Source organism: Euleptes europaea, chromosome 17, assembly GCF_029931775.1.
Source record: "Euleptes europaea isolate rEulEur1 chromosome 17, rEulEur1.hap1, whole genome shotgun sequence".
In the NCBI taxonomy this organism is placed as follows: domain Eukaryota; kingdom Metazoa; phylum Chordata; class Lepidosauria; order Squamata; family Sphaerodactylidae; genus Euleptes; species Euleptes europaea.
This window is the reverse complement of record NC_079328.1, coordinates 51,048,734-51,117,714: the sequence shown is the minus strand read 5'-3', so window position 1 is coordinate 51,117,714 and position 68,981 is coordinate 51,048,734. Positions and strand designations below refer to the sequence as shown.

At 51.5% G+C, this 68,981-nt stretch overlaps 4 protein-coding genes across 5 annotated transcripts in view; 2 read left to right on the top strand and 2 right to left on the bottom strand.

Moving 5' to 3' along the window:
- WWP2 (WW domain containing E3 ubiquitin protein ligase 2) overlaps positions 1–5,490 on the bottom strand; it is a 24,858-nt gene extending 19,368 nt beyond the window's left edge. Inside the window, exons 1-3 of the mRNA XM_056862418.1 lie at positions 5,442–5,490; positions 3,891–4,038; positions 3,042–3,163 (exon numbers count right to left, since the gene is read on the bottom strand). Coding sequence (XP_056718396.1) covers positions 3,042–3,163; positions 3,891–4,038; positions 5,442–5,490 — 319 coding nt within the window. The remainder of the gene's footprint in view (positions 1–3,041; positions 3,164–3,890; positions 4,039–5,441) is intronic.
- Positions 5,491–7,240: 1,750 nt separating this feature from the next.
- On the top strand, positions 7,241–11,136 carry NOB1 (NIN1 (RPN12) binding protein 1 homolog). The gene is made up of 9 exons (XM_056862772.1): positions 7,241–7,303; positions 7,416–7,548; positions 7,919–8,052; positions 8,685–8,756; positions 9,157–9,306; positions 9,415–9,612; positions 10,158–10,255; positions 10,361–10,505; positions 10,851–11,136. The coding sequence occupies exons 1-9, from the start codon at positions 7,241–7,243 to the stop codon at positions 11,118–11,120; spliced, it is 1,263 nt and encodes a 420-aa protein (XP_056718750.1). The 3' UTR covers positions 11,121–11,136.
- Positions 11,137–17,793: 6,657 nt separating this feature from the next.
- Positions 17,794–19,524, top strand: NQO1 (NAD(P)H quinone dehydrogenase 1). Of its 2 annotated transcripts, XM_056862774.1 has the most exons (5): positions 17,794–17,962; positions 18,064–18,194; positions 18,407–18,520; positions 18,722–18,823; positions 19,206–19,524. In XM_056862774.1, exons 1-5 carry the CDS (start codon positions 17,854–17,856, stop codon positions 19,512–19,514), a joined length of 765 nt encoding a protein of 254 aa, XP_056718752.1. In that variant the 5' UTR covers positions 17,794–17,853; the 3' UTR covers positions 19,515–19,524. The 2 variants fall into 2 exon arrangements, with proteins under 2 accessions (XP_056718752.1, XP_056718753.1); XM_056862775.1 differs by lacking the exon at positions 18,722–18,823.
- A 7,510-nt stretch (positions 19,525–27,034) lies between these two features.
- NFAT5 (nuclear factor of activated T cells 5) lies at positions 27,035–67,595 on the bottom strand. Its single transcript, XM_056862417.1, has 13 exons — positions 67,496–67,595; positions 55,519–55,644; positions 45,159–45,720; positions 40,899–41,091; positions 39,540–39,730; positions 37,420–37,592; positions 35,309–35,443; positions 35,116–35,168; positions 34,145–34,277; positions 33,221–33,301; positions 31,698–31,843; positions 28,219–30,595; positions 27,035–27,264 (listed from the first exon to the last, which is right to left on the bottom strand). Exons 1-13 carry the CDS (start codon positions 67,566–67,568, stop codon positions 27,038–27,040), a joined length of 4,470 nt encoding a protein of 1,489 aa, XP_056718395.1. The 5' UTR covers positions 67,569–67,595; the 3' UTR covers positions 27,035–27,037.
- Between the last annotated feature and the right edge of the window lie 1,386 nt (positions 67,596–68,981).

The window sequence follows — 68,981 nt, the reverse complement described above, 5'->3', positions numbered from 1 at the left end:
GCCCTTCTGATTCCCTGAGTCACAGCCCCCTTGGTGGGCACGACACCCTGGGCCTGCCCTCCTGCCTGCAGGGAGAATCCGGCTGGCCTCCATGCGAAACAGATGCACCCTGCAGGGGGGCAGGGCTGGCAGGGAGCTGAGGGCCAGCGGAGACCAAGGAAGCAAGAGAGGACCAGGCAGGTCGACGGAGAAGGGGTCTCCCCCAAAATAGCCAGACAGGACTTCCATGTACAGAGGCAGAAGGCCATGGGGCAGGGCGCAGAAGGGCACCTCCTGGCCTCACCTGCAGGCTTCCCAGAAGCCAGTGGTCAGAAAGGGGGCCGAGGGAGCCCAGCGGGGATCTTCAGCCCCTGGCATCTCCCCTCCCCACCTTAACATCCCTTTGAAACAAGGAGATCTGGGTCCTAAAGGGCTGCAGCCCCACAGCGCTTGCAGGCTCCCTGCTTCAGTTGTTGACAGCAATGGTCTGTGAGGACACAGCAGCCATGAGGCCTGGGGGGTAAAGGTGGCCTTTGGGGCTGCTCTCCCATGGGGAAACAGGGCTGAAGTCAGGAGGAAAGGGTGAGTTCTCCGAGTTGGTTGCTTTCCCAGAAGGAGCGGAGCCAGAGCAGAGAGCCTCTCACCTGCCTGTTCTCCCAGGGCTGGGAGCAGCCCCTGAATCCCCACACCCCCAGCAAGGCTCCTGAAGGGGGGTAGCGAGTGAGAGCCTGGGAGGGGTGGGGGTCGCCCAGAACGGTCAGGAGAGACTCACAGGACAGGACAGGGCAGGGAAGAGTCCGGCCTGGAGAGAGAAGCTGCTGGGCCAGTCAGGCCCAACGGCCCCTTTGTGCAGAGCCCAGCAGCCCAAGCGGGACCAGGGCACAGGCCCCTTCCAAGGGGCATCTGGCCGAGGCGGGCAGGGCGGTGGCTCTGGTGCAGCCGCCCAGCCGCTTGCTCTCTGTGGTCCCCCATCTGCCCACACAGGACGGGGGTGGGCTGCCGCCCAGAAGACGGCTTTGTGGCTGCAGTTCCAGCAAGTCTGTGGGGGGGGGGGGCACAGCAAAACAGGGGGAAGAGTCATCGGCTCTGGTGGGAGCTGGGGAAAGGGGTGGCTGCCTAAACAAGAGCCCCTTGCAACCTGAGAAGGGGGGTTGGGACGTAGCCACCAGCGGGGCCCCGCACCTCAACAGCCAAACAGAGCAGGCAAGCTGCCTTTCACTCACATACACCCTGTCCTGGGCATGGTCACGCTTTGGGTTTTGGCCACCACCACCCCAATCTCCCCAGCAGCCTCCTTTGCCTCTTTCCCGCCAGCAGGGACAGGAAGAGGGCCGTGCTCCTCTGGTGGGGCTGGGAGGCAGCATGCCCCCACCCCCCGCGCAAGACCTGCACTCCACTCCAGGCAGGCCCAGGAACAAAGGGCCCCTTTCTCAGGTGGGGGAGGGACGGCTGGAGCTGCAAATGAGGTGTCTGACAGGGGCGCCTGCTCCAGACATGGCGGCCGCTCACTGCCTACCATTCCCCCCACCCCACCCCCCAAGCCTCTAGCCCAGGGGCTCTGCGGGGCAGTCTTGGCAAAGCCAGGGCTCTGGCGAGGATGGCCTGGGGGAGGAGGGTCCCGGGCTGGAATCCGCCGCCCTCCCCCGCGATGGGGGCTGCTCGTCCCAAACGGAGGCAGAGCCCAGCCAAGGGCAGGAGCGCCCTGCACAGAGACCTGCCAGGAGGGGCATCTCGGGCCAAAGCGGTCTAGAAGCCCTTGGTGGGCCGGCCCCTCCCAGAGCTCTGCCTCGGCTGGCAGAGAGCCGGGCAGAGGCCAGGCGAGACAGCGGGCCGGACTGGGAGAGAAGGGGAGCCGGGTGCCGCTCCCTGCTCAGCCACGAAGGCCGCTGGGGGCAAAGGCCGAGTCTGCTTGCCTCTCAAAGTTGCTACGAGGCTCGTCTCCCTCCCGAGACACTGGGCTGGAAGCTTCACCCCTCTGGCCTCCCAGACAAGCCAGGAAGGTGTGCGGCAGCCTCAGGAGGCTCTTAGAGCCATTAGTATGAGGGATCCGACAGCCGGGGCATTCCCACTAGCCTGGACTCCCCAGGCGGAGGCAGGATGCAAGAAGAATCCCCAGCCGCCCTCTGCAAGGCTCCCATGTGGAGAGAACCGGGCGACCCTTAGCACAAGCAAGGAATGCCCAGGGGGACGGTGGCCTTCCCTCGCACCCCCTAGCCAGCCACGGCCTGGAACTGGCTCCTCGGGGCGCATCTCCCGGCCAGGAGCCCCAAAGGGAAGTCCTTGCAGAGCAGGAGCATTGCCTCCCACCAGCCCTGAAGAGGCTACGCTCTCCTTGTAAGGAGCCTCTGTCCCGGCAGCCAGCATGAGGAGGGAGAATTCCACCCTCCAGGGCCCCCCGCCCACACACAGCACAGCAGCTCCCACCAGCTCCCTCCACTGCTCCCCGCCTCATAAAAGGCTCCTTGTGTCCACACAAGCAGCAGAGCTCAGGTGGGGAAGCCAGGGGTCCGAGCAGAGTCTTTGGCCTCCAAAGGCAGGCTCTGCGGCACTCCCCCCCCCCCCCCGCCAGCACAGGCTGCCTCCTGCTCCCGGGACTGCAGCTCTCCAGCAAAGAAAGAACATGCACGGGGGGGGGGCACATCTCCTTCCCCCCCTTTGGGGCAGGGTGCTTCCTCCCCCCAGTTGGTACACTCGGGTCCAGGGTTACGAGCTCCAGCGGGCAGAGAGCTCGATGCCAGCGGACCTCAGTAAGCAGTGGGACCGAACCTTGAAAAGGGAAAGGAGCTTGCTGTGAGACCCCTGCCCCTCCACACGAGACCTGAGACCACCCCCCAGCCCACATGCTTCGCGGGGCCAGGCAGGCCGCTCTCCCTCCACAGCACACCGGCAGCCCTGAGCGCCCGACAGGCCGCCCAGCCCTGGACAATGAGGCCTTGTTCCTGCCGAAGCCAGGGACCACTCTCTCTGGGCCAGCGGCCTGCCAGGCGGAGGGGCGGAGCGGCCCCAGGCAGAGCAGCGGAGGCCGGGCCCGCAGGGAGCCCAGGCCAGCGGCGAGGGTGTACCTTTCCCCCTGCTCTGTTGCAGCAGGCTGGCGAGGCTGGCGGAGGCGGTGCCCAGCAGCTCGTTCCGGAGGGTGTGGCAGCTCCACAGCTTCACCTCGAGGAGGCTCTGGGCCGTGACGTTCCTGGGGGCAGAGAGGGGCTCAGAAGAGGCCCGGCAGGGGACAACGATGCCCAGCAAAGGCGGGAGCAGCTGCCTGCTCAAAGCGCTCCCCTGGCTGGAGAACTCCCCTCTGCCAGCAGGCCCCCGGGCAGACACAGCTACTCTGAAGGGAGCCTCCTTGGGCTGGCCTTTGGGGCAAAGCAAAAGCCCTGAAAGCCCCACCTGGCTGCCTTCCCAGGCTGCCATGGACACCTCCCCCCCACCTACCGCTGGGGCCTTGCGCCCCACCTATGACCTTTCCACTCTCAGCCCCCCCACCAGTGACCTTTGCCCCTTGAGCTCCGCTGCCACGCTTAGCCACCCAACCATACCCTGCTCCCCCCCCCCCAAGTCCTTGTGCCTGGACTGCCTCCTGGAACCCCAGCCTCACACCCCCTCGCCTCCCTGCTCCTGCATGACGCCAAAGCACGTGCCACTGCCCATGTCGCCCCCCCTCCCATGGCTCTGGGTTTAGAGAATTTGGAGAGCCCCTGGGGCAGAGGGACCGGCCCTTCCGCAGCGTGCAGAGAGCCATGACAACAGAGGGCACCAACAACATTGTATGCGTCCTCGTCAGGACTGGAGTAGACGCCCAGACGCTAGTCTGCCCCCAGAGCAGGCCTTTCTCCACCGCTACACCCACTTTGGCCAGGCTAAGCAGACCCCCTTGCTCAAACCCAGAGCACCCTGCCCCGCACACACATTCTTACAGTATGAGGCTTTCGTTCCAGAGGACCTCCGAGCTCCCGATCCGTTTCCCCGTTTTCTTGGTCTCGCTGCTGAGCCCGTCTGCTGCCACCTCCACAAAGGAGCTGATCCGAGACTGGCGGCTGTGCACCTTGGGCTTTGCCGACACCACTGGAGGAAGGAAGCACGCAACTCAGCGGCCATGCCCGTCCCGCTGGCACCCTGCGGCGCTTGGGAGATGGCAGGGTCTCCCCACGGGCCAGAACCGATGCCATTTCCATGCCAAGCCCCTTGCCCCCCGTGGAAGCTCCAGGGCTGTGTCTCCCTGCCCGGATCACTGCCTGCCTTATGTACTGGCCCAAGACTCCACGGGCCCAGGGCACTTCAGCTGGCTCGCACAAGGCGGGACTGTCCCAGCTGGGGAGCGGAGTTTTGCTGCAGGGGCTGTAGCCTAGACACAGGCCGAGCCCCACATCTCAGGCCCTCTGCGCCAAGACAGGGCCGCGCGGGGGCTTCTGGACAGTCTCCCCCCCCCCCCCGCAAGCCCAAGTGGTTGGAGCCCCCTGGTGGTGGCCAGTTGCAACAGCAGGCAACTCCAGCAAAAAACCCACCCCCAACCATAGAAATGCCACCTACGGCGGCCAGTGCTCAAGGTGCAGGCGGGTGGCTGAGGAGCCCAGTGGGGTGGCCACCTGCAGAGCTGCCCTCGCCACAGAAAACCAAGCCTTGCCAGCAACTGAATTGTCTCTTGCCAGTTCACAGTCAGCCACAAGGCAAAACCAACATTCACCTGCTACACGGAGGGAGCAGGAGAAGCAGGCCGGCTTCCACTTCCATCACGGGCTCCAAAATTATCCCCACTCGGTCAGGGACAGAGCGCCGGGAACCTGTGCCTCAACCTCCCCGACAAAGTGGCAACTGTAAAAAGGGCCGCCTGTGGGGTAGTGGTTAGGAGTGGTGGAGTCTGATCTGGAGAACCGTGTTTGATTCCCCACTCCTCCACATGAGCAGCGGAGGCTAATCTGGTGAGCTGGATTTGTTTCCCCACTCCTACACATGAAGCCAGCTGGGTGAGACCTTGGGCTAGTCACTCTCTCTCAGCCCCACCTGCCTCACAGGGTGTCTGTTGTGGAGAGGGGAAGGTGATTGTAAGTTGCTTTGAGTCTCCCTTAAGTTGTAGAGAAAGCCAGCATATAAAAACCAACCCTTCTTCTTCTTCTTCTCCTTCCATAGAATGCCCCTCCAAACTGCCAGCTTACTGCACTTTGCAAGCCGCACCCCACCCCTCAACACGAAGGCCTACCTTCCTACCATCAGGATACTCTAACTAGCCAGAAAAAAACTAGTTCCTGCAGGCCAGAAAACAAACCCTTCTTCCCCCTTCCTCTGGCACAGCAGGGGGGGAAACCTTGGACAGCAACCCAGAACCCAGGCTGCTCTTGGGAGAAACCAAAGTGCACAGGTGTTGCAAATACTGAACTTGTAGCAAAGTATATCAATGGCTGGGGGGATGGGTGCACACTACAGAGGCAACCCCCTGCCCAAGACCAGAGGACTGCCCACTGAGGGCTCACCTTTCACAGTTAGCGGAGACTTCTCTCCAAGTGCGCCTGCAGAGGCCATTTCATCATTGGGAACCTAAAAGACACAGATTTGCTGCCTTAAGTGGTAGCAAAGGAGACCTCAACCACGCCTGGAGCTGGCAGCACCAGGAAAGGCCGCGGAAGATGACCCCTGCACCACAGCCACAGTTTTGCGCCCATCTTGCCAGACCCGGGACACGTGTGAACCCGCATGAAGCTGCTTTATACTGCACCAGACTACCGGGCGATCAAGGTCAGAACTGTCTGCTCAGACTGGCAGCGGCTCTCCAGGGTCTCAGGTAGAAAACACCCTGTCACCACATCCACTACCTAATCCTCTTAACTGGAGATGCTGGGGATTGAACTTGACACCTCCTGCGTACCAAGCAGCTGCTTTACTACTGAGCCATACCCTCTCCTCAAACACCACCCAAAGCATCCCCACCCAGCCCAAAGATCCTGATTTAAAGCTTTATCCAGAAGTTAGGGTTTTAAAACCTGAAAACAATGCTCAGAACCCCAGGCGGGGCCACAGATCCGTGGAAAGGCAAGACTTCCTGCAGTCACCAGGCAGAGAAGTCTCCCCTTCGCTGTGTAAGATGACACACAGAAGGTGGGACGCACCAGGCCCAGGCGCCGAGGAACTGGCTGCCCCAGCAGGTCAGCAAACATTAACTAAACAAGGAAACTTTGCACTCGGCTGGATGCAGGAACACCAGGAAAAGTGGAAGACCCAGCAGGAGATGGATGGGCTGCATAAAGGAAGCCGCGGCCCTCCGTTTGCAAGACTCGAGCAAGGCTGTTGAGGGCAGGACGTGTTGGAGGAGGACACCGGGGACCCAGAGGGGCGCCACGCCACGAGTCGGGGAAGCGACTTGAGGGCCCCGAACCCAGAGAACACCCAGGCGCAGGAAGAGGCTTCAGATGAGAGAGAGAAACTCTCCCCGGGGAGCAAAGCTCCAAAAGGCCAACGACCCCCCCCTTCCACTTCTGCCCCGTGGAGTCAGGCCAGAGCTCGGCCAGCTGGACCTCCTGGGCAGCAGCGCTCTCCCGTGGCCCGGGTGCCCCAAAGGAGAGGGGCGCAAGCAGGGCGCAGCCCCGGCAGGGCCTGGGGGGCGGGGGGGGCACGCCCGACCCCCGAGACGGGGGAGGGGGAGGAGGGGGAGGGGGCTCTCCCAAGGCCGCGCCCCAGGGCCTCCCGCCGGCCAGGATCCGGGGCAGCCGGAACCGCACCGGGGGACCCCGGCAGGCAGGCAGGCAGGCAGCCCCGGCATCGGCCCGCCGCCTTCGCTGGAGGGAGGGCCGCACGCAGACGCCCCCGCCGGCCCCGAGGGGCAGCCGGCGCGGAGGCCCCGGAGGCGAGCGGAGCTCCCCCGACAGGGAGGGAGGGAGGGAGGAAGAGGGGCCTCCGGAGCTGCTCCGCCCCGAGCCCACCGGCGCCCTGCGGGGGAGGGGAGAGGGGAGGGCCGCCGGCCGTCCGCCCCTCCCTGGGCTCCCGCGACTTACCGGCGACGCCGCCACTTCCGCCTCCTGCAGTCCCCGGTCATGTGGGCCCCGACGGGTCACGTGGCTTCGGCGGCGGCCTCCAGGGGCGGGCGGGACTACAACTCCCAGCGCGCCTGGCGGGCGAAGCCCCGCGTTGGCCGGGACCAGGCGGCCCGCTCCGGACCCTTCCCGGCATGCCTCGCTGCTCGGACTACAGCTCCCGGCGTGCTCCGCGGGCGGGCGAGAGGGCCGCCGGGATCGGCTGCGCAGAGCGAGAGGCGGCGGCCCAGGCGGCCCAGGCGAGGATGGCGCCCGTGGAGCACGTCGTGGCCGACGCCGGCGCGTTCCTGCGCGGAGCCCCGCTGCAGGTAAGAGGCCGGCCGGGGTAGGCTGCGCCCGGCGGAGGAGGCTCGCCGAGGGCGGCGCGGGCCCGGGCAAGGCCGCTCCGCACCGACCCTCCTCCGCCTCTCCCCGCCGCAGGAGATCGGCAGGCAGATCTACACGACCCGCCAGGTGGTGGCCGAGATCCGCGACAAGGAGACGCGCCGGCGGCTGGCCGTGCTGCCCTACACGCTCCACTTCCGGCAGCCCGGCCCGGAATACGTCCGGCTCGGTGAGCCCCTCTGCGCCGGTGGGGCGAGGCGGGGAGGAGGGCCTGGCTTCCCTGCACGTCTGAATCCCCCTCCTCCTCCTCCTCTCCTGGGAGGGAGGGAGGGAGGGAGGGGCCGTGGCTCAGCGGCGGAGCATCTGCCCGACACGCAGGAGGCCCCAGGTTCGGTCCCCAGGGGCCTCTCCGGTTAAAGGGACCAGGCGAAATAGGGGATGGGGAAGACCCGCAGGGCCGCTGCCCGCCTGAGTAGACAAGGCTGACTTCGAGGGGCCGAGGGGGGGGGGCGTCTGGTTCCGGTACGGGCAGCTTCACGTGTCCACGTGGGTGCCGGCCGGGGTCCTCCCCCCTCCCAACCAGCGCTCCTCTCGCCTAGTGACGGAGTTCTCCAAGCAGACGGGCGACTACCCCAGCCTGTCGGCCACCGACCTCCAAGTGCTGGCCCTGACCTACCAGCTGGAAGCTGAGCACGTCGGGGTGGCTCACCTGAAGAAGGAGCCGGCGCAGCAGGTGGGCCTGCGTGTGGGGTGCTCTGCGGTGGGCAGGGCGTTCTCTCGCGTGGGGCTGCGGCACCCCACTCCCACCCTAAAGCGGCAGGCTTGCGGTCACAGGTTGATGGTCAAACCCACGAGCGGGAGGCTTGTGGGAAGAGCGGCGCATGGGGGGCCAGGGTCAGGGTTCCCCTGCATTTACCTGTGAGCTGACTGCTCCAGCTTCTGAGCTGTGCAGGACCTTGTCTATGGGACTGGGGGGTGGACACTGATCCTACCACCCAGATCCACGGGAGGCTCCCAACAGCTCAAGCCTTGTAGAGGCTCAGAGGCAAGTGGAATCAGAGACTCTGGGCCCCTGTTCAGGGGCTTCGGGGCCTTTAGCCGTTTGCTACAAGTTCATCATGTTAACACGCTTTGGTTCCAGATTTGTACAATCCACCCCCTTTTGCATTGTTCACTGGATGTCGCATCCCGTTGATAATTCACAGATCCCACTGTGAATTACCCGTTGATAGTGTTGACTTTGATTCTCAGCAGCAAAGGCAGGCTGTAAATAGCATAAGTGAAACTAAAACCTCTTCTGCATCTTTCTAAAGAGGTGTTTCTGATGCTCACACTGTTCTTCTCTTGTCCCCTGGATCCACACAGGTCACGCTCAGCACAACGAACCAGCACCCTGAGGCACCTGTTCACCTGCCTGGTTTCCATCTCCCTTCTAAGGTAGCTGCTTGCCTTGCCAGCTGCAAACTCCGTCCCGCTGGGCATGCCAGACAGAGCTTTGTCAACCGTCTGGAGAGGGGGGTTCCTCCAGCCGCCTTCTGTGGTTTGGGTTGGAGGTTTCTCCTAGGCTGCACTAGCAGCAGCAGCAGCGCTTGGGAAATTGGCCTGGCTCCCCGGAGTCTCAGCTGTGCCCGTGCTTGGTGTCTCCTGCATCCCTCGGCATGAGCCCTGTCTTCCTTGGGGGAAGGGCCAACCTGGCTCCTGGGTGGTCTTTGACATCACGTCCAGCTTTCTAACTGGAGACAGCAAGGCTTGAACTCGGGGCCTTCCACTTGCCGAGCAGGTGGTGTCTTGCTTAGCCTAATATCTGGCATTTGATCCCTGTTCCCTTGGAACCTAGACCAAGCTGCCAGAGGGGGAAGAGAGCCTTTCAGCTGTAGCAGGCCAAGAACGTCCCGGCTCAGCTGGGGCTGAAGATGCTGCATTTGGCTCCTTCATGTTTTGGAGGCCTCCTTTGCCAAGCATTGAGGAAGATCTGCGGGAATTGCTGGTGAGTGGTCCCGGGGGCTTCCCTGACCCTGAGGGGCTGCTGCGGAGGCACCGGCTGGCCAGAAGCTCTGAACTCTTGGGCCTGTCTCCATTCGTCTGTCTTCCACAGAAAGCAGCTGGCAGCTCCTTGGAGCCAGGGGAGCCCAAAGGCCAGGAGAGCACCGAGGAGGGCGGGAGCGAGGAGGAAGAGGACGAGGAGGGCTGGATCACGCCCAGCAACATCCGGCAGATCCAGGAGAACACAGGGCCAGGGGCTGAGCCTGCCGACGTGCAGGTTGGCTGCCTGACCACGGACTTCGCCATGCAGGCAAGTGGGGGTGGAGCCAGGCCAGCTGGGGAGGGGCTGTGAGGTCAGGCTGGCCTGTTGTTGCCGTTTCCCCCCAGATCATTACTGGAGCTACCAGGGAGGCTTTTCACAGCTTATGCTGTACAAACAAAGAAGATGTAGGGAAGGAAGCTCCTGGGGCAAGATGAGCCAGAGGGAGTAAAGGAGGGTGTTTTTGTGTGGGGAGGGCATTCAAGGGGGCAAGGAATATGGCTGACTTTGGAGAAGGATGGGAGAGCCCTTCAGATTTCGGGAGGGTAAGGCGGAAAAAAGTGGGGCAGGAAAGCTTTGTGCAAAATCTGGAAGGTTCAAAGTAGAGCCAGGGCAGCGTTCTCAAGCCGTGGTGGACAAGCGTTGGGCCCTCTGTGGAGGAGGAGCAGCCTTTGTTTGGAACCCAGAGCCTTGCTTGATGAGAGAAGAGGCCTTGTGGTTTGGGAGCTGGGCCTTTGCAGAGCCCTTTGGCACCAGTCTTCGCTGGGAGAGGTACTCTGATCCACCTTCGACTGGGTCCTGCTTCTCTCTGGCAGAATGTCCTGCTGCAGATGGGTTTGCACGTTCTGGCAGTGAACGGCCTGCTGATCCGCCACGCCCGGAGCCACGTCCTGCGCTGCCACGGCTGCTTCAGGTATGGGTTCAGCTGTGCTCGGGACTGAGCACCTGGATTCAGGCAGCTTTCAGAAGCTGCCAGCTGCTCCATGCTGTCGGGGCTCTCACCACAGCTCTTTTCCAGGACGACATCTGAAATGACCCGGGTCTTCTGCCCCCACTGTGGGAACAAAACCTTGAAGAAGGTGGCTGTGACCGCAGACAGTGGGGGCAACCTCCACATGCACTTCTCTCGCAACCCAAAGGTGCTGAACCCTCGCGGACTCCGGGTGAGTAGTGGGGGCTCCACGGGGGTACTGAAGCAAAAGCCTCTTCCCTCACCAAGGGCCTAACCTCATCTGTTCTTGCTTGGGGGGGGGGAGGGGGAGTTCTCTTACCAAGCTTCCTTACGGCAGCCAGGGTAGCAGCACCAGCAAGCCCCTGCCCCAGTGGCACATGCCAGCTGTTGGAATGTGGGAGCAGCCAATCACAGTGGATGGGCCAACCTCTCCACCACCTGCACAGAAGAGGAAGGGGTTGGAGTGCAGCTTCCTGATGTGTGTTGGGGGGGTGCGTAGATTTTTGGACAGTGGGGGTCACTTGTAAACTGTGTGTTTCCCGACCCCTCCCCCCAGTACTCGCTCCCTGCTCCCCAGGGAGGCAAGCACGCCAACAACCCCCACCTGGTAGACGACCAGCACTTCCCCCAGCAGCGGCTCTCCCGCAAGGCCAAGCAGAAGACAAATGTTTTTGACCCGGATTACCTGGCCGGCATGTCTCCGTTTGCAGAGAATGACATCTACAGCCGGGCAGCCAATCTGCAGATTCGGGATGGGGCGCTGGGGGCAGGCAGGAGGCGAATGAATCCCAACACCTCCACAAAAAAGTTTGTGAAAAAGAGATGAAGGGGGACAGCCTGGCCCCCACAGTGGGCACCTCTTCAGCTGGACTGGGGCCCCTAGTGCTGCAGGAAGGGGAGATTTGAAGCCCTGGCTCCCCTGGGACGACGGACCGGCCTTGTTTCCTGAACCCCTGCAGGCCAGCAGAAGCAGGGGTGAGAGCCACATCTCTGGAGGAGACATGGGGGAGGGGGTGCTGGGCAATAGGTCTGGAAAGCCCTGCTTTGGGCTCAGCAACCTCCATTGTGTCCAAGTCTGAGCCGCATAGGCCTCGTGAATAAAGCCGTGAGAGCCGCACTGTTTATTTATTTTTATTATTCAGATTTAGTACCCTCCTCTCCCCGACCAAAACCAGACTCAGAGAGGCTTACAATAAAATAGTATCCTATTTAGTCGATAAAAACCATTAAAACATTTAAAATAGTCCTATAAAATTATATAAACCAGATATCCTAAATTTACTTAAGGTGCCCCAACGTATTTTGTGTTTCAGAATAGGACAAGACAGTTTGGTTGCTTTCTGGCAAACAGAGCAGCCAGCAGCTGAGCCGCGGGGCCAGTGGGCTTTCAAGAGCCCACCTGCCTCATCTGTTGGTGCCTCCTTCCCTGGGCCATAGCTTGGCCAACTCCCCTTGCTAGCGTGGTGTAGTAGTTAAGAGTGGTGGTTTGGAGTGGTGGACTCTAATCTGGAGAACCAGGTTTTATTCCCCACTCCTCCACATGAGTGGCAGAGGCGAATCTACTGTGAAACTAATGAAGCTTACGCTTCAGGGGCCCCAATCCTGGAGGGGCCTCCAAAGCAACTTTTTTTAATGAGTGAATTTCTCTACAAAATCGATGGAGTTTTTTAGTGATTGAATCATAAGCCAATGGGTTGAAGTACTTAATATTGACTTTAGAATATGCTCTAATACCCATTTCACATGGCCTCAAAATGTCCCTGTAATTGGTCAAATTTCAAAATTTTCTTGGGGCTTGCAGTGCTCGAGCCCCCAGATGTAAGGACTCACTGAGCTCACCGGAATCTATTCATAGCCTTCATTTTGGCAGCTGGATCCTCAAATCTTTCGTTGCTGCACGGCTTAACAGTTCTGTAGCTCAGCCCTTAGACTAGAGCCAATCGGAACCATAAAAAGTCATCTGAGTTCTCCATTCAGGCTGCATTCGTCTCGCTTGTGCATTTTAACATCAAAAGATCAGATTTTCACCTCTTTATTCCTCTGATGACCCCTCCCTGTTATTATTATTTATTAGTTAAATTTGTAGCCCACCCTCATTCCCGGTCAAAGCCGGGCTCAGGGCGGGTGGCATGATCCTAGACCTCAAGTGCAGCCTACAGGCCCTAGGGAGGCCTATATTAAAGTAGTTACCAGGCCTACACTTCCCAGGTACCCTCTGGGCCTTGTGACTGGTGGAAGAGGATTTGGAGAGAAGGCTAGGGCTTATCAGGGGTAAGGGAGTGGTGCCTGGGGAGAAGGAATAAAAGGCCTTGCCTGAAAAGGGAGGGGGGTCACTCCTGGGAAGCAGGGCTGGGGAGGGGCTGCTGCAGACAGAGGGATCCCTCCTCCAGGAGGGGGTGAGTTAGCCTGAGGCCCTAGGGACAGTAAAGATAGATGTGTTAGGGTTTTTATTTGTTTGATTGCCTGCCTTTACTGGTTTTGTCGTCCTGTTGTGGCTTGAGTTATCATTATTATTCGACCTTTTTAATAAACTGTTTGTTACTCTGCCCTGGGTCCTCATGCCTCATTTGGTCACCTAGAAAGTACACCCTGTTGGGAGAAGAAGCAGCCAGGGGCAGGGAGGGTGCTCTGGGCCCTTCTGAGTTAGGCTCACACCAGAGTGGTGGCAGCCATTCCTCTCTCTTACCTGACAGCAGGTAACAACAACCATAATAAAATCATATATATCTAAAATTCATAAATAATCAATAAAATTCATAAAACCATTCAATACAGTTAACAAGATGGTACTCATATAATTACAGGGCCACTGGAGGCCCAGCCAAGCAGCCAAATCCTCATATCAGGAGCCCCGAGGGAGAGGAGAGGGAGGCAATCACAATGACAACCTGTGGTTGCCCTCAATTGCAGGCCTGATGGAAAAGCTCTGTTTTACAGGCCCTGCAGAACTTCTGAAGGTCCCCCATAGGGCCCGGATGTTACTCGGAAGAACAGTCCACCAGGCTGGGGCCCTTTGGGCCTTGTTGGATGTTGCCCTATTGTGGCTGGTTGCGAAGGGGCCCCCATAACAGTTCAAGCTTCAGGGCCCCAAAAGTGTAGGTCCGCCACTGTAATCTGGTGAACCAGGTTGTGTTCCCCACTTCTACACATGAAGCCAGCTGAGTGACCGTGAGCCATTCTTAGAGCTCTCTCAGCCCCACCTCCCTCACAGGGTGTCTGTTGTGGGGAGGGGAAGGTGATTGTAAGCTGGTTTGATTCTTCCTTAAGTGATAAAGTCGGCATATAAAAACCAACTGTTCTTGTTCGTCTCTTGGTCTTCTGCTTGCTCCGCCTGGAACGGCTAGAGACGGGGAGGGCCACCCTGCTGCAGCTCTCTTGGGGCTGGGGCAAGCCCTTGAGGGGCATGGCATTCTCGAGCTGCTGACTTGTGTTTCAACTCCACTTTTCACAGGGAGAGTCTCTGACAGTGGCTCATAGTAATGTCACGTGTATCTAAAAGTGAAGTCAAAGGAAGCGGTTCTTGGTAAGGGTGGGGGGAGTTCTCCCTCTCAGCTTCTTGGTTCTTAAGAGGTAAAAAAAATACGTTTGTGGCCGTATTCATGATTGTGCTCCTAAGGCTGATGTTTTTTAAACAAACTTCTGTGCAACTCGGAAGCTCTTTGCTCGTGTTGGGAAGAGGACCGGGGCTGTGCGGCACCTGGCCCCGATCAAGTGCTGGAGGGCAGCTGGGTGCAGCTCTCCCTTGCCTTGTGTGGCTTCTCCACTTAACTGCTCTCACTCAGCTTGTAAGCTAAAGGGCTTTGGGAGGAGCCGCCATACCGCTGCATGCCTTCTGCCTCCATTCCGACCTGCACCAACAAGGGTGCTGTAGCCCGAAGCAGGCTGGGCTTCAGAGGGGGAGAGATTAGCTGTCCAAACAATGTGCCCTTCCCCTTTCTTTTCACCTGTCACCTACCCTGCCTTCTAATCTTATTTGGCTTGCTAGCAGAACGCCCCACCCTGGAGCCAGGCCCACGTGCCGCTACTCTCACGTGCAGCTGCCTCCGCCAGCCTGAGAGCCACTGTTTTCAGACACGCTCAGCAGGGGCAGCGGTGGGCCCGGCCTCCCCTCCCTCCTGCCGTAGTGAAGGTGGGGGCCAATGAAGGAAGTCTTTGAGCCCAAAGCCTCCCATGGCTGATGCAGCCAGCACTTCCCTGCTGTTGTGTGAACTCCTGGTGGGGGAGTGGAGGCTGGAGCCAGGACAGGTCTTGCAGGCCCAGGGTGGCCAAGCCGCTTGCTGCTTGAGAGGGCCCTGGGCCCAATAAACAGAGTCACATTTTGGTCCCAGAAGGAGGGAAGCTCATAAAGACAAGCTGTGAAACCTTCTTCATCGCCAAACGATTGCACCCCTGTCCTGCTTGGCCCTTACCCCTGGGGTCTCTGCTTCAGCTGGCCAGCCTCGGAGCTACCCCAGCACAGCTCCACCCACAAAGCTGTTGGAGAGCAGCTCTGAGCTGTTGGCTGAATGAGGGGAGCCCTGGCACAGTCCCATAGGCAGTCTGTGGTTTTTTTTGGGGGGGGCAGCTCTCCCTCCGAGCCCCTTGTGCAGTCAGCCTGCTGGAAACACGGGAGTCCCACGAAGCAGCAAGCACGCTCCATGCCGAGAGCCTCGCTTGGAGGTTAATTAGAGTGTTTGTTCTTGTTTATTTCTGGTCTATGGACTGCAGCAGCCCTGGGGACCCCCCCCCACAACCCCCCATTGTTTGTTTCTCTGCAACGGTGGCAGGTATCCAAAGCAAACGGTGCTTCCCAAAAGCCCAGCTGTCCCTGGGTAGGAGCCTGAGCAGAAAGCCGCCTGCTCACGGGTCTCGCCTGAGATGTGACTGGGGAGGGGCTCTCGGTCTGCTCCCATCTCTGTGACAAACTTCCCCCAAGGAGCCAAACATGTTTTTTCCCCAGGTTCTTCCTATCCCCTGCATTGGTCGTTCTTCCGGCAAGGTTGTTGGGAAGGGTCCTCCATGGAGTGATGAATGTAAGAACATAAAAAAGGCCGTGTTAGATCAGGTCCAGCAGTCTGTTCCCACAGTGGCCAACCAGGTGCTTCTAGGAAGTCCACAAACAAGACGACTGCAGCAACAGCAGCCTGCCTGTGTTCCACAGCACCTAATATAATAGGCCTGCTCCTCTGATCCTGGAGAGAATAGGTGTGCATCATGACTAGTAGCCATTTTGACTAGCAGCCATGGATACCCCTCTCCTCCGTCCCCTCTTCAAGCCTTCCAAGTTGGCAGCCATCACCACACCCTGGTGGCTGCTCTCCTCTGAACAAGCTGGCGCCTTGCTGACTTGTTTCCAAACAGTGTATGTGTGTGTAAACCAAAGGAAAAGGCTACCTTTAAAAAGGGACCCTTCCGTGAGACAAGGGACATCCCAGCACCAAAGCACGCGTTCAAATAGTGTCATATCTTAATTAGCAGATTCTTCAGGAAGGTTTTTAATGCACTTGGGGGAAAATTCTGATCAATTTTATATCTTAACACATTTGTAAAACTGGTCTCTTAAAAAGAACAAACTTTTTTGTAGGTGGCAACTTTAATCTAACCTTGAATTGGTTCAGAGAGTGGTAGAGGCCTGTGATTTAGGAAGTTCTTCCCATCTGTAGAGTTAATTAGGGAAACCTGTTACTAATAGAGATTTTCTGCTGTCAGGCAGAGACTAGATTGTCTCCTCTAATGTACACAGTTCATATACATGTAAAGGTTATATATTGACTGTAAAAATATGCAGGTAGATTCATCTGTTGGGCTAATCTTTCGGTCTAATTGTGGTTTAATAACGACTTTAGGTACTCCTCAATCAAAAACTAATATTTGGAGGACAAGTTGAATACTGGCTGGATCCAACCTCTAACCCTTTTACGTCTTAGAAGGAGTATCTTCAAGACGATGGTTAGAATAATTTAATCAGCTATTTTGAGGACAGCAGGGGCTGGTTGGGTGCCACCAAATTAAAATGGGGAATGGAAAAAGAGCGCTTATTACCACAGATAAAACTCTAGAAGCAAAATGAGAAGGTAGCGGTCGTGCCCATCTTAAGTGGGAATCAATTCTCTCTCAGTTCGAGGATACACAGACAGCCCCGAAAGACCTCCTGCACCTAACGCACGAGGGAGATGGGGTTGATGAGGTGCCAAGGGCGGGCCCCGGGGCTAGTGCTGCTCCTGGAGGGCAGGGATGTGCGCCCTTGGGGAAGGGCGCCGTTGGGCGTGGGCAGCTGCACAGAGGCCGGCCGGGGAGGAACTGGACAGCCCTTTGGCTGGATGAGGGGCGGCTGGACCCGGCGCAGGGTTAGGGTTAGGGCAGGGGTCTCAAAACTGCGGCTCCAGAGCCGCATGCGGCTCTTTGGCCCGTTGAGTGCGGCTTTCCTGCTCTTGTGCCTGCTCGCGCCTGCAGCCTGAGAGAGAGAGCGGGCACGTCTCTCTCTCCCCCCCCCCCCCGCTGTGGAGAATGGCTGGTCCCCCTTTCCCTTGCCCTCAATGGTTGGGAGGCTAAAGCCTGCCCTCCCCTCTAGCCGTGCGATTGCTGGGCGGGCGGCTCGGCAGTTCCTGGCCCCCCTGCCCGCCTATCAGCTGTTAGGCGTGGCGGGCTTCCTTTGGTAGACCTGGCCTCCGGCTGAGTCCCATTGGGAGGCCATGTCTACCCACTGGCTTTCTTGGCGGTAGACCTGGACTCCGAGGAGGGGAAAAAGTCCCCCTTCAGAGGCCAGGTCTACCAATTGGCTTCTATGGGCCTCCAAAGGCCAGGTCTACTGCCAAGAAAGCCAATGGGTAGACCTGGCCTCCCAATGGGACTCAGCCGGAGGCCAGGTCCACTGATAGGCTTTTATGGCGGTAGACCAGGCCTCCAGACGAGGACTCCGGACGGGGAGGGGGAAATGGCAGGGACTTACAATTTAATTTTTATCAATAAATAAGATCACTATTAAGTATGATATCAAGTTTTATTCAGTGTACCTATAGTTTAATTAAGACTTAAAAGTTTAATTAAAGTTTATTAAGTTAATAAACAGTGTACCTACCTATATAGTTTAAGAAATTTGGCTCTCAAAAGAAATCTCCATCGTTGTACTGTTGATATTTGGCTCTTTTGACTAATGAGTTTGGCGACCTCTGGGTTAGGGCAGCGCCCGCCGGCACCCCCTGGCGGAGGGGTGCCGGGCGGCGCCGGGCGAGGCTGCTGCTGCTGCTGCCGGGGCGCGTCCGTGTGCCGCGCCCCGCCCCGTATAAAAGGCCGGTCCCGCCCGCCCGCCCGCACCGCTGCTGCCCCGTGTGCTGCTGCTTCTGCTGCTGCGCCATGGCCGGTGAGCGCCCGAGCGCCCGAGCGAGCGAGCGAGCGAGCGGGCGGGCGGGCGGGCCGGGGGGGGGGCTCCTATGGGCCGGGGGAGGGCTGCGCCGCGTCCCCGCCCGCGGCTGACCCCCGCCCGCCTCCCCTCCCCTCCCGTCCCGTCCCGTTGTGTGCGCGCAGGGCGCGGGGCGCTGGTGGTGCTGGCCCACCCGGAGCGGACCTCCTTCAACCACGCCATGAAGGAGGCGGCGGTGGAGGCGCTGCAGCAGCGCGGCTGGACCGTCGCCGTCTCCGACCTGTACGCCATGCGCTTCAACCCGGTGCTCTCCAGGGACGACGTCACCGGTAAGCAGCCCCCGCCCCGCCCCGCGCCCCCCCCCAGCTCGCGGGACTTTGCCCCCCGCTCCCCGCTCACGGCCCTCCGCTTGCCCCCCCCCCACCCCCAGGCCGCCCCAAGGACGCGCAGCACTTCAGCTACCCGGCCGAGACGGGGCTGGCCTGGCAGGAGGGGCGCCTGAGCCGCGACATCGTGGCCGAGCAGAAGAAGCTGGAGGCGGCCGAGCTGGTCATCTTCCAGGTGGGCCCGGGGCGGCGGGGAGGGGAGGGGAGGGGCGCGCCGCCACCCCCAGCCCGCCCTGCGCCGGCCAGGCCCCCCCCCGAGGCGGCTGCGACTCGGCGGCCCTCGGGGCGCACGCAGGGCGGGCCTGGGTCCCGGGGGGGAGGGGAGGGGGGCGCCTGAAGACCAACCCCCCTCCTCCCCCCCCTCCCGCGGTTCTGCTTCCCTTCCAGTTCCCCTTGCAGTGGTTCGGCGTGCCAGCCATCCTGAAAGGGTGGTTCGACCGGGTCCTCACCTCCGGGTTTGCCTACTCCTACTCAGGCATGTATGAACAGGGGCCCTTCCAGGTAGGTATGACGAAGACCCGCTTTCTCGCCCACCCGCGGGAGGAGCCTGCTCAACCCCTGGCGCCGGGGAGGGGGCCGCTGAGCCAGACGGAGGAGTGCTGCCGGGGCTGGGGGCTTCCCCCCTGCAAAGCCGCCTCTTCAGTGGTTGGCCTGCAGCACCCAGCCCGATTGTGGCTTGGTTTCTCCACCCCCACCCCCCAGAAAAAGAAGGCGCTGCTCTCCTTTACCACCGGCGGACAGGGCTCCATGTACACCCCCCAAGGCATCAACGGAGATATCAACATCCTCCTGTGGCCATTGCAGGTGAGAAAGCAAAGCCCAGCCGCGCAGCCAGAGTCTTCATCAGTCTCATGGGCCCCCCGAGGGGCTGCCTGCCTCCCTCCTCTCCCCTTGCATGCAGCCCAAGGTTAGAGAGCCCTTCCTCCAGGAACAGAAGGAGCTATGCTGTGTAACCCTCAAGAGTGCCCCCTGGCTGGTCAAAGGAAGCGCTTCTTGCAGTAGCATCTCTCCCGAGTCCCTCTAAAGCCAGAGTAAAACTGCCCCAGAGCAGCTGGGGAAGGAGGGGTTCAGGCAAAGGCCGGGCAGGCTCCCAGCTGTCCACAAGCCTGATCTTGCCACAGGGAAGGTTGCGCTCCTCCCCCCCCCCCCCCGTCTCCCTTGAGCTCTGAGTCCTCTCTCCCTGCAGAGCGGAACCCTCCACTTCTGTGGCTTCCAAATCTTGGAGCCCCATATAGCCTTCAACATTGGCCACGCCCCACCCGAGGTCCGCTCCCAGATCCTGGAGGGGTGGAAAAAGAGGCTGGGGACCATCTGGGAGGAAAAGCCCCTCACATTCGCTCCGAGCAGCAGCTTCGACCTGAGCTTTGCTGCAGGCTTTGTCCTGAAGGAAGAGGTCAAAGAACAGCTGCAGGACCAGACGTATGGGCTGACGGTTGGCCAACACCTGGGGAAGCCGCTCCCGCCTGACAACCAGGTCAAAGCCCAGAAGAAATAACCAGTCCTGGGGAGCACTTTATTTTGGGGGGGGCCTTGTAGTCATGTGCCTTCTTTTCTGTGTGGCTCAGCAGCATCTAGTAGCCTTCCTTTCCTCTGGAGTCTCCTGGACTTGTGCCTTGGCTAAACAGCTCTAAAGGGAATGTCCAACTGCAGGTGGAGGGCAAACAGGCAGATAGGAGAGATACCAGAGGTGTCGCTGGTGGCATTTTTGAACTTTCCCCTCTCTGCTTTTGGCCTTGGGGTGTAGCTGCGCCTGTGCTGCCGACTCCCCTCTCTCTGAGCATACCGACCAATCCTCGCTGCATCCAGCCCCAGCTGGTTTCTAGCATTTAATGCACTTCTCCAGTTAACTTTCTAGATGCTGCCTCTTTTCTGCTCTCCCAACACAGTGGGGGGTGGGGCTTCTCTTGCAGCAGTCTGTCCACATGCAAACCCGTCTTGAAATAAAGGATTTTTTTAACCACTGCAGGCACCTGTCTCAACATTTTCTAAAAATGGGCAAGAACCCACATCAGGCAGTGCAGGTTTTATGCAAGGTGATTTCGGGCCAGCGCACACATTTTGCAGATTCTTTAGATGCAACAGCCGTGTGAGTACCCATTACAGGGAAGGAGTTTGGCACTGTCCTGAGCCAAAAGCCCAAGAAGACCAAGGGCAGTGGGCTAGTTAAAGCAGAGCTGGACCTACTGAAGGAGCGCAGTGGAGCCATGAGTGGAGGCGCCTGGCAGAATTCTGCCCTTCCCAAAGAGACAGGAACCCTCTGGCAGAGGCAAAGTGCAACTCTATGCAGAGGCTTCAGGAGCCAGTTGGGAAACTCAACCACCACGCAGAAGCAGCATCAGTTAACTGAAGGCCTTGTGCCAGGCTCTGCTTGGAAACTGGAGGAGGGAGGTGTAGCCCAACCACCCCAGAGCAAGGGGCCTCTGGAGGCTCAGCTGAGCCCCAGCCCATATGCAACTGCCCCTGCCAGCGAGCCTCACATGGGCTCAACATGCCAGGCAACCACAGCATTTGGACAGATTAGCTTCCCAGGAGATTGCTGAGCCCAGTGAGAGAATGGAGGCATGAGGGGTAGTCACTAGTCTGGTCCAGTCCCAACAGACTAACATGGTTACCTCTCTGGAATTGCTCAGAAAGTAGAGCATTTGCCCGTCCCAGCTGTTCTGTTGAGAGATGAAACCAAGAGAGTGCATCAAGGCCGGAATGCCTTGGACTCCAGGCAGACATGTTCCAGCCTCGGGATATATTCCTTTGTCGGAGCATTGCCACTGGACACCCACAACAGTACAGAAAGCAAAGAAGAGGTCAATGCAGGCCCTCCAAAGCCACACTTGGCATCCTTGCAAGTCTGCAAAATGTTTCTGCCATTAATAATTACCTTAAAAGGAGGGGAGGATGTCACCATCTCTTGCGACTGAAGTCTGAGAGGGCCCCCATCAAATGAAAAATAAATCCCACTTGGGCACATGAAGGGAAACTGGGTTTCCCAGGCAGGCAGGCATTCATGTGGGGGTGAGCCAGCTGATCCCCGTATTGGTTGTCCAGGGTCTGTCACCTACAGTCATCGGGCAAAGCACACTGCTGTGAGCAGGAGCAGCCACCAGCGAGCAGGAATTGGTTGGGCATGGCCCTAGAGCTGCCCAGCTGGGCACGGCACTGCTGTGTTCAGTGAAATCCCTGGGAACTGCACAGTGGCAGAGAAACAGTCCCCTGGAGAGGTTCGTTTCTCAAACCAAGGCCTCATGGCACATTTTGAGGTCCTCATCATGCTGTGCGCGCCAGTATGCCAGTGCTACTTTCAAGGGGGGGACCCAACTCCTGCGTTGTGTACAGGAACCTGACTTTGAACCCTTTGGGTACATGGATCTGAAAACGGGGCACAAAAGCTACTACACACTGCAAAATAAAAACTTTCAAAGTTTTATTCTTGACTGCAGCTGTGTACAGAAATATAGTCGCAAGTATACAAATGTTCCAATAGAAGCAAAATATTTTTCTTAATATTCAACAAGTTATCACAGGATAGCTAATAACAAATGCAAATGAGGTCCCTCCCTCCCCCCACCCCTCCCTCTTAGAATAAACTGAAAACAGGTTATCAGTGCTCTGAGAAACCGACTGACACAAGCCAGGTCCACACAAATGCACAAGGGCCCCCCGCCAGAGGCTACATTCACATTGCAGGGCATTGGGGGGGGGGCTGATCAGCGGCTGGTCTGAGTGCTGCCCTAAGCAAACAGGGCAGGAAGGCAGAGAGGACGGCCGATCTCACAGAGGACGGCGCGGGTGGAACGCTCCGACTGCAGCTGGGGGTGAAGCTTCCCCCGTTTCTCAGAGCAGATGGCGCTTGTGTGGGAAAATCCTGCCATGAGCGGGCAGCAAAACTGCACCTCAAGCAGGCCCAGGGACTCAGCCTAACCCTTTAGCCAGCCACGGCTTCTGGGTGACCACAAAGCCTTACTTTGCCTCAGCCACTGAACCCAGCAGGTCATATCCCCATGTGTGGTGCTGGGGGGATGGAAAAGAAATTGGTGTCAGCACATAAATGCTCCTCAAATGGGGGGTGCTCCAGAGTTGAGGGAGTGCTTGCAAGGGTGGGGAGGGAAAGAGGGAAGACACAGTGGTGACTGACGTGCCCTTGGTCCAATATCTGTGAGCCACCGTGGGCAGGTGGCCGCAAAGCCACTTCACTATGGGCGCTAGATCAGAGAGCGGGTTATCTTTGAATGGATGGCTCTCTGGAATGGAGATGTAGAATTTTCAGAAATTTTGAAGCCACGGAAAAGAAATTTGCCCCCCAGGTTTTTTTGGGGGGAGGGCAGAAATCTTGGGGGGGATTAAATATATGCAATATTTACTGCCCTATCAACCCTACACTAATTTTACTGCTTTAACATAAAAAGCATAGTTTATAGCTTAGTATATAAAATTACAGTATTTGACATATTTATAGAATTTAAAAGTTCTAAATGTTTTAGTTTCCTACGAGCAAAATTGCAAATATACCCAATACTTGAGAGAACTGCAAGCTGATGCACCCTATGCTATCTTAGCACATGTACCTTAATTTTTGCTACCTGGTTAGAGAGAGCTCAGTTCTCAACTAAACTTTTAAGTTTTCTTGAGGCTTTGGTACTGATTCTGCCCCACCTCCTCCTGATCTTTTCTCTCCCTCCTGCAAAGTAGAGCAATAAGCTACTTTTTACTCAGTCTGTGGCTAAATGTGTCACAGTTGTTTGAAGGGAGAGGGGAAAAGGTCAACCACAACATGTCAAAAGGACAACAGAAGGCATGCAACTGTTGAGAAGCAATGAAGCCCTGCATTCTCCTCTCATGAAGATTAGGTATCCTTCTAGTTGCAGAAATGCTTCTTGGATTTAAAGCTGTATATGTCTACAGCATGCTCACCTTGCCTTTAAAAGCATTTCACTCATTCTAAAAGAGAAAATATTTCATAGGAGATTTTTTTTCAGTACTCTCCCAAATTTCAAATTTTCTGTTGGAAAAACGGACAAAAGCTCTTGGGGTGGGCAGGGGGTGGGGGGAAACAGGTTTTCTAATTTTTTCCTTGGCCTTCGCATCTCTACTCTGGACAGAACCTTATACTTCACGTGTTGACCACACCGCTGCTTTCTGCAGAGTCGGCCCCTGGTGCATCTGGCTCAGTTCTGCTCTGCCTGGCAGTGGCTCCCCATGATCCTGTGAACCGGAAAGAGCGTGGACTGATCCTGGGACCTTCCACATGCAAAGCCGGCACTCCTAGCAACAGTCCCTCTTGCAACTTCGCTCAGCCCTTACAAGGACCTTCGACCTTCAGGACATTGACCACTCTATGCATGACGTTCCCATTCCTGCTTCATGCAGGACACTTGCAGGGGTGGGGGAGGGGAGGTTCACATGGAAAAGCAGGTTCACCTGCTGCATCCTGAACCTCTTCGCTGAGGGCTAAGGTGATCGAGCCCTCCTGTCCATCACTACTGTGCAAGGGGGCCCAGGACCAGATCTAAGCCCACCTGGCTTCTCTGCCCCAGTGCAGCAATACCAAGGGAGAGTGGAGGCTGTTGATGAGGAATGGGTGGAGCTGAAGCTCCAAGATGGCCCATCCACTAAGGGGGAGAAGGAGTCCGCAGCCTCCGTCCATCCCTGACTCCTGAACTGTAAGGAAGATGCGGCACCCGGCCAGACCAGCCACTGAGCAGACCCCTCACTCCAAAGACAGACTCTTGTAACCAAATCACGTTCAAAATGTTGCACATTTAAATATTGACCTAAAATGGACCAAGTAAAATTAGAGCCAACGAAACCAAAAGGAAAGGAAAACAGAAGACAGCTGTCCCCATCTTGCACTGAGCAGCAGGAGCCCTTCTTGAACTCGGGGGGGGGGGGGGCGGTGCTGAAGCCCTCTGGGGAGAAGTGGTGAGGCCATCCCGGTCAGGAAACTTGGGCTGAGACAGAATTGGTCCCCGATGACTTGGCACTGCCTCATACAGCTTCAGCACCAGGACATCCCCACCACTAAAGGGAATGACGCACAGCAGCACACAGGCCCAGCACTTTCAGGTACCCCCTCCTTCCGCATGCTCCAGCCCCAGAAAACCAGCAAGGTTTGGGCCCAAGGGCCTGCCTCCTCTGGCCCCAGCAGCGGTTTGTGCATGCCTTCTCTGTGCCCATCAGAGGCCCCCGGGGCCGCTCCTTCCGCCCTTCACCACCTGGGAAAGTTCCGCTACCTCATCTCAGCAGGAAAATAAACATACTGCAAGAGAAGTATGCTCGCACATTTATGAAACGGCAAAACTGAATCCTTAGTGTTACTATAACTTAAAGCAGCCAGCAATGACATTAGACACGAACAGTGATTAAAAGCTGAGCAGAACTCCGCCATTCGCAAAGTCTCCCCGAGGGGTCTTGTCCTCTGCAGAGCACGGGCTGTCCAACCTGCGGAGAAGTTGTCCCACAGCCAATCGAGGCCAGTTGCCTGATGGAATGGCCAGAAATGCACAAATGACATCTGCTGGGGGGGGGACTTAAATACAATGCAAAGACTTAACAACCCCTCTTTCCCTGCCCTCTCGCCCTCCTCCGAGTACTAGACGCCACGGTGTGGGAGAACAGATGATAAAACTCACACATTCACCACAAAAACCTGTGGCAAAAAGAATATATGTGTGAGAATATATATATATATATTTTATATTTATGCCAATGTACTCACTCAGTACAAATAGCAAAATAGTTTACCATTTCCTAAATACAAAATAGAGCTTTCCAAAAAAATGAAACACACATTAGATATAAACCATCCAAAACTTGAACGATTGAAAACTGTATTCAAAATTAAATGACCCCATAGCAGGTCTCTTTCTGAAAAGTTCCCTTCATATCGGCAAAATAGCCTGTACTACTGAAAACACAATGCGAGGCCTCTCAAGGAGAGGCAGACAGACAGACAGACCGACCAACGGCAAATGCCAGAGACGGACAACAGTGAAGACAAAAAAACAAGCACGATTCTACACAGCTCAAGGCAGTACACAAGTCAGAAAACACACACCAGGGGTAGCCTATAAGACCATTTATAAGCTAAATTCTTCTCTATACAAAAATAACAAAAAAGAAAACTCAACGGTACTAAAAAACCCAACCTCCCCCCTCCCGGCCAGTAAGAGCCACACACATAAAAAGCTGTTGGGTGACAGATCCACAAACAGCGACTGATGGGGGGTGGTGGTAAAAAGCCAGAATCCAACCAGGAGGCCATGGTGCGGGCACTGGACACAGAGGCTGCCCACTCCCCCAGAGGATCTGCTTTTCAGGCTGAAGCGGGCACAGACGCAGGGCCCCAGGGGCGGGCTTGGCAATTCCTGCCCCTGATGTATGAGCATTCCAGGCCTCCCGCTTGGATTTAAGCTTTAGACTTCCTGCCAGCACCAAGTGGGAAAGGGGTTGGGAAGCAGAAACCAGCTTGCCCAGAACTCCCCCCCCACACACATACACACAGCAGCAGGTGGGCTGACCTCAAAAGCTAGATTTCTACAGGCGGCAGCATATTCAACAGGAAAGGTACAGAAAAGTAATTATGAGGAAGGAAACTGCTAATATCCTAATTTAGGCTGCTGAGTCAAGGTGACTCACCTCAGCAAACTCTCTCCCACCTTTCCACCCCAAAAGGGAAGGTTTACAGAGAAGAGGCTCGAAGAGTCAGCTTTTGAGCAGTGCTACTCCATCCTACCAATCCATACCCAAACCCTCAGGAGAGAAGCCCAGAGACCACAGTTAGGGAGGCTCTCTGCCACCTTGCTGGCTGCAATTTCACAGCAGGGACAGATCGGACTCTCTTCTCTTCTTGCTTCGCCTTGTCCAGTGGAAACCATTTGCATTTGCAGCTGCAAACCAGGTGACAAGTTACCGATGGGCAGATCAGACTCTGGAGTAGAAGAAAGAGACACGGCGTCTGTCCCCATGAGCTCCAGTGGCTGTGAAGAAAGGATGGGAAGGGCGGACCGGAGCGCGTTTCCCTTGCCCAGCAGCAACGGCAACTGAACAGCCATGATCTGCGTCCCCCCCAGCAGGGTTCGACACAGGCGGACCGTCCAGCCAGGCCTGGGCACAGCAAAGCGGAGCTCTTCAGCCTCTCTCCGAAGCTCCTGCCCAGCAGCTCAACGTGGGTGCGCTTCCAAAAGAAGAGCAAAGGCTACATTTGGTCTGGGGTCCAGGTGATCCTTTGAGAGGGGGGATTTTACTCCAAACATCCAACATTCCCAAGTCACAAGCGCTGAAGGAATCTTCCAAGTCTGCTTTTCCATCACTGCACTCCTGAAATTACAAGCAGAAGTGTGGGGATGAGAAAGGACAAGTTACAAGCGCCGCAGAGTTTAAACAGTTCCATACCTTTACAGCCCCAACAGTGGCCCCTCCATGCCTAAGACTGGTCGACAATCTTGCACCCGACACCCGCCAGCTACTCTACCTCTCTGTTGCCCAATTTTACTTTGCCTTGGTTTCCTTACTGCAATGCTGTTTTGGGAAGCATCCACACGACACTGCCCTCTACTCATGCTGCTTCTGTCCCCCCCACCCAACACACACACACACCTTGCTGCTGACTTTCCCAAACTTTGTTTGGTATGACCTTTTTGGAATGATCAGTCAAAAGTGCCTTTGGACACTGTGGACCAAATGGCTAAAAGTGAACAAACCGAAATGGAACCCAAACAAGATGGGAATGAGACTGATTGGGAAAGCAGAGATCTTAAAGAACACCGTGCTTCCCTCTTTCAGTGGAGTTCAGCTGGCCTTTACCCTTTGCTGGCAATATTCACAACAAGCCACAAACTGAGAAAGACTCCACGGAGCTGCATTAGGTGCCAAAGGAACAAGGAAAGGCCAAGCGCTAACCAAGTTCAAATTATCTGCTCTCAGGATGGTGACCACACACACAGCTACTTTACCTGAGTAAAACTGGAACCATACTAGCCTGGGCACAGAAACAACCTTGCTCAAATCTCCAACTCACCCCGCCAATCAGAAAGAGCCAGCCATGTTATTGTTCCCCTGGTTCTGAAGAGACACGAGCAGGTCATCGATCTTCTTCATGTTCTGATTGGTGGTCATAGCGGAAGGCAGCTGGGTGCTTTCCGACATTTGCTGAGAGAGGAGCGTTGACTGCTGGGCCTCGCCCTGCGGCTGACTGATAGTGAGCATCTGATCCGATATGGTAGCCGGTCCTGATGTTAAGAGCTGGCCACAGTCTGTTGAGAAATACAAACGGCGGCATTCAAGATAAGAAGCACCCTGTCACTGAGCTCCAGTCTCTCAGGCAAGACCACCAGCTCCTCCGAAGAACATGCCCTAACCCTGGGCATAATCCTCGTCCCTCCCAGTGGCACTCACTCACCAAGGCACTTAGGATCAGGATGCAACTATCCCCCGATGTCAGTGGGAAGAAGTGCAGAATGCATCCCCTCTATGAAACCCACAGGGCTTCCAGCTCACTCTCCTGTGCCGCTCTGTGTATGACCCCTCCATGCATGTGGGCACCCCTGCCTGCCCACAGGAGCCCTTCCTCACCATACCCTGTACCCAAGATCATGCTATAAAAGCACAGACAGCCTACTCCAGAACCCCCTTCTTCCGGAAACTTGGCAGAGGCAGAGTTCACAGATTAAGCTATTCAGAATGAAGTGGAGATCAAGGACTGACACAGAGCAGCCATCTGAAGGACTTTCTGTTGCCAGCGCCATGGAGTGGCAACAGCTGTTTGGTGGTCACCTGGCGGCTTCCACTTTTCCGCTATCCTCAAACAGAGACTGGCATCTGTGCCAAAATGGCTGCTATTCCACAGGTTAGGCCCTTAGGCACACACACGAAGCTGCCTTCTGCTGAATCAGACCATCGGTCCATCAAGGTCGGCATTGTCTGCTCAGACTGGCAGCGGCTCTCCAGGGTCTCAGGTGGAGGTCCTTCACGTTACCTACTGCCTGGTCCTTTTAACTGGAGATGCCAGGGATTGAACCTGGGGCCTTCTGCATACCAAGCAGAGGCCCTACCACTGAGCCACGCAGGCTGTGCGGTGAAAGCTTGGAAGAAATGGCCTGGTACACTTAGATATTAGGTGGTCCCCTTGGCTTGGCCTGTCCAGGTGCAACTGCGCACACGGGAACGGCAAGAGAAGGCAAACCCAGTTCCCGGCCCTCCCTACTTACTGTCTTGGATGCCAAAGAGGAATATCCCAGAGGTCTGCTGGGATGAAGCTGAGGAGCTCTGCAGCTGGCTGAGAGCACTGCCGTGTGCATTATGGAACAGAGACTGCTGCTGCTGGGGGGGTGACGAGGTGCTCTGGATGCCGGCCATGCTGCTCTGGGGGGAGTAGAGGGATGGCTGCTGGAGCTCCTGCTGGCCCATGCTGCTCTGCAAGGCAGACATGGAGGCGGAAGAGATGAAAAGGGTGACTGGCTGCTCCTGAGAGCCGGGTGAGCCTTGGACCAGCTGCATCTGGGGAGGGTTGTGGAACAAGGAGGGCTGCTGCGGTTCGGCTTGGCCAGGGCCGGGACTCTGGCTCTGGAACTGCATGGGCTGCTGCTCCTGATTCATGCTAGTTGGTGGGTGAAAGAGGGACTGGCTCTGCTGCTGCTCCTGGCTAGCCATGGAGGCGGGACTGGCGTTGAACATCATGCTGGACTCCTGAGGGGTCATTGTGCCCAGGGAATTCTGACTGCTGTACCGCATAGCCGCCTGCTGCTGCTGCTCTTGAGATGAGGCGCTGTTCTGAAGGGCCACGAGTGAGTGAGAGGACTGGAACATGGCTCCTTGCTGGCCTGGGGGCACCCCAGAGGAGGGAAGGGAGCCGAGGGACACTTGCGACTGGAACAGGCCCTGCTGGGGGTTCTGGGGCTGCTCTTGGGAAAGCAGAGGGCCCTGCAGGTGGGAGAGCTGAGCCTGCTGCTGCTGCTGCTGTTGCTGGAATGAGGACTGCTGCTCGGCATTTGCAGGAGCCTGCAGCGAAGACATGGCACTCTGGGTGGCAAAGAATGGCATCTGCTCCTCCTGTGTGACAGAGCCACCCATTGAACTCTGGGAGAGGAACATGCCGCTCGGCTGCTGGTCCTGCACAACTGCACTGCTCTGCAGGACTCCCATGTTGCTCTGGGAGTGGAACATTGGAGGCTGCAGCTGCTCAGAGGAAGAGGAAGCACCCTGGCTGTGAAAGAGAGCGCTCTGGGTTTCCTGCGAGATATTCTGGGCGTCTCCAATTGGGCTCTGCGAGTGGAAAAGCTGTGCCTGGGAGTGGGGAGCCTGCTGCAGAAAGCTGCCGGACTGGAGAGACATCATCTCCCCGGTCTGCTGGAACAGGGCCCCCCCTTGCTGCTGCGTCCCATTGCCCTGGACAGCCATCATGTTCTCGGAGGAAGAGAACAAGTTGACTTGAGACTGGCTCTCTCCGCTGTGCTGCATTTGGACCATGGCCTGAAAGACGGTGTTCTGCATCTGCTTGGCCTGGCCAGAGGCCTCTTCGTTCTCAGCGGAGCCCGAAGACTGAAACAAAGTGGAGCCACTGGCAGAGACCTGCTGCTGTGGTGGGGGAGCAGCTTCGTTGCCGGAGACATTGGCTGGAGAGAACAACTCGCACTGCATCTGCATGTCTTCAGAGGCCGACAGCCCACCCATCATGTGGGAAGCCTGCTGGTACACAGGAGGCTGCTGAATGTTCCCGTTTCCTGAAGAGGAGGGGGAGGAGGAGAACAAGTCCGACTGCATCTGGCTAGCGGCCTGGCAGATGCCTTGCTGCATGTCCAGCACCATCGCTGCAGAGGTCTCCATCGCTTGCTGCTGGCTGGACAAAGAGCCCTCGGGCTGCTGGTGGACATTCTCGGTTCTTCCAGAAAGAAGGTCCTCTGCTCTCGAACAGGCTGCCTCCGAGGAGGGAAACATCCCCGAGTTGACACTGTTTTGGATTTGGCTGACCTGTTGGAAAATCTCTACATTGAGCTGATCTTGGACATCCTCACTGTCTGAACCAGAAAATAAAACGGAGGACAGCTGCTGTTGAGCTTCCAGCACTTGTTGGACCAAGTCTACGTTTCCGCTGCTGCCGCTGCCGCCGCCACCACTGCCAGCAGTACTGGGCTGGAAGTTCCCTGCCTGCAGCTGCTGGATGGTGCTTTGCAGCTGACTCACCCCATTCGGCGAGAATATATTTGACGAGATCTGCTGCTGCAGCGCCTGTGCCGACTCCTGCAGGGGAGATTGTTGCTGTGAAGCCTCCGTCAACTGAGACAGCGTCATGACCGTGGGGTCCGGCTGGGCCTCTCTCGAAGAGAACTGAGCTGCCTGCTGCAACAAGGCGTCACTGTTCTGCAGCTGGCCAGGAGCAGAAGCTGCTGGGAAGCTGCCAGGTTGGGCAATGTCCTGTGCTTGGAGGCTGGGCATCACCTCTGGAGTATACACTTTGGGCTGCAGCTGCTGCTGCTGCTCATTCTCCGAAGCTAAATGAGAAGCAGAAGAGGAGAAAGCACCATTTCCTAGAATGGTGGGCAGGCTGCTCTCCAGTGCTGCTGAGGAAGGCCCCACCACGCTGCCTGCCTGAAGTGGGAAACACAGTAGAAAGTTAACACATTAGCATGCTTGACTGGTACCTCAGATTTGGAATCTTCCTCGCTCCCAGTTGAAGGCACAAAGTGTACACGGCTATTCCTGGTTGGTCTTAAGTGATGAAACGGCAGATTTCTACACCAAAGGTGCACGTGAACACAATCAGGCAAAGCACAATCCATCTGTAAAGCTCCCTTGGGGGAAAAGGCTACCCCTTTCACACGCTGCTGCCTGGGCCCAATTCAGGAGGGAACCTAAACTTGTGATCTCATTGATCTTGGTTCTACAGTCTAGGATAATCCAGCAATTTAAGAGCGGCCCTGCTGGATCAGGCCAGTGGTCCAGCATCTGTCCCACCCAGTGGCCAACAAGTTGCCCTGGAGGGCCAACTACGAGGGCACAGAGGCCAAGGCCTTCCCCTGCTTCCTCAACAGGCTTAAGAACTGTTATCTTCAATAACAGTTTCTAGTAATTTACCTGGAGCAGTTAAGCAAACTGGCCCGTGATTCTCTGGATCCCCTCTGGACCCTTTTTAAAAAATCAGCGTGACATTTGCTAATTTCCAGTTATTGAGTCAGAGGCTGATTTTAGTGACAAGTTACATATACTGGTTAGGAGATCAAAAAATTCATATCTGAGTTCTTTAAGAACCTTTGGGTGTATGCCATTTGGATCTGGAGACATCACTCTTCAGTTTGCCTAGTAGTACTAGAATTTAATCTCTTGTCCCCTCAATTTTACCTAACTATTCACTCTGGTACTGAGGCGGGCACGGTGCCCCACATTTTCTGCAGTCACAACCAGCACAAACAATTCATTCGGCTTCTCTGCCACTTCACCATCATCCCCTAACTGATCCTTCTGTCTGTTTGTCAACTTATGGCCCAACCACGCCCCTAGCCAGTTTCCTGCTCTTGATATATTTGAAGAAATGCTTCCTGCTCATCTTTTTTTAGCAATCCACTCCTCAGATTTTCTTTTACCTCGTTTTGTCATCTTACATTTGCCTCATATGCATTTGTTGTTATTACTGTTGTGCACAGTGAGTGTCTGAGAACACAGAGGCACCCTTCAGAGTCCGCACTTCTTGTACCTTAAAGGCTGGAGGAGGCGGTTTCTCGGCTGCAAGTTCCATGGGAGCAGCCTCTTCGCTCTTGACCACGTTGCTTGGCCTGAGTGGGGTTATCAAGGCACTGGGAAGAACGTTGACCTTCTCCAGGTTGCAGACGCTGGTATTCACTGCAGTTAAAAAAAAATACAAAATGAGCTGCCATCCAGGCCACTACTGGGACAGGTAAATATCGTTAAGCTTCCACACCTCCGTACTATCCCACTAAACGACCTGTCGGTAAACCAGCTCTTTTTAGAAAGCATCATGTTTCCACGTGCCTTCTTATACCAAGGGATGTAAAGTAATAATGAGTAAAGGGAAGAAGTAAAGCAGCCACAAGCATTTCCAGGAATCTTTCACTTTGCTATGGAAATAATCCTATGAAGAACACATGGAAGAAAGATGAAAGCCTGCACTCGTGGGCACCAAAGGCTAGCTAGCAAGCAAATGATGAAAACGTTGGCTCTGTGTGCCGGGGTGAAAAAAATAATCCCCGTACTAGAGTGCTGTGGAACACAGGCAGGATGGTGCTGCTGCGGTTGTCTTATTTGTGGGCTTCCTGGAGGCACCTGGACGGCCACTGTGTGAACAGACTGGTGGACTTGATGGACCTTGGTCTGATCCACCATGGCTTTTCTTATGTTCTTAGAGATTATTAGGAAAGGGAATGAAAATAAAACAAGCCAATATTGTAACGCCCTTGAATAGATCTATGGTGAGGACTCATTTGGAACACTCTCTGCAGTTCTGGCTGCTGCATCGTAGAAAAGATATTGCAGAGCTGGAAAAGGTACAGAAGAAGGCAACCAAGACAATCAAGGGGTTGGAGCACCTTTCCTACACAGTAAGGCTAGAGAGGCTGGGACTTCAATGTCCAGGTGGGAAAGAAACCAAGGGAGGCTTATAAAATGATGCACGGAGTGAGGAAAGTGTGGAGACTTTTGTCTTCCTCTCCCTTATTAATACTAGAACTCACGAGCACTCAGTGAAGTTGATGGGCAACAGATTCAGGACAGACAAAAGGAACTAACTCCTTACTCAATGAGCAATTAAACTGTAGGTCTGCTGCCAGTGAACTTCGCAATTGCCACGAGCGCGGAGGGCTTGAAAAGCGGGCTAGGCCAATTCATGGAGGAGGAGAGGTCCATCAGCAGCTGATAGCCACGGTGACTGAAGAGAACCTCCATATCCAAACCTCCGAATACCAGTGCTAGGAGGCAGTATCAGGGGGTTGCCTTGGCCTCTATGCCTTGTTCGCTGACAACTGTATAGGACAGGATGCAGGAATGGATGGACCCCTGGTCTCCTCCAGCCTGGCACCTCTGATGTTCTTAGGAACCAACACCAACGCTACAGGCATTTTGTTGTGGCAGATGGAGAACAAAAAGGATCAAATGGAAATAAGGGTCTGAGTTAGGAGCGGGATGAAACTGTCCCCTGGAGGCCTCCAGGAAGTTGCTGTAAGTTAAAAGTGCTTAGGAACCCATCTGTTACGAAGCAGATACCTTTGAGAGCTTCATCAAAAGAGCAGGGCTGGGCTGGGCTGGCCGTCTCCTGCTTCACGTTCACATTCAGAGCACCAGCTGCTGATGCAAGAACAGACATCACCCACTTGCAGAACAGATATAAAGCAAGATGCTGCCGCCCAAGGTGAAAAGGCATGTTTCAAAAGCCCACCCATCCCCCCCTTCAGAAACCTCCTCCAGAAACCCCCTCCCATAACAAGAACTTGCAAACAGTAAGTAAATGCCAGGGTGTCAAGATTTGGCTTTGACAGCAGGCAAGCCAGGCCCTCAGTCTATTCCCCACACACACCAAAGGGCAGGGCCTCGCCGAAAGCACACCCCAGCTGAGCCACTGCAGGGCAAGGATAAGAGGCGCTGCCAGTGCTGCTGCTTGGGCCTCTGCCAGCTCCTCCCAGAGATTTGTACATTAAAGAGAAGCTTTTCTCCCTCTCCCATAATACCAGAACCCGGGATCATCCACTGAAGCTGAAGGGCGGGAGATTCAGAACAGACAAAAGGAAGTACTTCTTTGCACAGAACGTGGTTAAACTGTGGAACGTGCTACCACAGGGTGTTGTGATGGCTGCCAACTTAGAAGGCTTTAAAAGGGGAGTGGACAAATTTATGGAGGAGGGGGCTGCCAGTGGCTACTGGTCTTGATGGGTATCTACTCCTCCCAGTCCCAGAAGCAGTGTGCTTCTGTGTATCAGCTGCTGGAGAGCACAGGCGGGAGGCTGCTGCTGCAGTTATCCTGCTTGTGGGCTTGCTAGAGGCAGCTGGTTGGCCGCTGTGTGAACAGAATGCTAGGCATGATGGGCCTTTGGTCTGCTCCAGCAGGGCTCTTCTTATGTTCTTAAGGAGAAGAAAGGCTATCCAGAAATACTGGCCAAGGCCTCCTCTACAGAGTCAACCCTTTTTCCATACCTGTGTCTGGAGTGTACGTAAATGGCTGTACGTCATGTGATCTCCCCGCATTGGTCACCACATAGATCCCCACGGAAACAGGTGCGGTTATTTGTTGGTCATGATATGGCGGCACCTTCACTATTACATGATTCTGTACCCAGAAAAAGAGTATCATTTTTTTTAAAATCTAAAGAGCCTTATAGCTGCAACACCAAGACTGAGAATACCCTTGAGAGCTGCCCAGAACAAGTCAAAGGAAACGCACAGAGTCCAGAGGGGAGGGCTCTGTCGAAACGCCTGTTCTCTTCGGCATTCCGATGGCTCATGACACTCACACCAGATCAGAGCTGGCTCCCTGGAGCACCGTCTGCTTCGCCTGCTCTGCCTCTCCCAGCCTTCCCCACCCTTTTCCACTGCACAGCACGTGTGCACACACCACGAGACATCCAGCATGGTGTAGTGACCAGAGTGTCGGACTAGAACTGGGGGAGGCCACCCACCATTTGGCTCGGGGTTCAGGGCAAGCAGGGGCAAGAGCGGGAGAAGGCGCTATGGTAAGGGAGGCGAGAGGAAAGCCAGGCCTTGATGGCAGACTTGGCTGGCACACCAAGCTGCTTGAGGCACTGTGCCCTTTTGCCACAGGGAAGCAGACAGACAGACACACTACCCACTCCTCCAGGAGCAACATCTGGATGGATTCAGAAGCCCCAGAACCAGCATCCAGCCACAGCTTTGTAAGCAACAAAAAGAGAAAAAGGGTCTCAACAATGCAAGAGTCACAGAAGGAGGAGGAGGCAGACGGAAAAAACAGCCAACCACATGAATGGGGCTTTGGGAATAAACAGATCTTATATCTCCAAAACATCTCAAATATGGGGACTTTTTGAGAGCCTTCCAGATATATAATAGGATTCATTTAATCAATTTGCAAAGAATACACTCAGGAGCAAAACCAAACATTTACCCCAAGCACACTAAACAGCCAATACCTGATGAAATAACTCCATGTCAATTTCTGCTTCTGCTTTCCAAGAGTTTTCATCTGTTTGGAAGGGAAGAGGACAGACAAAGCTTATTTGTACGCTGCTCAGGCAGCCATGTGACCCAGCAGATGCCTTGGCTGCCCACGAGCACAACCATGTCCATCTTGCCCCCCACCCTCCATCCGTCTTGGGGACTCACCGGACACATTCTCCTGGAAGATCACTTTAGTTCCCTTCAGAAAGTTCTTGCCAATCAGGAAGACTTCCTCTTCCCCCTTCACAGAACAGCTGTGCAGGCTTTTCTTTAGGATCTCTGGCACACCTGCTGGTTGAGCTGTGAGGTGAAAAGAGAAGCGCCTCAATCAAGAGCAGCGAGACACATCCCCAAGGTTCTCCACAAGGAAAATGAGTGCTTTGGTTCAGCACTGTACATGGAAAAATAGGATATCACTGACCGGTAACCTGCTCTGCTAGAGAATGACACTTTTCAGGCTCAAAACCTGTTTTCATCTACGATAATTCCTCCCTGCAGCTGATATGGACCATAAAAGAACCGCCATTATGACAGCCCTCCCCACTAAATCATACACGCCAAGCAAAATGGCACACAGCCTATTCTCCAGAAACTGCCTAGCGCAAGTTTCAGAAACCAAGCAATTACTACATATGAGCAACAAGGAAAACTTCAAAGTTTGCCTTACAACACCCGTACCTATGGGGTGGGGGATGCTCATTTTCCCTCTGAAATTATGCTTTGGCAGATCTCCAAACACAACTGCACAGGGGTCATATATTTTGCCCAGAAGCATCCTAAGCCCATTCAATTAGCTTGCCTCAAGCCGCTAATAAATAGTTTCTGCTACAGAAGCTGCTTACCTCAAGCCAGAAGCATAATTATCTTATGCAGGAGAACTGCAGGTACAGCATCCTCCTGCTGCGACCACACTCTTCTCCAGAGACTCCAGGAGGTCCCGGGGAGCTGAGACCCTCTCCCCAAAGATGCTGTCTTACACTGGTTTGAGCCTTCCAGTGAACCAGAGTGACATCATTCTATCATCGCTTCTGACAGTGAGAAGCTCCTGGTCCCACTCTTGAGCATTTACTGCGGAGTCTTTGGACTGAGGGCTCTGCCGTTATGGATGAAGGCTACAACCGTATGTATATTTATTGAGAAGCAAGCTTCAGCGAACACAGCAGGGTTTACTTTGAGTAAACCTGCACAGGACCACAGTGTGACTTCTCTGCAAGCTTCTACCAGGGCTGGCCTGACTATACATCAACCCAAGCGGCTGCTGAAGGCTGCCATGCCTCTAGTAGTGCTGTTGAGTTATTGGGCACTCTGAAAGGTGCCATCCCACAGCCTCCGCACAACAGTGCAGAGGACAGATACTATGGTGGGCAGGATGGCGCATGTTAACACCATCAGGTACCTCAGAATCTTCTTCTCTAGAGCAAACTGCAGGGTCGCTTGAACAGAATTCGCAGACTCCAATCACAAGCTGTTTCTGATTTGACAAACCATTGTTAAGCCTCTGTTTACTTATCTATGTTGTCCAGGCCCCTGAAACTGACCAGTGAGAGACAATACATTGACACCACAGTCATCTTTGGAGGCCCTGCTTCAGGTGCCCTCACCTTCTGAGATCAGGTGGGTGGCAACCCAGGAGAGGGCCTTCTCGGTCATGACGCCCAAGCTCTGGAACTCTCTCCCCCCAGGGAGATTGGCCTGTCCCCTTCGGGTATTATATTGCCCCTGCAGGTGAACACTTTGCTGCATTAGGCATTCCCTCAGTGATCCCTCCTTCCTAATCAATGCTTTTATGTTTTGTTATATATTTGAACACTGTTTTTCATTGTTTTTTAAATTGTTAGCCACCCTGGTGGCCCTTCTAAGGACAGACAGGCAGGATACAAATGCTGTAGATATTGTTGTAGGGAAGGGGAAAAAATAGCATTTACAGACCAAATTGCAGGCATAAAACATTGTGTGTGTGTGTGTGTGTGTGTAAAAAACAATAAACTTTACATTAAAAAGCCCTTTACACCATGTTATGAGCACAGGGTCTGAAAAGTCATTCCACTGTGCCTTCTAATAGGATCAAAAATTGATGCCCTTTTCAAAAAATGAATCTTAGTGATCTGTGCAAATTTTTGCCAAGATTTATTCAGTTCCGTGTTTAACGTGTCTGGGCTGCCTCTATTCTACGACCTCAACCTGTGTAGCCAGGCAGAACTGAAAGGGCAAAGCGTTCTTTGCGAAGGCTGGCTGGCACGGCACCGCTTGTCCCCGAGGCCGACTTCTCTACTTACTGCACAGAATTGGGGAAGACGGCATCTGCAGGGTCAGAATGGAGCCATCCTTCCGAGGGATGTTGACGCGGAACACCAGTCTTGCCCGAGTGCTTTTTTTCTTGGAGCCCGCAATGCCTATCCGCGCTTCCACGTCGGCATTCCTCAACTTCAGGATTCCGACGCAGTCGACCCTAGCAGCACAATGGAAGAATCACGTTACTAAGCCCATGGTCTCAAGTCGGACTTGTCATCCTTGCCAACACACGGGCAAGAAGGAAGCTTCCTCTCTCTCCAGCTACAGCTTTGCAATTTGCACCCGGAGCCAAAGAGACATGCAAAACAGCCACCAAAAACCACCTGGTCTCTGTGGGCTGCAACAGCCATCACCAGGGACGCAGCAGCAGCCCTGAGGAGGGAAGATGCAGCTGGAAAGTCCTGCTCATATGAATGCTGGCTGGCCTTGGGGAGGTCACTCCCTTCCAACAACCTACCAGCGGAGTGCAGGGAGAGGGCATGGCAGCCCATGACTTTGCAAATGGACATTAAGAAACCTGTACCTTAGAAGCGGCAGACCCAGAAATCTACTGGCCTAGAACTAGATGACATCTTCCAGTGGAAGAGAGCTTTCCTGCCTCCCGCTTCCCACTCTTCTCGGGGGAACAGGGAAATAGGTTGAAACTGCCCTTCCCTTCTTAGTCTGGATCCAACCCGGTGGCTTCAGCAAACTTAGTTGTTTCCACTCAATGAGCCTCCAAGAATTTCTGCCCTGGAGCATCGGGACATCACTGCGATCAAACCAAAGAACAGCAGAAGGCTCTTAACATATTGCAAATGGCGGATTTCTTTGGAAATGGCTGCAGTGCAAGAGAACATTTCAACTAGACGGAACTGACTTGCACCTGGTAAGGATAAACACAAGAGCCATGACCAGAGAATTTATTTATTTAGACTTGTAGCCCTGCCCTGACCTCCCCAGCAGTAGCCAGGCTCGAACTACTAAACCAAGGCCAAGAATAAGCAGCCTGCTATATGTTGTAACTGCTACTGCCTCTCAAAATTAATCCACCCCATCCCACATACTAAGAGCGACAATATTGGTTATATAAGACCCGCATTCTGCTGATGCAGATGCTCAGGGCCTGAGAGGGCTGTGGACAAAATGCCGACTGCTTCTCTTCTTTCCCTCAGCAGCAGCTCACGAAAAAGCCATCTTCAGAAAAAGCAAAAGGTGGCCAAAGCACTTCAGTTGCACTGCTGATGTCTCGGTTGGGCCTGAAGGGACAGATCTGGCTGAACCGGACAGCAGGTGCTGGAGGGAAAGTCATCTGGGCAGGGCAGCTCTGCTGGCTGAGTGCTCATCACCGCAGCAACCAGTCATGGCTCCAGGACTGCTTTGCATCTCTCTGATGCCTGAAGCAAATGCAGCAAGGCGTCAACACCAACAAGGCCTATTCATCAGTGGACCAGGCTCTCATTACCAAACCAACGTGTCAACTTTCTGGGTCCTTCTCCACCTTCCTCCCACCCAGAAAGATGTGCAGAGTTCCAGTATGACATGCAGGGAGGAGGACAGCTACAGAGAACTGAGAAACACAGGGCTGTTTTGTTTCCAGCACTCCCAAAGAACCTGCAAAAAAAGCTTCCCTTCTAAGGAAAGGTAGAATTGGGCAAAATTCTGTGTGAAACAGAATGCTGGACTAGATGGACTATTGGTCTGAGCCAGCAGGACTTGTCTTATGTTCTTACATACTGCCAAGGGAACACTGCATTTCTCTTAATCACACAGCTAGCAATACTTGTAAAGAGAATGCAGTCTACCGTGTATATTTCTGCACCCTCTTGACTGGCAAGAACTCTGAGGGAACTGCTCGGACGGCGCTTGCAGTTGCTGGTCTTCAACACATCCTCTGAGCTGCACACAAGCAGGGCTGCTGCAGATGCAGGCAGCACAGAAGCTCTTGTTCGCACACAGCACCATGTACAAGAAGATCCCAAAGTTCAATCTCCCCGCATATTCAATATCCCTCAGGTGTATGTGCCTATCAAAATGCCTCACCTGGCACATTACCAGCTAGGATTTTCAAAATTGGGAGTATCTGCAGTACACGGACAAATAATAAAGTGAGAAAATGACTTACGCCAGGGTCATGCTGTTGTTTGGATCCAGGCCCACCTCAATGACAGTGGTGCCCTCAATATCCACTTCTTTGCAAGGTGTGGTGTTTCGACCTGTTACCCTGCAGGCCTGATAGAATCCGTGGGGCTTCACCCGGCCCGAGTCATTCCCTACAAACACCTGCAGGGTCACAGCCTCGTTGTGCCCTTCCAGCTGGAACAAGAGAGTAGGCAGGCAAGAGTGAACAGAAGGAAACAGGCAACACAGCACATTTGCAAAATGCATGTTAGTCTGAGCAGAACACTGACTGGCGTTAGTAGACAGTTATGCATACAAAGGACTACTCTTTCCACTATGAAGAGTTCAACTTATGTTAACCCAACGTAAACTTAGCCAACTGTACACAATACCTCACTTATATTTTCCAGAAGAGGACCAGACAGACAGAAGCCAGTACTCCTATTTCTTAAACTAAAATCCTTTAAGACCTTTGGGAAATGCAACTGTTTGCAGAACTCCAACTTGCAGATGTATTTTTAAGCCTGTAGCCCTGACGCCACCAGGCACAGCCCTCCACCAAGCAGCTGCGTTTTTTAGCAGAATTCTTTAGAAAATCTACATATATCTGACACACTTGTTGAGCTGCAGGTTTTCTCAGGGGTGGGCTGGGTGGAATACCTAGTCGCACAATTCAAATGTTTTTAATCCAAATGTGAACCCGCATCAGATTGTACTCTACAATGCATGCAACAGCCATAAACATGCGAGGCCAACAGGAGCACAGGACAAGCTGCATTACTGGGCTGAAAAGGCTCCCCCCACCCAAGAATTCTGCCCCATGTCCAAACGAAAATAATATTTTACAATGCAAGCTTCACAGTGCCACCGGTAGGCGCAGAGTACTGTTCAGCACTGGCAATTATTGCCTGAGGACTTCTTTATATCTGGGGGATGGGGGGAGAGAGAGAATACGTGTGTGGGTACCCCCCTGCAGCACAACTTGCCTGGTTTCTCTGGCCATTTGCTGCAGTGCTGCACAATGACACCAGTGAGGGGTCTATATTTAACACACCTTCCGCCCACCCAGCAAGAAAGGCTTCCCTGTCTCGGTCGGTGGAGAAACAGCCAGTTCTCTGCCACACTCCAAACAACAAAACAGCCACATCCTTGAGAAACACAGAACTGTGTACACAAGTCCCAGCTCAGTGCCACTTAAAACTCAGAAAGAAAACAGCATGATTCGAGGCCAGCTCTGAGCAAGAGGGGGACGCGGGGGGGGGGGAAGCTCTCGCCTTTACTGCTGCCCGTCAGATTTGGGCACAGGAAGGGCCAAGACATTCGATCCCCCGTTGGCTCTTTCCCTCCCCCCCATAAGCCATACCTTGACCGTGGGGAACCCTTGCTGGGTTCGGTCTTTCACGGAGCCTCGGCTGCCCTCAGTCAGGTAGCGAGCTCGGTGCTGGGTCTCTGGCTGTACCAGTATCTTCAGCTCCTTGCCCTCACTTTTAGAAGGGTACTGACCACACAACATAGGGCTCTTCTTCCCTCCAGTTGCTTTTGCCGTTTCTGGCGTTCTGAGGAGTCAAAACAAACCATTGGTCATGTCACCAGAGGCTTTCCTTCAAAGACAATCAGAGCCCAAAGGGCAGGGCATGAAGCCGGGACACCACTAATCTGCCTACTGAATCACAGAACAGCCCCCTGGTATGGGCAGGGAAGGGGTCTGGCGAAGACACGGGGGTCCTCGCACCCTCCCCATGCCAGAGAGGAAGTCACCGTGCGCACCTAAGGAGATGAGCTGCCATTTCAGGACTGGGGTTGTGTGTGTGTTGAATGGCTATAATCAGAGAAAGGTACACAGCTGCCTAGCCAGCAAGACCAACATAAACCCAGCCAGCTGACAGGAGATGGCGCAACCATCTCACTGCTCCCTGCACCTTTAAGTTTCTTCTTAACTGTGACCAGCTGAAGCAAATACTGGTTATTGAATATTTGCTATTTGGAAACTTTCCTGGATGCCATCTTCAAAAATACTACATTGTCTAAATACGTACTGCCAAGCAGAACTCTCATTTTATCTGTGAACCTCAAAACTTCGTTAACTAAGGTGTGACACAAATCAGCAGTTCTGAAATGGGTACAGCTGAGCCACGGGAACGCCACTCCTTCCACATGCACACATTAAACTGTGACAAGGCTACTCCCACGGGGGGAATGTGGGCCATGCGCCCGTTCTGTGCACCTGCTGGATGCTGCGTATCCCCACTCCAAAGAGACAGCCTGGCCTCCTGTGGGTCACGGTTGTTTTTTTCTCTTTTACCTGCTGGGCACATTCCAGCAAAGCTAAATGCATTTAAGACTTTCTGAAGTCAGTAAGAATTGTATGTGCTTAGCTTGATTGCATCATGCCCATCTTTTCTCCTTAAAATCAATATTAATAAAGGGGGGAAAGGTCATTTTCATCCCAAGCTGAAAAACCAATACTGAGGATTTCATTACATCAGTTCAGATGGAATAATCCAATTTTCTCCATTCCGACATACATTAATCAAAATCCTGCCTAGATGTCAGCACTGCACATTCCGAGTGGCAGCCAAGGTGAAGCCAGCAGTTCTGGCGCCAAGAGGAAAAGCAGCTTCAGGCCTGCTTTGCCTCTGACCTTGCAGCAGTTCAAGCTGACAGATACTTGACAGTGACCCTCTGGGGAAGGGGCTGATTGACTGGCTTTCAGAGCCATCTCTCTCCCGAGCTGGGTACGCCTGCTTTCACAAAGGCTCAGGCTCTGGCCAGCAGGTCACCGGAGAGGCAGCACATACATACATATATATATTTTCTAAGCAAATCTAAATAAGCAAATCTAACTGCACAGTTGGTTCTCTTAATTTGAAGAAACCCTCCAAAGTATGTTCATTCTGGAGATCTTAAGGGACAGGCACTGCCTGTCTCTGCCATCCAGACACCCAGAGTACTAGCAGGGACCAGTGCAAGCTGATGCCCACAAGGGCAGTTTGTACAGCTGGCATGCCTGGCCACCCACACCCAAGACAAGGCCCCAAGGCCAAGGGGGGCACATTTCTTCTGGCACTCCTGGATTCACATTGCAGCATCGGGGCATGGGAAGCCCTCAGCCAGTTCTCATGACTGGACAGTGTGCCAGGATCTCTCAGTGTCTCATGAGTCTATGGTGGGAGCCAGAGGGGCTCAAGAACAGGCCCTTAGCTGAAGCATGAACAGAAGAAATTAAGATTGGTGTGTTTTCACAGCCGTTTCCAGAACTGGACCCCTTCACAGAAGGGCTTTTGCTAGCAGATCTGCAGAAGAAAGACTCAACTGCAACAACTGCCTAAGGTTCCAGCAGGTTTTCAGGAATGGTCTGTTGCTGCTCATATCAGCCCACTGCGCTATTTATTACCTGAGACTTCACAAAACATACATTCACTACCCTCCAGCTGCTGAAAGGCTCCACAAAAATGTTAAACCCTGGCTGGCTACCAGAAAGCCTGGGACTGTATTTGTGCCTTCTGGAAGGCAAGCCAGGCTTCAGGCCTAGCTCTGTCCTCAGGCTCCAAGCACAGCATTGAAATACCTCTGTGCGATCCCAGGCAGCCTTGCCGGCCTGCAGACTGAATACACATTGAAGGGAGGACAGTTTTGACAAGGGGTTATTATTTGATACATGCTATCTGCACTAGATATAAACCAGCCTCAGCAGCAGACAAATCTACTTAGGGACATGTTGAGGGTGAACTCTCCGCAAAACATGCGTAAGGGCCTCTTGTCAAACAAGCAGCCTCCCTTTATTAAGGCTCTGCTTCACCATGAAACCCAGAATGACGCCTCCAGCAGCCAACATATTATGCACCTTGTGCTTTCCATGGCTGCATTTTCAGAGTTACTTACGATTCCAGATCTCAGTTCTGATTAATACACAGCGTCACCCTGCTGACAGACAGCAAGGCTTGAGACCCAGGTGGAAATAAAAAGCCCCGAAGCTCACTGGCTAGACCTTGAGCAAGTTGTTATCTCTCGGCCCTGTGGCAAGATGCTAAGGCTAATACTGTAGCCTCGGCATCCTTGTGAAGGGGTGGGGAGACTTTGCAAACAAAACACACCAATCTAGCGCTGAACCCCAGAGGCCAGAGTGCTGCCCAGCGTAACTTGACACCAGAGTAATGTGATTGTGAAACTTTCAGAGACTCCTTACAGATGCTAGGAGAGACTGCGTGAAGTTCCAGTCTTCACAAATGGAACTTGCTTCCTTGAAGAACTCACAGCCTGCAAACTCTACCCAGCTTTCCTATCTGATTTTGGATAAAAGTTTGGCGATGCTGGCCAATTTGGAATCTGCAGGACAAGCACAAAACATTTATTGAGTTCTCATTTTGTCCTCACAGAGTTATCAGCTGTGCCTGGAGAGTACAGAGACCAGACGGCTGTGGGCTGCGCTAGGAGTAAAAAGCTACCCCCCCCCAATCCTATCCAAGATCATCCTTTAGCAGCATCAAGAAAGCCACTCTGGAGAGTTTCTTGTAATCTACCTCAGCAAAGCACTACTCTCAGTACAGTACTGGACCAATGTGGGAACATACAGGGAATGCTCCTGCCCTTCTGATGGGAAGTTCGTCTTTCCCAGTTTCATATTCACCGACCCGAGGATAAATATGAGAACATTTAAAAAACACACAGAGCACGTAAAGGAAGCCTACTGCCTGATTGTGAGGCCCAACAACAACAGGACTGTGTGCTGGTGGACTGTGGCTCAGATCCAAAGGTTTTGCTGGGCAAGCAGAAGACACTTCTGCTCATACAGCGTCTTTTGTGCAGTCACCCACATGGGCAGCCTCCCCAAAGCTGTGAGAAGCCCCTGGAACCGGTTTTGGGGGGCTGCAAATGAGGGGAAGGGGAAAACAGCACACATGCAGAGAAGCACCTTTTGCTTATGCTGTGGGATCATCTCTGATTCAAATCCTTATCTGTAAACAGAGATGCACTTATGTGAAGAGTGGGAAGTGGGAGAGATGAGGAACCACCACCCAGGCATCACCACAAACGACACACACACACATGCACACAACCGAGAAGCACGCAGCGAAACAGGATTAGAGGTTTATTTTTGAAAAAATCAAATACAGAACTGAAGTGACATGGAACACAAATTTGGATCAGCACATCTTAACATTTTAGTAAGTGTTAATATAACAGGATCAAAATCAGCTGTCCTTAATTGATGGAGAGAGTGATACAGAAGTAGGCGAAGTGCAGACTGAGATCCTCACAAACAGCCTTGTTTGGAACTGTTGAGGAAGACACGGAGGGGCCGAAAACAGCTTCCGGGATTAGGTTTTTAACAAGGTTTTTTAGTGAAAACCTTTCTATTCACTAACCAGGTTCCAAAGGGAAGTGCTAGACAACTTTTCCAGGACTTGTGGGTTCAATGGCTGCTAAAATGGCCCACTCTTATTGCCACAAAAGTGTACCTTGAATTTCAGCATAAGAAACCACAGAACTTAAGAGCCCACATTGGCTCTCCCAACACTTCTGAGAGAAAACTCGAGCTGAACACTACACAAAAGTCAAGGTAATGTTTGTATGGTTTTTTTTTCAAAAAAATGTTGATAGAACTTAAAAGGCAGATACCAACCCATTTCCTGCTTTCAGGTTGCTTTTGCTGTCCGTGCTGAGCTGAGAAAGGACATAGTGAGGCGCTTTGGCACTGTCAGCATCAAAGATATCCATGGTCGATTCTTCACAGTCTCGGCGTTTGACCCCCGGCCTCTGCTTTGGATTTCTTTTTCGTGATTTACGGGGCACCTCAGTGTTATCATTGTAGGAACTGGTGCTCATGTTACTGAAGTTGGAGGGGGAATCCTCCATCCACATATTGCAGCTCTGCTCAGACTCCAATCCGCACCCCTCATCCTGGCAGGACATCCGGCTGTTGTCCAGCAAGTCTTCTGGTGGTGGCGAGATGTACAAGACCGTGTCTCTCTTCGGTGTGGACTGTTGCTGCTGCTGGGTTGTGTTATTGGTTAACTGCTTGTCACTTACCCCTCGGTTACTTACCCCCATGGCTGAGGAGCAGCTCTCCACTTGCATAGCTTTGCTGTCAGTGACTGAGGTAGAGTAAATGGTGGGGCTGGAAGAGGTGGCAAAGGAGCTGCAAGCACCGCCCATGGAGGAAGAGGAGGGAGCTGAAGAAGCATCTGCGGTGTACAATTCAGAAGTAAATACAGGGTACACGATCCCAATTATGCTGGCTATAGCAGTCCCTTCGAAATAATGTGATTGGTCAACTGTTTTTTCCCCCAAAATGAATATTTGGAATTTGGCTGGTTTGGAATTTTAAGCACTTCAAGCAATACAAGGCTTAAGCAACAATGAACTATTCAGGAAGCATCCAAAGGGTACTTCCATCTTCACAACTGTGTATGGCAATCAGACTTTTTAACATTTCCTTTAAGTCATAAAAAGACTGCAGGCAAAGAAGGGCCCTTTTATTGCCTTGGTAGGGCTGAGGAAGGTCAAGCCATTTTTATCGAAATTCCCAACGCAAGATGGAGAATGCTTGTAAGCCACATTCAACGCCAATCGTTCAGCATTTGAAATTTTTGGAAAGGTGGGACTGTGCTTAGCCACAAAATATTAAAATAAGTTTCTAACCTATGAAGCAGAGAACTACAGGTCATTTTTAATGCAGACACTCCCTGCTTCAGAGGCAAATCCTGGAATAAAAATATGAGAAAATAAATGAGAAAAGAGCTGCTTATTATTCCAGATAATTATTAAATGAGAAATAAAATATAAAAGTAACTTAACTGTAACAAAATGGAACTGGTACCAATCACTATTTTATGTCCTTTTTACAAGCTGCATCGGCTGAGATTTTAAATCCGAGCATGCTGGGCACTTAAAGGTGAGAAGACGGAGTTATGCGCCTCCCTTCTAGGAACATGTTAGTTGGGCTTCTTACAGACATGCCTCTGCGAAGTGAGACTCGTCAGAGAGCCAGCAGGAGCAGCTGAGATGGAGAGCTGTGTGAGGCAGCAGCTGTGAGAAGGAGTTCTTAAAAGCAGCACAGGCCAGAAGGGTGATTGGATACAAAAGGGTTAACAGTCCACTAAGCCTTCAGAGCACAGCTCTAATTTCAGCAGACAGTGGACTTCCTGCCGCACTCTGGGTTTGTCCCAGAACACAGAAACAAAAACGGCATGAACGGGCTCACTTGAGATATTCTCCTATCATTGAATCATGAACTTAACTAGCAGCCATTTTCTTTATTAAATATGGAAGGTGGTATCTGCTGGAGAGCGCAAACACGTGTTTCGATACTTCTGTGAAAGAAGTACTTTGATGGTGCCATTAATTTTGGAGTATAAAACCTCCGTTCTTTATTCTTGGGTCAATGAAGACCATTGCAGATTTTGTTTGTTTTTCTAAATGCAATGAACGGGCAACTGGTTTGCCCTTCTCAGCCCCTGCCATCTTGGCTGAGTGAAAGTGTTACCACTGCAGTAGGAAACCCAAGAAATGTAGACCAAGGCGGAAGCAGATTTGGCCTTCTGCTTAGTTTTAGTTGCAGAAGTTGCAGAAGAAAATTTATCAGACAGTTTGATCCCAGCACATTGTCCCACAACCCATATCCAACAAATCTCTGCAATAATCTGGAGCCACTGAGTGATACCAGTTCCATTTTCTAAGTTTGTTCCTTGGCAAATGCAGCGGCTGAAATTGTAAGATTCAGTCACGCAAAATGGCATTTTATTTAAAAAAAAACTTTTCAAATCCTTTTTGTATCATGCATTAATGCAGTGCTTTAGATGTAAAATTTACTCATTTCAGTGACTATGCAGATGTGCTGATTTGCAGCCACTTTGAATTAAACAGATTGCTACTGGATATTTAGTTTTGTTAAAACAGCGCTGATTTTCATTTAGTTCTAAACTCCTACCCCCTCAGAAACACCAGTGTGCAGCTTGCATACCTTAGGTTGCAGCTTTCTTCCTGCATGCTTGACAGTTTCCCAGGGCATGCATTATACTTAAGGTATGCAATTTGTTTCCCCTCTCTAGGATCAATCCCCCAAAAGGAAACCACATGCAGACCATCACCATCTTTGGATTTCTGTCCCAGACAAAGATGATAATAAAATGGCCATGCCCGCTTTTCTGGCAAAAGTTTCCTTCAGCAAAGAGAGCAGGCTGAACATTGTTGTGCTGGTGCTGGCAAAGAAGCAATTGTGCATCCATCTAATGTGGAATGATTTACACCAGTCCATATTAGGGTGGGTATGCCCAGCAGGAGGCATTTGTAGGACAATACCCTATCCAAAAAGCCAACGACTGCTTTGATTAAATAAAATAAAACAGAAGTCCCTCTAGAATGGTTGCATGGGGAATTTGGAGAGAATGGCGCTTCTGCTCTTACACAGGTCCTCAGGGCCCTACTTTTCTATCACCAGCCCTGAGCACCAATTCTGCAGATCACAACCAAGGCAGATCAGGGCCACTTAAACAAATGCTTGGTTTACTCAATAGTCACAGCAATGCCAAATGAGACACTTGAAGCTTTGGATGCTTAAAGCAAAGTTTAGCTAAACCAACTGAGAAGGGGAAAGCATGTGAGTCATCATGGAGAATGACCAAGAGCTACCTTATCCTACAGCTGTGGTTGAAGCCAGGTGGTAAGACTTTCTCCTCTTGAGGCTGAATGAGGTTCAGCCATAGAAAAAAACTGAGCATCACGGAGATGAACCAAGCAATTTGGATGCAATGGGAACTATGCACGATTAAAGAGTTTAAAACATAACGGTCGGCCCTTGGCTAATTTCGCAGCACAATGAAGCAGTCTCAGCCCAACTTTAAGAATACATTCTAAAATAGCCAAAATTTAGAGAGATCAGAGGCAGTCTCACTCCCTCCCCAAAAAAAAGGCAGGCACTGAGAAGTGAGTTTAAGGACAATTAGCTTAAGGACTTGTCATTTCACTGGGTATCCTTACACTGGACAACATCCTCTCATTAAGCTTCCCCCCTTTCACTCTAGGATGGAAGTTATTCTCTAAGACTCCAGAGATGGCTCAGGAAGCACATATTCCATGTTGGGGTTGCATAATTTTACTGCATTTTGTGAAACACAAGAGTGAACACGAATAAGGACTGGCTATATCTTAAAGCCATTGTATACATAAACACAGGAAGCTGCTTTCAACTGAGCCAGACCATTAGTCCATCCGAGTCAGTATTGTCTGCTCTGGCTGGCAGCAGCTGGCTCTCCAGGGACCCAGAAAGAGGTCTTTTACATCCCCTCCAATCTGATCATTTTAAAACTGCAGCTACTAGGGACTGAACCTGGGACCTTCTGCATGCAGGGTGTGTGCTCTCCTACTGAGCAGCATATTTTAGAATTACAACCACACACCAAGAATGTTTTTATGCAACTCCTGGAGCATGGCAACCAAAACTGCAATACACAATATCTGTGTGTTTTATAATTAATTCATGGAAGATCCAAGCGAGAGAGACCACACTGGAAGAAAAGGCCTTTTGAGCTTCAATGCCTTCCCACACATCAATTTGAAATAAAATGTGTAGTTCAATAATGCACAGCAAATTCATGAATCTGCTTCAATTCTCTGGTTTAAAAATTGAAGAGCCCAAAGCTGAGCAGCACAGCCCAAAGCCCAGACTGCCCTCTGCGCCATGCGGCAGTGCATGGAGTGTCAGAGGTCACCTTGCTTGGCGAGGGTGCCTGCTCAAGCATGTGCTCACAACCTACCCCCCACAGGGCCAAAAGCAGCTCTGAACCCTAATGCCCTTTCCCTTTTTCTGGCAGCAAAGTGGGATTCTTCGGAGCCTCCCCTTCCCCTGCCTTGGAACTGGAATCAGGAGCTGAGAAGCAGGCCCAGTGAGCTGCTCGAGTTACCAACTGGAGCGATCCCAGCCTCCCGAGGGTGCAAAACACAAGCCCTCTGGACATCCTCTGTCCTGCGCCCCTTAACTGCTAGCCAGACAGATTCGCTGTCTGTAGGCAGAGGCTGAAGAAAGCCGAGTCCACCTGGAGCACAAAGATTCTCAAACTGAACAAGCGGCAGTCTAGTGTTGAGGAGGGTCACTGTCAATTCCCTTCAACACGAGACGTCTCCCACAGCGGAGAGAGCAAAGGCTTGAGGCGCCTGCCAGGTTTCTAAGCATTTGTACCTCAACAGCAACTACGCAAAAGCAGCCGATGGGAGAGCTTTCTGCTGTCCAGAACCTGGCGTGCGTGTCATGCTGTTCAGGAAAGAGAAGGGGGGAAGTGAGCATCAGACAACTAAGGGTCTCCTACAGGCAGCGGACACAGAGAGGTCGTTCTGAAGTCAACCTGTTGTGTTTTCAAAGGCAGACGTGTGAACCCAAGAAGTACAAAGTGGCTGCAAACCTTCTTTCAACACCTTACATGCCAGCTTTGGCTTTCTGTTTTTCTTCAGCTTCGTTTATTGATGTAAAGGCAAAAGCTTTACAAGAGTTTAACTTCAATCAGTCAATCCACTATTTAGAAAGGAAAAAAAAGAAAGGAAAAAGACTTAAGAAGTCTGAAAACGAGACCGACCTACACCCTGGGTGAGATTGGATGGGTTAAGTGTCTCTGGCACTATTTGTCTTCACTACTGACAGACACTGTCACACAACCCACCACACGATTCCTGCCTCTCAATGGCGGAGCTAGAATGCAAGTCAAGTGTATTAATAGAGAAAACAACTAGCGTCCCAGCACAAATCATCAAGCAATCCAAGTTACTTTACACATTCAAGACAAAGCCAAAGCAGGCTGGTTACTGACATTTAGCCCCAAACGTTTTAACTTCCCCCTCACATCCACATGCCAAAACAAGTAGCTTTTAAGAGAGTAAGTACAGGATTCAGTCTGCTTTGACAGAAAGAAAATCCATTACTTCAACACTCTCATTGATGCACAAGTGGTTATTTCTTACCTGGAATTTTTGTTAGGTGATTCGTGTCCACCAATTCAGACTAGAGGGCCTCCCACTCAAGAGGGGCAATCTGCCGCAGCCAACGAGCAAGCTGGGATTCGGAATCCATCCTCACCCTGACCGCTTTTCACCCCAGCTCCTTTCCTGACTGATGTCTCTTTCTCAGGCCCGCTAAGCCTTTCAAAACTGCTATCCTAAGTTCCGAAGCTGGTAAGAGATGTATCCATTTTCAAACTATCACAGAACTGCTTAAGCAGCAAAACACGTAAACTGTTGTTCTCTAAGGGCAGGCTGACAGCTAACAAAGTCTTCCAAAACAGCAGCTCCTACAACAAATGTGTTTGGTTTATGAGCTTTAGGAAATTTAAATTAAAAGTTGCCAGTAAAAAATAAGAAATAATACTTATACTACACAAGAACAGTGGTTCACTGGCACATAGGTCATCTTTCACTCACTGAATCTGGGAGACAGTAGGTAAAACTTCTGTTACAGTGCAACCATTCTGTATGTTACACACCAACTTCCTAAAACAATTACAGCTTGGGGGTCAGTGTCTGAAGTCATTAAACGCCAAGTTCTCCTGGGCTTGTCTCTCTGATCATTGGTGTGCTAATGCAAGCCCCACGGAATGCCAGGCACTGCACTGAGAGGCAGGAGTCAAGTACTTATAGTGAACCTTCAGCCTATAATCCTCCCAAGTATGAAACAAACCATTCCATTCCCTAGAAAACGTTGCACTTTATTCTGTATATCCTCAGTGATCTTTAAGAACATTTGCTCACTTGCCAATTTGTCAATTCAGAAGAATATGAAACTATCCAAATAATCTGTCATCATTTGGCAGCAAGGGCTAAACTAAGCCAAAGGCCTCATTAACAGTTTCATCTTTGAAATATTTTATCCCAAACAAAAACAAAAAAAGGAAGAAGGTCCAGCTCTTAAAGAGACAATCCAAGGAAGGCTAGACAAATCCCTGCTCTTATAAGAGGAAATAAAGTGAAAGCCATTTCAATCTCTCTCTTATACTCACTGTCCAAAAAGCTACTTATCCATAAGACAACAGAAATGAATATTTCTGATTAGAAGCCTTTCACAGCAGCTGCTAAAACAAGCCATCAGATTCTGAAATAAATTCTGAAATAAATTTTACTTCACTACAAACCTAAAATATGCCAAGGCTGAAATAAAAATTAAAGCTGCACCTAATCATGCATTTCCAGTGCTAAGCATGCTAAAGAGAATAAAAGTAAACTACCTCTGGCCTTTCCTCCACCTTCCAAAGTTATGGCCTCTCTTTAAAGAAAGATGTGCACGGCATGTTTAAGAGACCTGCTGCAGTGCCATAAAGTTTTACATTAAACAGTGAAATATTTGTGTGGCAAGTCGGAGGGAGGTCACTCCTTCCACACACACTTTCATAGCATTTTCTCACCCTCCTTGCCTCTCCCAGGACAGCTCACAACTCTGGGATACAAAACACACAGGCTTCTGAACTCTGGAACCTTTCAGCAAGAGACTGACTGCACAGGGCAAGTGCTTCAGAGATATGCACAAGCACCCACTGGTGTTACCAAGGCCTGCCCAGCTTCAGGAGGCAGGGCACCTTTTATTCTTCCCATGAAGGCTGGGAAATAAACAGAGGGCTAACAAACAGAGGGAAATTCCAGATTGCTGGTTGGCTGATCTGTAAAGAAAACCCTTGTTTGAATGGATGACCAGGAAACACACCCTTTATGTTAAAATAATCAAATGTGCTCTAGAAAGACCAATTATCAAGACTCCATTTTAAAAAAGTTTTGGACTGATTTGCAAATTGGAAGCCAAACATTAATAGCAGAACTAGCAGTCTGTTCCTGCAGGCTCTCATACCTGAAATCAGCCAATCCCGTTCCTCCAGAAATCTGAAGTTAACTGCAGCAAACCTTTTTGTAACCTGTGTGTGTGTGTGTGTGTGTGTGTGTGTGTGTGTGTCCCAAAACCTCAGATCAAAGCACTGAGACAAACTAGGGGAATTTGATTTGCAGCCCGTGGCTAGGGAAGCAGAGAACACATTAAGTTAATGAGGAAAGGCTGGAATCAGTAAAGGCACAACAGTGAGCTTAAATAAGGAGGGGATCTTTTGTGTTGCACCGGACACAGACCACCCTAGCTCTGCAGCCCACTTTTTAAAAGGTGGCTTAAAGTGATAAATGTGGGTTCCTACTATCATCAGTAAGACTAATTTCAAGATAAGCAAGATCAGACACAACAGGTTTACAGAAAACAAATCATGAGATTTGTTTTTAAGACACACAGAAACCTGCTCCTACAACTCTGGATTGTCCAAGGTCACCTTCCCCTCCCACCTATTTGACACTATGAACAACTAAAATATTTCCCTGTTTGCCTGAAAGAAGACCAGAAGCAGCAGCAGACAGAGTCTTGGCCATTTCCTGGCCGGGGATAAAAACCAAAACAAACAAACAAATAAATAAAATTTTCATCTCTGAGTTCATACCCCAGGCTCCCTTGCGAGAATGTAACCAAGCAGGTTATTTCTCCAGAAAACATGACCAGGCAGAATAGCTCTGAACTAAGACAATATGGCCACTCCAGGGTCACTTGTGTTAAGAGAAGAGAAGCTTTCCTATGCTTTCCACTTCAGCCTCAAGGAATTAGTCCAGCGGAGCCAACAATCTACTGAGCACTGGGCAAGCAGCCGTCACAGACACCTCTGCTCACCAGTCAAGCTGCTTTGTTACTGTGCTGGAAGACGGCACATGGCCAGGCACAACTGAATGTGAACAGCACCCCGCCCCTGGAGGATGGCATGCATGGTATTCTGACAAGCCAGTGAAGGTCACCCTGCATTCCAGAACTCAGGAGGCTCCAGGGACCAGACCACACCACCCTCCCTTGGTGCCTCCTGATCGGCTTGCAAGGAAGGAGTACATGTGCCACGGCTCAGGCCTTTTGCTTGCAGTGGGAGTATTCTCCCCTCCTGCTCTAGGATGCTCTCTGTGCCCACAATTATTTCTGCAAGACAGCCAACTGCCCTCCACACCCTAACGGTAGACCAAGGCTGCCAAGGTGAAGGAGATGGATTATCCCACTGGCCCTCCAGCTGCCCTCCAGAACCCTATAGGAGGGTTCCCTATGAACCCCTACCTATCAGCGCCTGTATATTTTCTGAAGAGTTTGTCTTTTCCAGTGACTCACCGACTTCCTCAGCATCCAAATGAAGCCCTTCATGGAGGGGGCAAGCACATTCAAGCAACTTCACACATGGGGTCATTCCCTTTACTGTCCTTTGCATGGGGTAGGCAAGGTTTCTCGTCAAACCATTCAAATCCAAAGATGTGGGCAAACAAAGCATTGCTCTTAAAGCCATCTCATCTCACTCCCTGCATTTTTAGTCCTGCTCACTTCTTTCTGCATATTCTTTGCTGCATGCTAATGGTAACACTGCAATTTTCTAGGCAGCCCATAGTGCAGAAAAGACAAGGAGAGAGACTCTGCAATGCCTAGACCCAGTCCTTCTGCCTTGCAAATGGACCAAGGTCACTCTCTGAGCCCATACTACTAGGGAACATGACTGTGGTGCGGACATGAACTGTATGCTGCCACTTTAAAAACCTTATAGGACCCAAATCATGGCAATCCCAGATAATTATTTTGGGGTGGTCTCTTTAAGATGAGCTAAAGAAATATTTACACCATATTTGCTATGCTGAAGACAATGCGCTATCAGAAAATGAATGCTGTCCTGAAAATTCCTTTATATCCAAACACTCTTGTAGCTACTACGGCTATTTCTTTTCTGTTTTAAGTGAACTCTGCATGTTCAGTTTTTGAAAGGAAGTGGATTGACTGCCAGACAATTAAAACTGCCTAGAAATAACAGACATTCAGTTCTCCTTATCAAAACCTTCAAATGCGTGAAAATGACATCAAAATACAGAGGCCAATAGTTACATTCTATCTGTGGATTTAAAGCATAGTTCATTTTTCCAAACATCACTTCAATGAAGTAGATTTTAAGTAAAAATAACTGAAACTGTTTTAGATCTTCTGTAACACAGAATTAAATCCACAGATTTCATTAAGAAAAGTCTTAAAATACATCAACATTGAGCAGTGTTGTAAAGTTTCTACACTAAGTTTAAAACTTGCACTCTTCAAACCAAGTGGCAACTTTTCTACCTTTCTAAACCACTTGGTTCAGCTACTCTCTGTTAGACAAACCTGAGGGGCATTACAAAGGCTACTCACTGGGGTCCTCCATGTAACCCCCAACATACATCTAAGAATGAGAACACTCCAAAGCTAAAGTCAGAAGCTTTCCAGATATACATCCGATGCTGACAAATACTCTGATGTGATCTGACCAAATCAGTCTAGGCTGGCAGTAACAAAAGCTGCCCATATTTTTAAAGGGGTGGGGGGAGATTTACAAAAAGCCACATTAGGTTGAAGGAGTTCTCTCACGTAAATGTTTGAAACAATGACTCGCACAAGGCACTGCTTTGTCTTTGGATTCAATTGAACATGTAATTTGCAAATCTAGCCAATATCAATTGTCCCTTTATATACTATTTAAGCAACTAAGGGATCATACAAGAATGTGACTTTGCCACAATATCTTTGCAGAGGGAGAAATGCTATTTGTTTTTGCATAACAACAGAAACCACAAACCGAAAACACTACTGCACATTCTATTTTCTGTCTTAGCCTGCAAAACAGTATTTGCTACCACATTTGAGCTCAGTTCTAAACTGGCAGCTATCACATCCAAAAAGAATAAATCTGAGGAGTCAGGCACCATCACTAGAGCATAAAAAAGTGCCAAAAGCAGAAAAGACTATAAAGATCCTGTATGTTAGTATTATGCACCTTCCAACAAAGGTTTAAGGTGGAGCGTGTGACATTTCATCTGCTTCTAATCCTTTTCTTGTGATTTTTTTAAGACTGCAAACTTTTCCAACACTGCTCACGTTCTTAATAATATTAATATGCACTTAAAACATATTTTGAGCAAAGGGAGGTACTTACCAGCAGCAACTACACCCGGAGGGGGCGAACCTGCCTCTCCACCACTTGTCTGACTCATGGATGCTACCGAAAGTTCTCTGGAGGGTGGTAACTGCAACTCCTTTGGGAGAAGGTCATAGACAGATTCTGAAAAAGAAAAATATGTTTAAGGCTAGAACCAAGAGGTCCATACAGCACATCATGCCAGGAATCTCTGTGAAGTAAAATCCAGGAGACAGAAGAAAGCTTATCCCCCGCACACACACGCACACACAAACCAGTGAAACATGCTGCACCTCTCTGCACAATGGGTAAGTATACAGAAAGAATCCGGCTGTTAAACGCAATGTCAGAAGACTAAACCAAGCGATCCTTATCTTTAAGAAATGCCACATGCCCCTCTTGACCATGATGATCAGTCCGATAATCACCCAGTTCCATGGGATCAGGAAGGCTCTAGACATGTTTCTTGAACAACATATCCACCCACACTGCAAACCAGGCTGTGTGATATGGGTATGCACGTAGGAGGAAGGTGTCCACTCTTCCATCTAGACATTAGGAAGAATTTTCTAAAAGTTAGAGCGGTTCCTCAGTGGGGCTTCCTCGGGAGGTGGTAAGTGCGCCTTCCCTGGAGGTTTTTACTTAGAGGCTAGGTGGTCATCTGTCAGCATTGCTGATTCTGTGACCTTGGGCAGTTCATGAGAGGAAGGGCATCTTGGCCATCTTCTGGGCATGGAGTAGGGGTCACTGGGTGTGTGTGGGGGAGGTGGTTGTGAGGTTCCTGCATTGTGCAGGTGGTTGGACTAGATGACCTTGGTGGTCCCAACTCAATGATTCTTCAAAGAAGGGTTCAATTATTTTAAATGTGGTTAGAATAGTTTTATGCTTTCTCAACAAAAATATTCCCAAGGTGTCCTACAAAAAAACCAACAAGTACCAAGCTGAAACTTGAGAGGGTGGGATAAGAAAGCCAATTATTTCAACACAATAAAATCAAGTACTTGATTTAAATAAGATTTTTTTTAAAAAGGTTTATGTATCAACTTTATGTGGTTCATACAAATGAAATCTACAGTACAAACATGCTAGACAAATAACTGGACATTTTATCTACGACCCAGTATCAAACACACTAAATTCAAGACAACATCAAAACAAGCCAGAGGGGAAATATCTAAATATTGTCGAAGGGTCTTATTCCAAGACACTGAAAGACTGGACAATTCTACCAACTATTTTGTCAGATTGCACAGGCTCTTCCTACACACTTGACACTGAGAGACACTGTCCTTCAGTGTTACTCCTCTGAAGATGCCGGCCACAGCTGCTGGCGAAACATCAGGAAAGAAAATACCAAGACCACGGTTACACAGCCCGGATAACCTACGAGAACCAAGGAAATATCTAACATCTAAAGCTAAGCACTATGAAAACCACACAATAGGTCAAGTGTGGTATACATTCCTGCATGATCCTTACTGGATCCAGGGCCCAGCAAATCTCCCCACGTAAGAGAATCCAGGAGACGTTACCCAGTATCTCATCAGGATTATCCACTAAACCTTCCTGAGTGCTCTTATAACTCTATTTTTGCCCTCTGAACTCAGCAGTGTTTTCATTTCTCAGATCAAGGCCATCTCCAAAGGGTGACAAAGTCAGGCATTTGCCAGTGTTGGGAAAATGAAGAAGATGCTGCCAAACAGCAGGGCACTTCTTCTCACTTTGCACTCGAGATGGTCAGACACAGCGCAAGAGAATTTTTGGTTAGAATATTCCCACACCACTTCCAGGTCAAAGAGGCCTTGTCCAGCCCTCTGGCACGTATTTAGGATCTCACAACTAAACAATACGAGCTTTCCTTGAAGGAAACTGTTCTGCTCAGTAAGTACCTTGTTCTTCTGGAGAGTTCTGGGCATTTACAGGATACTGAACAGTGTTCACTGATAAGTTCTACTGTGTGCAATGAAAGTTACTCCCGAACAAGTGTGTTTAGAAGGTAAGCCACAGGTAAATAATGGTTCTTGGTCTGCTCTCTGGTTCTCTCTGTCCATTCTCTTCGCTCATGCATACATTTTATAAGCCTCTGTTATGCCCCACCCCCACCCACCCCTTTGCTGTCTTGTTTCTAAACTGAAAAGTCCAGGCTCTTCAGCCACAGGAAAGGTGCTCCAATCCTTTAATCGTCTTGCTTGCCCCTTTTCTGTACTTTTTTTCAGCTCCACAATGTCCTTTTTGAAATGTAGTGACCACAACTGCATGCAGTATTCCAAAGGAGGCGGCACCACAAAGGCACTACAACACTGGCCCTTTTATTTCCAGTTTCTTTCCCAAAATCTAAAGCACAGAGGGGGACTGCCAATTGCAGAGAACGAGCGTGGTGTAGTGGTTAAGAGTGGCCGACTCTCATCTGGAAACCGGGGTTCGATTCCCCACTCCTCCACATGAAGCCTGCTGGGTGACCTTTGGCCAGTCACAGTTCTCTACAAACTCTTTCAGCCCCACCTACCTCACAAGGTGCCTATTGCAGGGAGAGAAAGGGATTGTGATTGTAAACCGCTTTGAGAGTCCTTAAGGTAAAGAAAAGGGGGGTATAAAAACCAGTTCTTCTTCTTCTCTTCCAGATACTGAAGTCTTCCCTGAAAGCTCTATCAGCAAATGTCCATACGCCTTCACATTTGTCTTCATAAACATATGAACTGGAAGAGGATTCTGAGAAAGTTCAAATCCAAATTCCAGGATCTCTTCCTCTCAGCACAGGCACCTATAAATAGCACTAACTATTACTCATGTCCCTGCCAGATTACAATCTGTAGTAAACACAGCCTATGTTAGCAACTTCATCAACGTCATTTACAATACCTGCAATCAAGGAAATTCTTAGCCCACTTCGCTTATGAGACCATTGCAAAGCCCCAAATCAAAAGCTTAATGATATCAAAATCTGCTCATTTTAAAATCATCTAGTTCTTTCTCAACAAAAGAATCATCTTCTATTGAGCTAGGCAGAGTATGGATATTGTTATCTATGCTGCAGTCACTTTGGTAACTGATTAATTTCTAGATACAATTCAAGGTACCCAACAAAGCCCTTCACAGCTGGACAGTGTCATATTATCAAGATCACCTCTCCCAATACGCTCAGACTTCTGAATGTGTCACACTGCAAATGGGTAAGATAAACTGCTGCTTGTACTCAAGGATTCGCGGTTGTGGCTCCCACTTGGTGGAACAGCCTGCTTGACAAGGCAGGAAGGCTCTCACACTCCTATCATTTCGCAGAATGTGTAAAATAGAGCTGTTCAGGGGAGTATTTTTTCAAGGAGGTTACCACACTCCAGCTTTGCTGCTGAAGTTAAGGCAGAACTGTTCCAGAGGGCATCTGTAGGGAGTGAAAAAAGTTGTAGTTGATGGCTGAGGAATTTACGGTAGTCTTCATTGGGTTTTTAGTGCTCTTTTAACAAAAGAAGCCCTCTAATTTTGTAATCCAGTTTTAACCCACTGCTGCAATATAGTGCTTCACTGCATTGTTCTCCAATCTTAAAAAGCTCATCTACTGTCTGCATTAGTGCTTTTGCTAATTTTGTTAGTTCCATGAGCAGTACTGTTCTTACTGCCTTGCTTTTAGCCGTAATCTGCCCTAAACCTCTGCAAAAGGTAGACTATTATGGAAGTAAACAAACTTCTCTTGTTAAACCCATTACATGCTGCTTAAGGGACTTGGGCATAAAGTTCAAAGCTTATTTGAAACACATGCCTTACCACTCCTATTTCATATTTATGGTGAATTATTAACACTCTTTAGTTGACTTACATTCTATATATGTTTAGTTATTTCCTTAAATAGGGTATCGCTAAGCAGCGGGGAAAGCTAGAGACCCATACCGACACTAAATAGCCACAGTGTCAGTTAACTGCCTTTAGTTTCCACAATTTAATCTGGCAAAAATGCATCAGGTCAGCTTTATTTTTTTTTAAAAAGGAGGAACATCCAAATTCTTAAAATATAGAACAGTCAAGACCAAATCTGCAAAATCCTAGTTAATCCAGCCGCCTCAACTTGTGGTAGACCCAACAGAAATTCAGGGGAGATCATGGCACTATCCTGCGCAGCAGAAGACAGACTTCCTGTCTCAGAGGTAATTATGAGAAAGAAACAGTAATGACACCATCATTACCAGCAATTCATGCCCCATCTTTTCAGCTTTCTTTTGGCAAGCATTCTGTTCAGTTTAGCAACACCTTCTCAATGAAACAGTCAACCACACAGTGGCATCCCACAAGCAATACAGAATATATGGGAGCTACAGATGCCAAGAGAGCCAGTGTGGTGTAGTGGTTAAGAACGGCGGACTCTAATCTAGAGAACTGGGTTCGATTCCCACTCCCTCACATGAAGCCTGCTGGGTGACCTTGGGTCAGTCACAGTTCTTTCAGAACTCCTAGCCCATGCAGCGGCAGGCAATGGCAAACTGCCTCCGAATATCTCTTGCCTTGAAAACCCTATGGGGTCGCCATAAGTCAGCTGTGACTTGATGGCACTTTCCATCACCACCACAGATGCCAGATGCAGTCCACAGTGAACTTAAAGCGATGTACTAATTTTTAATTTTTTAATTTCATTTGTACCCCACCTTTCTCCTCAATTAGGACCCAAAGTGGCTGACGCTGCTCTCCTTTCCTCCATTTATTCCTTACAACAAGCAGGTAAACCTGTAAAGCAGGTTAGGCTGAGAGTGCGAGACTGGCCCAAGGTCACCCAGCAAGTTTCCATGGCAGAGAGGGGATTCGAATCCAAGTCTCCTAGATCCTAGTCTGATACTTTAAGTGCTATACCACACTTGCTCTCAATAAATATTTCAAAGCCATATGCATAGTGGATCAAGAAAACCTAACAGCTTTCTACATGAAAATAAAATCATTAAGGAAAGCTTGTACCTCATTTGCCTGGGAGCAACAGTATATAAACTACTGAACTCGAGAGTCAACTGATCTTAGTTTCTAAGGTAATTGCAGGAGTCACAAAAGCTCGCTAACTGACATACGGTAAGTATTCCAATATACTCAAAGTCCAGAACTAGGTCTTGAAAAGTATCTGCAACAGCTGAATTTCCGTGGTGATCAGATTCCTCTGATTCTCATGTACCTGGGGAGTTTGTCACTAACTCCTCCTGATGACACCACTGTCATCTTCGATCTCAGATTCAGAACCAGTCACTGTCCTCCTTGCTCTACCCTTGCCCTTCTAAACTATTAAAAACCAGTACTGGAATGGGAGATTATCAGTGTCTAATGAATGGAAAGGAATGGTCCTGATGAAGATCAAGGGATCAACCACACAACCAGAGCCTGTTCCTGCACCATGAGGAAGGTCCTCAGCTAACGGGGTTCCCTAACGAGACTCCTCTTCCTCCACTGCCACCAGCCGACCAATCCCCAGAGGCTTTGTCAAGCCTCAGGATTTGCACCCAGGCCCCTCTTGCGTCTAGCCTCTTAAAAGACCTTCAGCACTAATTTTGATCTCCCCCCTAAATTGCTAGAGGGGAACCGTCTTTCTTAAGTGAGCTCTTCAGGCGAGGAGGGCTTACCAGCTGCCCTCCTTTACATTCCTGCTAAGTGAGAACTGAACTGGGCTCAATGGGGTTTACTGAGATCAGACTGACCGTATTTAAAATGTAAACAATGTTAGTATGTAAATTAAAAGCACACTCTGAACAGACAATCACAACTGGCTGAGCAAGTGTAAAAGAAGTGAATACTGCAAAGTAACACCTTCTTTCCCTGTCCTGGCATTATACTTACCACTTAAGAGAGGCGCTCTCAAAATCTTTAAGCTGCATCCCTTGTGCTTCACTCACTACCTTGATTTCAGCATTCAGGGATCATTTTTTGTTTTCTCAGCACCACAAGCACCTGAGTTTTGATGGCTCCTTCTTCCTCATGAAGATGTATGGGGGAAAATGGCCTCCTTCCTCAAAAAATTCCACAGTCCCCCCACACACCTTTCCCCAGCCCTCAGCAGACTCCCTTTCTCTTACTGTCTGCAGGAAGGTCCACTCAAGGCACCTGAGGCTCTACTACTGCTCAGGTGCGACTTTTTTTGCCATCACGTTGCAGCCAAGGCAAGAGATTTCCAGAGGTGGTTTGCCATTGCCTGCCTCTGTGTAGTAACCCTGGACTTCACTGGTGGTCTCCCCTCCAAGAACTAACCAGGGCTGACCCTGCTTAGCTTCTAAGATGAGGCTAGCCTGGGTTATCCAGGTTAGGGAAAGGGTGCGACTAAAGGCTGCCCATTGTCCTACTTGGGCCAAGGGCATCTGCACTGCTGTGGCACTGAGTGGCTGCGCACCAGGAGGTGACTTATCCCACTTGTTCCACAACCTTCCTCCTACTAACTAGCAAGAAGCACACTACAGCCTCTGCCCGCACAGAGTACAAACTCAAGAATTATTCTGTAAGGCTGTAAACTATAGCGCTCTAGTCTTGGGGTGGAAGGCTTCCCCCTACACAGACACTCTTGAAAAAGTTATCCCTTAATATCACTTTCAAAATTTCAGCCCCAGTTTTCATCTCTCAGTAAGGTGATCAAACCTATGCTGGTCTCGCAACTTCAACTTTTCTTAAATGGACAAAAAATTCCATTTAAGAAAAACAAACCTGGCTTTTAACCTGGTTTGGTACTGAACCAGCCTTTGATGACAACCTGTGCTAAGAGGAACGAAACCCTGTTGATTCTCCTGGAACTCTCGACAACTTGTGGTATTGTGTACCTTGTTATCCTCCTGAAAAACCTTCCCTGAAGGTAGATGGAAGTCATGCACTGCAGCGGTCCAAATCCTTTTGCAAGGGTAGGAACCAAACAGCAGTTACAGAGGATGCCTACTCCACACACACACACACTGGGTTCTGCAAAGCTCTATTGACTCCAATGTTTTCTGTCATCTGCATTTTAACACCAAGGGCAGGCTGCCAGGAGGTCTGGGGCTAGAGTGTCACTGGTACGTTAACCCCCAGCTCTACTGCTAGCTTTTGGTATACATCCTAGGAAGTCTGTGAATTTACTACACCAGGGCCAGATGAGAAAATAAAAAGGAGCTTAATCCAGACCAGACAGAGGTACTTTTAGTAAGTGGTTCGGCTGATTCAAGGTGCAAGATTCAACTAGATCAGGCTGTACTCCCTGTGAAGACTGAAGGTTTTCAGTCTGAGAGTACTCAAGGACCAGCCTTGCCCTTCAACTGCCAGGATATAGTGGCTGCCACAAGGGCCTTTTATTATCTTCAACAAGTCAGTAAATTGTGCCTAAGGTTTGACCTGAGCACAGCAACAAATACCCTGGCAATGTTTAGATTAGACTATTATAATGCACTCTGTATGGGGCTACATTTGAAAAATCCCTGGAAATTTTCAGTTAGTCTGAACTGCCGATTATCTGGTTATCGTGCGTGAATTGCTGTGATCATACTACACTTATTTTGATCCAACTTAATTGGCGTCCAGTTGGTTCCAGGCCCAGAGCAAAGTGCTGGTTTTTACTTTTAAATCTTAGAACCAGAATTGCCTTCTTTAGCATTAACCTACCTGTATGCCCAAGATCATTAGGTAAACAGGTCTGGTGCACCACTGCTTCCAGAAGTTCAGCAGATGGCAACACCAAGGGTACTTTCAACAGAAGCAGTGGAATACTGGAACCTTTTTCCCCTCCCCACCCAAAAGGAATGCCCAGCACCTTCTTTCTCGGTTTTCAGGAGGACAGTAAAAACCTTCCTCACCCATACAGTTAGCCTGTGGTCAGTCTGGCAAACTGATTTGAATCTTGTTGCTGGTTAATACTTTTGCTGGTATTTGTTTTCTCTCATTATGCAACCTTGTATTACCACCTCCTGCAGGTTTTACTGTGATTTTACAGCACTATAAGTTGCTCCAGTGCACTTTGGTGCCAAAAAAGCAGCAACAGATCAATAAAACAAACAAACACAACCACACACAGCTGGACTGCATCCAAAGATTACTTGCATTAAGGCTACATTACTGACTGAATCCGTATCCCTATCTGAAAATGCCCAAATCTATACAAACTGCAGGCAGACTGCACAAATAAATACAGGTTTAAAACAAAGGATTCATAACTAAAACATGCAGTAGCTTTCAAGATTGTGTATACGTGAAATCTGTTTTACAAAACTGTAAATAAGAGAGACTTCAAAATCATCTCGAAGTAATATACATCTCTCTTGCATTCAGGGAGCATGTCCCGTCAAGACCATTATTCTGGAATGTAATTTTCAAAACCCGACTAAAATGTGAGAAGTAACAAAGCTTTAGGTTATTTGTTCTCCAATAACCACTTAGAAGAAAAAACTCACCAAACATACTAATTAGTGGATCATGTAAATCAGGGATCCCAAACATTTTGAGCCTCTGGGCATCCTTGAAATTCTGACACATGGTGGTGGGCGCAAGCATCAAAATGGCTACCTATGGAGGTGAAGCCAACCACAAACTGTCCAGGAGTGATGTCATGCATAACTCTAAAAGTAAATCTTCAACACTTCAGGCTGAAGTTCTGTTTAGTAGGATGCCTTTTTAAAAAAATTATATATTTTTTAAAAAAATTCTTGTCTACATGCAGCTTACATTCAGTCACATTGTGAATATTCTTGCACTGTGGTGGCAGCTGCGGCTGAAGCAACTCTGTAAAAATCTGCCACTCAGACTTTCAGTGGCCAGTCAGAAGCCCTGCTGGGTGAAAAAACTCTAGCCCCGCCCACTCTCTAAAAACACCCAAACAGGAGCCAAGAAAAGCATCAGTGATGGGCACCATGTTGGGGACTCCTGGTGTAGATTAATAGTTTGTACCTTTAATCACCCCTTTCTATAAAGTGTAAAGTCAATCATAATACAAGCAACTCACATAGTTTAGTAGTTTCTACCATTACAGCCAAGATGGACAGGTTCCAATCACTGCAATCTCTTTTCCTGGCTTCCTGCCACATCCCTTTGACTCTTATCAGAAGCCTGCAACTCTCTGCTATATTAAGTACAAAGATTCAGTCCACAAAAATGTTATATTATCAAACAAATTATTAATTATTTAAACATATACAGCTTTCTGCAGTTTACCAAACAAATCCCTTGTTACTTGAATAACCTTTCGGCTCAAAACAGCAGTTGATCTTAAGACAAAAAAGAGCCTTGAAGCATCTTCAACAGTTCTGGTGGGCCACAGGCCCACTTTGTTAGATGCTTGATCTGTGGTCTCTGATGAAGCTTATTCTTGTCAACAAAAGCTGATGCCACAGCTTCAAAGCTTTAGAATGACAAAAGATTCTTCTGTTCTGCTGTAATGGACTAACACAGTGCCCCCTCAGGCTGGTAACTTTATCCTACTTGAAAAAGCATTACTGATGTTCACTATAGTCCACGCTCCCCGCTTATAGTAAATGACACAAGGAGGCCCTTATGGTTCACACAGGTGAAGACTGAGTTTACAAAGAGAGGAGGATTGTAGTTTGCTTTATATTGCTTAATTTTTGGAAGTCACCTTCAGGTGCAAGCTTTCCATGTTGAATATTACTTTATTCACTATTACAGTAGCATGACTTAAATAATAATAAACAGAGCTTTTCCTTCTAACAACTGGAGACAACTTTTAAAATGTCAACTACATCTGGATTTTGGGTATATGCAAATGTACTTACATTGAAGCAAACAACATTGTTTAGAAGGCAGATAATTCAAGGATTTTCTATTGGTCAGTTGACAGTCCTAAAATAGATTTCAAATCTCCCCCTTAAGACAGCTTGAGGTAATAGTTTTGCTTCCAATGCTGCTAGATTGCCTTCGATGGCAAAGAAAACACAACTCAATCATGAAGGTGTTTATGTGTAGAGGTTTGAAGCATAAAAGCCATTGTGGTTTTAAATATTCATCAAATGCTTAAACATCTGCATAACTGATATTTAAACATAGGTTTACTCAGCTTATTCCATTTAGGCAATATCTGCTATCATTCATTCAGAAGCAAACACATTTTAGATTAACTTTATTTGCTCTGTTACAACAGCCAAGTATTCCAAATCTATGGTTACCATTTACTTGAAGTTTGTGATACCAGCTATTAATTGATACTGGGACTATATTTTTACCCAAACTGTATTTACCATTTCTAAATATTCTGCAAAGATGTCAGCTTCAGCTACTTAAATATCAAAAGGGGACTAACAGTGCAATCCTATGCAGAGTTACTTCTGTCTAAGCCCACTGAGATGAATGGGCGTAGACTGGCATAACTCTCTTTAAAACACAGTTTCGGGAGGGCATCTTTAAAGCAGATAGCTCAAGCTTAGGCCAATAAAACAGGCAAGCACCATTAACCTGTTCACTAGCAGAGCCTTTGATAAACAAGATCCTCCACACAAACCATGTTCTCTGTTCCTCTGCCTGTGGATGGGATGTGGGTGGCAGCCAGAGATGGGGCATTTTCAATCCTGGCACCTCACCTGTGGAAACCTTTCTCCTGAGACTTTGGCTAGCACCTGCCCTACTCTCTTCCAGGCACTAGGCCAAAGCGGTGTTTTTTTACCCAGGTTTTTTAATGTAGGGATTTAAATTGTTTTTTACAGTTTGCTTGTAGCCTGAGATATGTTTTACGATACTTGTTTTAGGCTGCTAAATGTTTTATGCTGTTTTTATGCTGTGGCTGGGCTTCCAATAGTTTGTTAATTTTTAACAATTTTATCTTGTTTATATTTTACTTCGCAAGCTGCCTTAAGCAGGTTTTCTAGAGAGGCGGCATAGAAATTTTCTGAAATAAAACAGTCTCAGATACAAAACACAGAATGGCTAAATCACAGTCACATACCCATATTTCAGTAAATTAATGACTTCAGCCAAAATCTTAGAGCACATGTGACTTCACTACCACCCCGTCGGACAACCACACTCACAAGTTCACAGAGTTGTATAGATTCCAATTTTATCCAGAAATTTCCACCGTCTGTGAATCCTCACTGTACACCCAACTGAACTACCTGGCAGCTAATGTCCTGGCAATGACACCTCTTGGAGCTCCACAGGAGGACTGCTCCAGCAGCATATATCAAAAGCCCTTCCTAATGCTGTCAGAGCTGTTGTTTCTCACAGTAAAGGCTGGGAGAGGACGCGCCAACCATCACTGCTGCCACTTCCAGAACTTGGGTTTCCCCAGAAAAACCCATCAGGGAATGAGCACTCCCGAAACTCTGCCCTCTCACCTTGCCTTGCCAGTTTCGGGCGGGCACCCCAAGCCAACGAGGCCCACTAACAACGCTTCCTAGTCACTGGAGGCTTCAGGTGCCTTTCTCAATCCAGTCTTCTTCTCGACCTTGGTGTGTAGTTGTGAGTTTCCTGCACTGCGCAGGGGGTTGGACTAGATGACCCTGTGATTCCACCTCCAACCTATATCGGCCACAGGAGTCCGCGTCCACAGGGCCCTTCCCCCGCCCCCCAATCACGGGTTCTCCTCTCCTCTCCACGGGATGCCTCCCGCTTCTTGTGGGGCACCGGGCGAGGGCGGGAGCTCCCAAGGCCAGCAGGCCGGGCCCCCCACCCCTTAACGCGGGGAAGGCAAGGAGAGGACTCCCGGTCGTGGGGGGGGGGAGGGGTGCCCAAGAGGCCTGGCACGGGAGGGGAGGGTGGCCCTCCCACCCCTGCCCCACCGCCCGGCCCGACCCCCGCCGACGCCGCCGGACTCGGCCGGCACCTCCCGCTCTCCGGGGGCGGTCAGGCAGGCTCCGGCGCTGAGCCGGCCTGGCGCGAGGCCGAGGGACAGAGAGGGCCTTTGTCCCGCCCCCGCCCAGCCTGCCGGGCCTCCCCCCCCCCTCGCCCTCGCCCTGCTGCTGCTGGGCCGCCGGAGCCCCGGAGCACGTGCAGAGCGCCCCGCGAGGGGGCGCGGCCCCGCCGAGGCGCGCTCCCGAGGCCCAAGCCCGGCCATGGCGGCGGCGGCGGCGGGACTCACCCTTGGAGTAGAGGGACTTGGGCGACTCGAGGTCGAGGTCGGCGCTGAGGAGAGAGATGAAGTCCGAGGGCATCGCAGCTCCGCGGGGGGGGGCGGGGGGGCGGGGCTGCGCTGTCGCCGACGAGGGGCGGGCCGGGCCCTGGTCCGGCGCTCCTTCCTTCCTTCCTTCCTTCCGCCGCTCCTGACAGGAATCCGGGGGCTGCCACCCAGCGGGACCGGCACCGCGCATGCGCCGCCCGGCCAACTCGGGGCGCAGGGAACGGCGGAGCGACGACCGCGGAGGCGACCGAGAGGCAGCGGGGAATGCGGGGCATGCGCAGACGACACCGGGGGGGAGAAATGGCACCCGCGGGCCGGCGTCGTGCGCATGCGCCTCCAGTGAGGGGCTGCTCCGCCGCCAAACAGCCCTCGGCGTTCTGACGCGCACCGCGCATGCGCCCCTGCAAGACTGGCAAGGAGAAGGGAAGTGGGAACCTTCGTCGCACGTTCTGCGCCTGCGCTATGAGGGGGCAAGCTGTGATCGACCCCCCCCCAAGGAAGGCGCCATGGCTCAGCCGAGCCCGCCGGCCTCCCAACGGGCCCTTCCGGCGGTGCCGAGGTGCGGCTGACCCCGCGCTGCGCAGGGGCCGGGGGGGGGGCGAGAGGGGGCTCCGGGCCCAGCCCCAACAGCTCCAGCTGCAACGAGCCGGAGGGAGCTGGGGGCGAGGCCGCTGCTCGCTGCCGTTGCTCCCCGGCAGGCGGAGCCCGGAGCGGACCGCGCCGTCGGAGGGAGGGCAGCCGCGGCACTCGCCTCCCCTGGCGCCCCCGGCAGGAGGGGCGCCGGCTGCAGGCTCCTCTCCGGCCCACCGGCGGGCCAGGACCCTCGCCGCAGCTGCCTGGGGGGGAGGGGGAAGAGACAGCAAGCCCCCCTCCCCACCCCGGGGGCCTGCCATTCCCTGGGCCGGTGGGAAGCCCCCTCCCGCCCTCCCCCTTCCCCGCGTCCCTCCGGGTGCCCCGCAAGTGGCCCGCCTCTCCCTGCATTCTGTACGGGGTTGAAAGCCAAGCGGTCATTTCTCCCCCTGTCCCAGTCCGGAACACGGCTGGCCGGGGCTTCGCCACCCCATCCACTCCCTTGGAGACTGCAGGCCCCCCCAGCCCCCTCTTCTCCGGTAAGACGGGAAAGGAGCTGCGGGGTGGAGAGGGGCCAGCCAGGCCTAGCAACCCACACACGCTGCCTGGTAGAGCCAGGCCGGCGGAGAAGAGGAGGCTCTTGTGCGGGGAAACTGCTCCACGCCAAGCGGGGAAGCCTCGGGTCTCCTCCCTGGGGCCGTTCTTGCTGTCTGAGTCCACGCCTGGAGCCCGGCTCTGCCTCCGCTACACCCCACAGTCTAGCTAGCTAAACACAGTGAGAGAGACACTTTATTTTTTAATCAAGGCTTGAAGTGGCTATTGTTCATTTTCTAGAGACATTCCCATGAATTTAGGAGATTAGAAAAACAAACACTTT

Excerpts from the sequence above, each read along its gene's own strand:
- NOB1 (XM_056862772.1), top strand. The coding sequence starts at position 7,241 with ATGGCGCCCGTGGAGCACGTCGTGGCCGACGCCGGCGCGTTCCTGCGC. Across the intron at positions 9,307-9,414 it reads AAGATCTGCGGGAATTGCTG|AAAGCAGCTGGCAGCTCCTT; the intron begins GTGAGTGGTCCC and ends TGTCTTCCACAG. Across the intron at positions 9,613-10,157 it reads CCACGGACTTCGCCATGCAG|AATGTCCTGCTGCAGATGGG; the intron begins GCAAGTGGGGGT and ends TCTCTCTGGCAG.
- NQO1 (XM_056862774.1), top strand. The coding sequence starts at position 17,854 with ATGAAGGAGGCGGCGGTGGAGGCGCTGCAGCAGCGCGGCTGGACCGTC. Across the intron at positions 18,195-18,406 it reads CCGAGCTGGTCATCTTCCAG|TTCCCCTTGCAGTGGTTCGG; the intron begins GTGGGCCCGGGG and ends CTTCCCTTCCAG. Across the intron at positions 18,824-19,205 it reads TCCTCCTGTGGCCATTGCAG|AGCGGAACCCTCCACTTCTG; the intron begins GTGAGAAAGCAA and ends CTCTCCCTGCAG.
- NFAT5 (XM_056862417.1), bottom strand. The coding sequence starts at position 67,568 with ATGCCCTCGGACTTCATCTCTCTCCTCAGCGCCGACCTCGACCTCGAG. Across the intron at positions 35,444-37,419 it reads GTCTTCCCCAATTCTGTGCA|CTCAACCAGCAGGTGTGCCA; the intron begins GTAAGTAGAGAA and ends TTCACCTCACAG. Across the intron at positions 31,844-33,220 it reads TTTTGATGAAGCTCTCAAAG|TGAATACCAGCGTCTGCAAC; the intron begins GTATCTGCTTCG and ends TTTTAACTGCAG.